We start from the raw sequence: 72089 nt of genomic DNA on the forward strand, positions 1-72089 counted from the left end.
GACTGTATTGCAGTTGGTTGATTTCGCTTAATATTGTAAGAAGCGTGCGCTTCGCTGCCTACCTCTGAACTCTGAAAACTATGCATCCCCAGTTGAAAGGCGAATTTAATATATCACTGTCACCATACCCCACACCACCCCATCCTATTCAATCCCATCCCATCCCATCCCATCCCACCCCCCCCACCCCAGTTGTTGGCATCATCGACGCTGTGGTATATTCATTTTGCATATATTGTAAAAGAATTTGAATTATATGCTTGGGCATATAGGCTACATATATTTATTGACAGAAAAAAAAAACGAAAAAAGAAGGCATTTACATACATATATAAATAACAGAAAGTAAATGATATAATTAACGTTGACATATTTTACAGATGTCAAAACATGGCAGAACGTAACTAACAAATAAAACACTGAATGCCGAATAACACTAAATACATTTGTTTTACACAAAATTATTTACGCTTCGCACCTCTACTTTTTTTTCTCCAATCTGGCCACCCCCCCCCCCATTTCTGTGCTTTACGTGAGATTGCTTGGATGACAAGAAAGCACAATGTTTTAAAACGGATCTGGCTATCCCCACGATACTGGGTCCTTCCCCAGATTTCTCGTTCTGTGTATCAATTTACTGGTAATTGATAAACATTAACTGATACATAAATAGAAAAGCTAAAGTTTGACATGATTCACGCCTTTGAGAGCAAAAACAAATAGTGCTAACAATTATTACAAGTGCTCTCTGAAGTTAACCAGACTGTGTCTGTAATTATATATTACGTAGCGACGCTCTCCACCACGTGCAAACACCGACAATCAAACCCAGGATCATTTCGTTCTGCTTAGTCGGCGATCTATTATTCTGTAATTATCACCTGAATCCTCGAAGGCCAAGACCACCCGAGATAGGCACGCTTCGCTTAATTGACATGATTGACAATACATTCGTCTTTAAAATAATATTGGCAATGAGTTTGATCAATCCACACACGTCGAGTTTTGGAGGTGCATACTCTATTAACTATTTATGGTGAGACCAAAGAATTAGGTCGAGAGATCGAGTTTAACGAGTTTTCAAAGTTTGAGTTTTTGAAGGCCGTTATTACTAGTTTGTACAGCAATTCAACTGGGACCGTCGCTTCAGATCAAGAGATCAAAGTTTTCGAGTGATTGAAGGTGGAGTTATCGAAGTTTGACTGTATGTTTAAATTTAAATACGTCTTTACAGCATTGAAAATATAAAAAGTTTATATCACTTACAATTTATACTATTATATTTTAAGAATATAAAGTTTCTATTTTGGTGCAGTATATCATATTACAAAATGTAAAAATGGTATCAAAAATGAAAATTGAAATCATGTCTTTGTTTGCTACACCAATGTGCTCTCATGGTGTCATTAAACAAAACAAACTTCAAACTTTCTTTGCTACAGATTTAGATAACTTCTAATCCGTTCTTGATTATTCTGAGTGTAGTGCTTCTGGAATATGCTCAGATTTGCTATGATGTAGACTCTATATTTCACAGTTTCATATTTCTTGCCATCATAGATAACTGATAATCTTCGCTTGTTTGTTGTCTTAATGTCCACACTACACAGACGTGTTAGAATATTGTAGGGTAATTTCCACCATCTGTCAACCCTGATACTATATCAACAAGTTCTTTAAATGATGGCCTCTTTTCAGGATCCTAAAGAAGAAAAGAATGAATGAATGAATGAATGGATGTTTAACAACACTACAGCACGAAAAAAATGCATCGGCTATTGGGTGTCAAACTAGGGTGAATGTAAAACTTAAGTCAATATAAAAATTCAAGAGGTAAATAACAACACAGTGTAATGAACTGTACAAAAAGTACAAATATCACGAAGAAATTTCAACAAAAGTTCATGATGGAATCGAAATGATTCCATTACATTTCTTCGTCCAAAGTCATCTTTTCTGGTTTCCTTCAGATTACACTTTTACCAAAATGGGGGGGACAGGACGTAGCCCAGTGGTAAAGTGTTTGCTTGATGCACAGTTCTCGTTCCAGTCAGTGCTCCACAATTGGTGTAACAAAGGCCATGGTATGTACTATCCTGTCTGTGGGATGGTGCATATAAAAGATCCCTTGTTGCTAATCGAAAAGAGTAGCCCATGAAGTGGCGACAGCGGGTTTTCTCTCTCAATATCCGTGTGATCCTTGACCATATGTATGATGCCATATAACCATAAATAAAATGTGTTGAGTGCGTCGTTAAATAAAACATTTCCTTCCTACCAAAATGTACACTGACAGTGCTCACACTGAGGTGGAAAGAAGAAAAGAAGTAAATAGTGTTTGCTCAACTGATGTTATTCATAGACAGTATTTTTACCAGTACATTATTTGCCAAACAATATTCTGTAAATACAAAGGTTGACTTCAGAACAAAACGATATAACCTCACTCAACATGAATATGAAATGTATTGAAATCTGATCATTTAATTTGTAAGGAGCCAAGTATTAAACTATTGCCTGCGACTGCTTACTCCAATTACTTTTTTATTTATTTATTATGTTTTGTTTTAAAGGGACATACCCTAGCTTCAACCTGTGAAAATTAACACTAAGTTTAGTTAATCTACAAACCTGAAAGACATTTGGAGTCTGTGACTTTGAAATGGTGAAATACCCTCTGAAAACGGACTAAAACTTGACTCCATAACTGTTACTTCTCAGACGCACATGTATTTTTAAAAATACGAGAAATGCATTTTGTGATATTACAAACACCAGGATGACCAAAAACACTTCGAATGTATGGAAATGAATAATCTAAACAATAAGATCTAAATAATGTCTGATTTCTGTTATCAAAAATGGCTCTAATAGTAAAAAATATGCCTTAGTGTTTAAAAACTAGGGTATGTCCCTTTAAGGAATTAATTTTCAACTATTAAAATCTCTTTTCATGAATATTTAAACTGACCTCTTCCCTGCATTCAGAAATTACTGTAAACAGTCAAAAGAAGTTTTAAAAAATAAATTAAAATTAAACAAACCATTTGCCAGCAAAGTGTCAGTATTTGGTAAACTTTTTCTGGACAGTACTCTGGCTTCGGTAGACGTCTTCGGTTGTTTATCACAAAGTCCACCACTTCAATGTTCCGCATCCCACTGTATGGCATATCTCCTCCACTGAAAATCTCCCACATAAGTATACCTATCGGAAAACAACAATTTTATAAATTTCTCCTGCACTAAAAATCACCCACATAAGTACGCCTGTCGGAAAAACATAAAACAATTTCATAAAAGGAATCAGTGGTCTCTACAATACCTCAAATGTTCTGAAGTGTGAACAAAAGTCACTGACATTCCGAGACTAGTTTTTACTCTAAATGTTACCAGTACCAGTGAGGTACATGATACACCCGTCAGGAGTTTGATGGAAAACCATAAGATGTTAAATGGTAAATGGTCTTGTATGCATATGTATGCAAGATATGGTCCGGACAAGAAAAAGTTAGCAGGCTGACATACAGATGAACGGACAATGCCATACCATAATACGACCCATCATAGATGGGCACATAAAAATCTGTGATGTTTGTTTATTGCAGTTCTATAGTACTTTTAGAAGTTAAATTGTACAATGTTTATTTTTATATAGTTTTGTTTTAGTCATCGATTAATTTTACCTTTGATACCAAACAGCTACCTTTCTTCATTGTCTCCAATTGTTGTTAAATATTCATTTATTCATTCATTCAACTTGACGGATTAAAAAGTTGTTTATAACCCAACTGAAAATTTATATTTTTTAGCTTATTAGTTGCAACTAATATCGAAACATGAACTGGATGTTTGAGCGATTTGTCTAGTTAATGAGTCAGACAGGACCCCCCCTCCCCCACCCACCCACCAAAAAGGACTAATTTTACTGATGAGGGATCTTTTATATCACTGGCAAAGGAGTTGGCCATAGCACAGCCATGACCCGAAACAACTATATGCTGTTAGTTCAAACAAAAATAAAAAGACAAAACAACTTGGCTTACCTAATATTTAATGTGTCTTTACATACGTGGCTTTCTGTTGCAGAAACATTTTTCGTTAGGATGTCTATCAATACACTCTAACTCATTTACCTTAGTTTGAAGGAAATGTTTTATTTACGGTTATATGGCGTCAGACATATTGATGGTTAAGGTTAGAGAGAGGAAACACGCTTCATGGGCTACTCTTTTCAATTAGCAGCAAGGGATCTTTTATATGCACCATCCCAGACAGACAGGATAATACATACCACAGCCTTTGTTACACCAGTTGTGGAGCACTGCCTGGAATGAGAAATAGCCCAATGGGCTCACCAATGGGGATCGATCTCAGAGCGAGCGTTTTACCACTGGGCTACGTCCCGCCCCCTTACCTTACTTTAACACCCAACAGCCAATGTTTTTTCCCTGCCTGGATGTCATTAAACATTTATTCACTCATTTAATACACACTAACTGTGCTCACCGAAAGCCCAGACATCGGATTTACTGCTGAATCGAGTGTAGCTCAGTACTTCTGGTGGTGCCCACTTAACAGGAAATTTGGTCCCAGCTGAACTAGTGTATTCATCATCTATCACATATCTGGAAGAATGAGGTTAATAGTGTAAACATATTTATTTCTTTAATTTGTGTAAATTTAGAATAGCAGGGCCGTAGCTAGGATTTTTTGTTTGGGGGGCAGCCAAGTAGTTAATAGTCTAAAACTCCTTAAACGGTTAAGAAGAGAATATTCTTTAAGTTTCTATAATTGTTTTCGCTAGCTACGGCCCTGAATAGTGACAAAACAAATGTATGGGTAGAAGAAAGGCATTTTTTAAGAACACAATAATCTATCATATGTTTCAATGTTTTTTTTACAGCTTGAAAATTTCTCTTGACTACAGTTAATACCAATGTGTTTTCCCAGCCCAACGCTCCTTCTAACGCCGTAACATTTATTTCTAAAAGAGCCTATTCCTATTCTTTTCCTTTTCTTTTCATCCTTGTTATATCAACTATTTGCAGACTTTAATGCTGGTTTTACTGCCACAAATTGACTTTTATTGGCATATATACGACATCATTTTTAGAGGAACATGTATTTTGTTTAGAAAATATTCAGAAAGAGGTGGTGTATGTGAAAATTTGTTCTTGTGGAATAATTTCCAACATGTTAATGCTGGTTTTTTGTTTAAAATACGGATTTGATTAGCTAATCAAATTTGTGTACTATGCAGAGTTTTATAATAACTAAGGGACAGTGGTGTTGATCCTAGTAGCATAGAGGAAAACATAACAAAGAATGTTAATGGTCAAAAGACTGGGAGTTTTACCATTAACATGAATATATATAGATGTTGGGAATTTTAGTAGAATCCATTTGAGGACAGGATATGTTTTACATTTAAAAAGAAACTATTCTAGTTTTCCTTCATTTTATTGTTTTATACTATGGATGTATGTTCTGTGTATAAAAACTATTATTAAGAGAAAATCAGGATCAGTATTACAAACTTTAAGGAAATCTATTTTTTACCTGGCTAATCCGAAGTCGGCTACTTTGACTACACTTTTTTCACCAACTAGGCAGTTTCGAGCTGCCAGGTCACGGTGTATAAATTTGTGCTTTTCTAAATAGTACATCCCGCTACATATCTGCAAGCAGTAATCTAGCAGTTGGGAGGTTCTGGACAGCAACCTTGACTTGTGTCGTTGAAGGTAAGTGTTTAAGGCACCTATGGGGGAAAAACATATTAATGGCAATACTGACAGAACAAAATTTGGCCTTGTTTTGCTCATAACACATATGTTACACTTTTTTAATTTATATAAAAAGCATTTACAGACAGGATAGCACATACCAAAGACTGTGATATACCAGTCCTGCAGGGTGTGCAATTAATAGTTGCCCATGACACTGAAAATCATCTAAGTTAGCAACATGTGGGAATAATACATTTCACTTGTTATTGGGAACACAAAGTAAAATAGAATTACACAGTTTACAGATCATAGTTCATAATTTTGTTATGAAGTTAACCTTTAATAGTGTCTGAAACCTGAACATCATGGCAGTGTCCAACAAACTGCATGCATGTGATGTCATTCAAGACTGGAGTCCTGACTCTACAGTTTCATTAGCATGGGCCCTTGTGATCAAAAGTTTATTCAAAGATAATCGTTTTAAATATTGTTTTGTTTTTCAGACCAATAACAAGAGACAAGTAATGGACAGGTGTAATACTTACCACATTTCATCAGTTCTGCCACAATGTAAAAGCAATCTTTCTTGTTAACCACTCCATACAGCTGTACCAAGTTAGGATGGTGCAGTTGTCTGAAAGTTAAATATAACTCATTAACTGCAATAACTGTGAAACAAGTTATTAACTCCAATAAAAAACCTAAATTACTAACTGCATTAATTAAAACAAAATGCTATTATTTTTATTAATTTTAATTAATGCAGATAGTAATTAGTTTTTTTTATTATTGGAGTTAATTAGTTAAAACAAAATGCTACTGATCTGACCCATGGCACTAACCAACTAGGGGAGTATAGTAGGTGGTTACAAGTGCCTGTTAACAATGCCAGAAGTCACTACTGTTGTAGTCAGACGAAGCCCACAGCTAAAACTGATGGGAAATGGCAAGTGTGTGGCACAGATAGCCACAAGAGACAAGAACCTGTTATGGTCGGAAAGACAAGGACTGGGATGTGGAGGTGGACAGTGAAAAAAAGTTGAAAGACAAGAGTTGCCTAATCAGGAATAAAATGAGATGGAATCCAAAGTAGAGAAAAGAAAAGGGGCATTGAGATAAAAAAAAAAAAAAGGAAAATGAAGTTTACTTCATTAATTAAAAAAACCTTTAAAAATTTAAAAGTGCTTGCTTCATTAGTTAAAAAATGTACATACGTCATGGTTCTAGCCTCTTCAATGAAACTTTCTATTGACATTGCGTTCTCCTTCATACTCTTTACTGCAACCGGCATCCCACGCCAAATACCTTTGTGAACACTCTGGCAGAAACAAAACATTTATATCAGAACAAACATATCTGAGTAGATTAGAAACTGCTATAATGTTGGACATACTGCTCAAAGTACTGTATATTGCCGTGAATTAGCCGACTTTTGAAGTCTATAAACACTTTCCAAAACAAGAGTCAGCTTATACACGGAGGCAACAAATTGGAGAATAAAATTCCGATCGAAAATACGCCCGACCGCGACTTATAAATTTTTATCAGACCCGTAGCCTTTCACAGATTAAGTAACAATAATTTGTGCACAGTATAAATAAAACATCCCATCATGCAATATTATGCAGTTTTTTGTTCTTGAATGCATTATAAGTTTGATGAATAATAATAAAAAATTACTTGTTTAATTGTCATTTCAATGGTAAAAATGCTTTCCAACTGTCCGCCATCTTTGTTTGACCTGTGCTGGGATCAGTCTTTCATATAGCAAATTTAAGATACAAAACAGTGTTTTTTCTTCAAACAAGTATTATATTTCTGATATTATTGTTTTGTTGGGAGGGTGCATTAAACTGTAAAGTAATGCCATAAATAAAGTAAGCTCATTATTAACATTACCGACTGAAAAAACATAACATGAATTTCGGGACGATAATTACTTCCACAATTGTCACATGACCATACCACATACAGTGAACAGCTGCAGTCATGGACCGCATGATCTTTTGTTTCTGTGTGTGTGTGGTGGGGGATTAAACATGCCTCAGTGATTTTACTTTTTACTGTCCAGTGAATAAATTAATTACTTGTGCAGTGATATGTTGTTACAGCTTGAATTATTTATTTTCTGTTATCCTTTATCAGTTCTAAATTATTTTTCACGGCATGGTAGATGTTAGCATTGCCGCATTGAATGCGATCGCGATTACCGTTTTTGTAATAATTAAAGGGAAAACAAATATAATGAACAAGAAAAGCACAAGTCTATTTGTTGACAGTATTATTGAAATCGATACAACTGGACAAAAGATGACTTCGGCTAATACACAAGGCCGATGATTTTGTACTTGATATTTTGGGTCAAACTAAGAGGTTGGCTTATCTAAGGAGTCGGCTAATACACGGCAATATACAGTAAGTAAATATATACTGAATCTAAATTGCTGGTTCCTGATCTCATTAACTAACAATAACATAATAAAAAGATAATTATCCATGTTTGTTTTTACAATACTAATAACATGCTTAATACCAATTTATAGTTATTCTTAATAAACTATAACAATATTTAAAATCATCATTTATAACTTTTTAGTCAGGAAACAATAACCATTCTGATGAGATTAATTAACTGTTCTACTTAAAAGGAACAGACAGTATATTATTAGTTTTTCAACTTAATTTATCAATGAACATACCCCAAAACAGCCAGACCCCAAAACTTCCATAACTTCTAACTCGTGAGCAGCAATCTCCCATTTACCTGTAAAATAAAACAACAATGATCGATCAAGTTTAAGCTGTCTTGACACTCTGCAGATTTGTTTGTAATGGTGTCAATAGTTATCTGAAAAATTCATAACTGAATGAAAATCTGACAAAGAGTTGAAGACTGTACAGGAATAATGTTAATATTAATATAACACAGGGATGCTGAAAATACTCACCTGCTCGCCACATGCGAGTAAAAATTCCTACAGACGATTTAAATAATGCAACTGCCAGCCCGACGGTCTATCTGTATTTTTTATTTTATTTGACTTGTGATGTTGATCACTTACTAAGTGTTATTAATAATGTTTTGTCAAAATATCTGTATATTTCATTTGAAGTGAAAATACTGTTTATAATAATATTGTTAATAATATATTGTTCTATAGACCGACAGACTAGTAGAAATCCTGGCAGGCTAGTAAAATTTAGTTGGTTCTGGTCCAGCGGGCTAGTTAAATATTTTCCATTTCTGGTCCCCTGTAACAAGATACAGGTTCCACCCCACTGTGTTATTTGTTTAGCATATTAATATAGTCGTACCGTTTTATGAAGCGATCTTAACGCTAAGATCACTGTAAGTGCATAACTACCTTACGCACTTAAAATCATCATAGTACTGAGATTGTTTCTTGGAACGGGGTAATCTGATATTTTAGATATGTTTAATATTTTGTGGTTTCCGGTGAGTATTTTTGCTTGAAAACAATGGGAGAACATCTTGGTCATTTGAAGGAATTGATAATTCATTATGACTGTTAATATCATAATTAATTTAACTGTTTTACCAATAACAAACATGCAGATAAGAACTAGGGTTTTTTCTAAAACAAATTGTGGTCATTAAAACACAATGAGTGATCGAGAACAATGGCTGTAAACTTTATCTCTTTTTTTTTCTCATAATTTTAAACATTAATTAAGTGCTCTAAAATATAATTTTGTGTTGTTGAAAAACTGATGACAATAAGCACTTAAATTTCATATATGAACATTATTTTATGTATTTATAAACTTTTAAAGTGAAAATATGTCAGCATAAGTTATAAACTTGAACTACCTCAATGTGATGTTTGTTAAAAATGAATCCAGTAGTGTACAGGTTAAATAAGAAATGTAAATACTTACTGTGTCCGAAACCAGCAGTTGAAGGCTTGCCATTGCGATGTGGTGGTTCCCTCAGTCTGGTTATCAATCCTTGGAAAAGTAGAGGTGATTAATAGACAATATTATCGATAAAACTATACATCAACCATTCAGTTATTCTTACATCAGTTTATTCAACTTGTTTATCAATACACTCACTACAAAACATTCTCATTCCCAAATCTATTCATTCATGTCATTTATTTTGCTTGAAATAAATGAGTGTATTTAGGTATGTATCAGTGAAACTTAAAAAACCCAACTTTTACTCAAATCTACTAAATAGTTATAGGAAATGTGTCTGTATTAAGTCTACAAAGCACATTTTGTACAATCTTCTGAATTAATATTACTAAAATAAATAACAAAGCCACAATAAAACAAAAGCAAATTCACTATACAGACTATGTCACAAACTATATATATTATATTTTTTTTTCTGTCGTGCCTTACAGGTCTGCATTAATAATCCAGAAAATATTTAGAAAAATACTTCTAAGACCAAAGTGTGTGAATGTGTACCAACCTCCCAAGTTGTGTATGTGATAGTAAATAACTTCTGGAATACTGGAATAGCTGTGAGAATCAGAAATATAAAACACCCAAGTGTGTGAATGTGTACCAACCTCCCGAGTTGTGTCGGTGATAGTAAATAACTTCTGGAATACTGGAAAAGCTGTGAGAATCAGAAATATAAAACTGTCCTTGACTGTTCTTGCGTATATGGTAATGGCGAACCAGTCTAAAAAAATAAAGATATATTTTATGAAAGACAACACAGCATTCAATAAAGTTCAAGCATGACAAAAAAGAGAGAGCAATTTTATTCAGTGCAACCCTAGAAAAAAGAGAAAAAAAGTTTGTTTTCTTTAATAACCATTAATTAATAATCGGCTATTGGATGTCAAACATTTGGTAATTCTGACACAGTCATCAGAGGAAATCCACCAAATTTTCCCTATGCAGCAAGGGATTTTTTATATGCACTTTCCCAGAGACAGAAAAGCACATACCACGGCCTTTGACCAGTTGTGGTGCACTGGTTGGAACAAGAAAAAAAACAATCAGTTGAATGGATCCACCAAGGTGGTTCAATCCTGTGACGCAAGCACCTCAGGCAAGCACTTAACCAACTGACTGCTCTAGAATGTATGTGACCTAAATACAGGTGTGGCAGAATAGTGAAGCGGCCTCTTAAGATAGCTGGTCATTTAGTATGTATGTCAGTTTGTATAGTAGGCGACTATAGAGGACAATAAGGCTTTCTCTTGATATTGGTTGGCAGCTTAATACACCTCAGTTTGTATATTAGATGACTTGAGAAAACAACAAGCCTTTCTCTCAAAGAAAGAAAAAAGAAAGGAATGTTTTATTTAACGACGCACTCAACACATTTTATTTACGGTTATATGGCGTCAGACATATGGTTAAGGACCACACAGATTTTGAGAGGAAACCCGTTGTCGCCACTATATGGGCTACTCTTCCGATTAGCAGCAAGGGATCTTTTATTTGCGCTTCCCACAGGCAGGATAGCACAAACCATGGCCTTTGTTGAACCAGTTATGGATCAATGGTCGGTGCAAGTGGTTTACACCTACCCATTGAGCCTTGCGGAGCACTCACTCAGGGTTTGGAGTCGGTATCTGGATTAATAATCCTATGCCTCGACTGGGATCCGAACCCAGTACCTACCAGCCTGTAGACCGATGGCCTACCACGATGCCACCGAGGCCGGTCAATATCAATGAATGCTTAACACAGATAATATATTGGATAATGAACACTACAGTAACCTTTTTAAGTCAGGCACTTGCTTATGCAGGTTAGATTATTGTTTTTCTTAGCATTAGACATATAATAACACAACCCCTGCAATTATTAAAATGTCTACAGAAAAAAACATGACGTGAATTTTTTTTTTTTAATATACAGTGAAACCCCTCTAAATCGGACACCCTGAGAAGCAAGTAAAATGTCTGGTTTTAAGAGGTATCTGGTTTAAAGAGGTTAGGTTCTGTATTGATTGTTAAAAAGGGATCATGAAAAACACCCGCTTTTGAGGGAATTCTGGTTGACAGAGTGTCCGGTTTTGTGAGGTTTCACTGTAGTCCACATGTAAAAATTGCCATGGAGAATTAAAAACTGCAGCAATCTCCAAATGTTGTGGTCAATTTCAAGGGTTGACAATGAACTAGAGGTTCAGTAAATACACTAACACCAACCTTACGTTTGTGAAGACCTACAATGTACATCCCTGGCCTGCTTGCTATGGTCGATACTGAACTAGAGGTATACTACAGTAATACGAACCCTTCTTTTGTGAAGACTGATAAGGTGTACATCCCTGGTGTGCTTGCAAGGGTTGATACTGAACTAGAGGTATACTACAGTAATACAAACCCTTCATTTGTGAAGACTGACAAGGTGTACATCCCTGGTGTGCTTGCAAGGGTTGATACTGAACTAGAGGTATACTACAGTAATACGAACCCTTCATTTGTGAAGACTGACAAGGTGTACATCCCTGGTGTGCTTGCAAGGGTAGATACTGAACTAGAGGTATACTACAGTAAAACGAACCCTTCGTTTGTGAAGACTGACAAGGTGTACATCCCTGGTGTGCTTGCAAGGGTAGATACTGAACTAGAGGTATATACAGTAATACGAACCCTTTGTTTGTGAAGACCTATAATGTACATCCCTGGCGTGCTTGCAAGGGTCGATACTGAGCTAGAGGTATACTACAGTAATACGAACCCTTCGTTTGTGAACACAAAGTGTACCTCACTGGTGCGCTTGCAAGGGTCGATACTGAACTAGAGGTATACTACAGTAATATGAACCCTTCATTTATGAAGACTGACAAGGTGTACATCCCTGGTGTGCTTGCAAGGGTTGATACTGAACTAGAGGTATACTACAGTAATATGAACCCTTCATTTATGAAGACTGACAAGGTGTACATCCCTGGTGTGCTTGCAAGGGTAGATACCGTATTTGACCGGAAATAAGCCCAGGGGGCCAAGACAACTCATTGTGAGCTTAGCATGGGGTGGGCTTATTCCCAGACAAGGGGCCAGTTTTGTTGAAAATTTTTTTAATAATAATAATTAAAATAAATAACAATACTTAAATGAACTAGGAAGAAAACAAAAAACGTTCTGTAGCTCATCTATTAACTAGTGTTCCATTTGTTATTAATAAATAATAATTGTTTATTAATTAAATTGTGGGTTTTTTTACTAGTATCTAATTATCAGAAACACACCTTCTATGTTACAATTACTTACCAGTGCTGTTTATTTACATCCAAAATTTAATGCTGAGAAGACTTAAAACAACAGCAATTAACAACAAACTCAATAACGTATACACACGTTTCTGACACAGGCAACCAGCTTACACTACAAAGAATTATCAATCTAAGGTCATTTTTCTTAGCCAATCAGAATAAGGTATTTGCTTAATTAGCATTAACTGCGGACCCAGTGTGGTGGTAAAAATAGACATTGGTTTTTAGTTCATACTTGGGCTTGGATACTTCAGAGAAATACTGCAGGCATGAAATTGAAAACAATGTTACACACTGTTATTGTTAGACTGCTAAATCTCACTGGTGGTAAAATATTGTGTTACATTTGTGTTTAATTATCTGCAGGAGGTATGACCTTTTAAATGAACTTTGAGCAAACTTGCAATTTCATGTTATTTATAAGGTGGCGAAGTTGGGGGTGGGCTTATTTACGAAGAGGGCCTAATTTCTTAAATGCTATCAAAATGGAGGGGGGCTTATTCAAAGACATGGGCTTATTTCCGGTCAAATACGGTACTGAACTAGAGGTATACTACAGTAATACGAACCCTTCATTTGTGAAGACTGACAAGGTGTACATCCCTGGTGTGCTTGTCGAATCTCTGACCAGAAAACAACCTTCGTGGGCATCTTCCTTGAGAATAGCTTCACTCCTCTGACGAGACAAATCCTTGTAATACCAGCTGGAAACATGACAAACATTTTATTTACGGTAATATGGCATCAGACATATCTTAAAAGACCACACAGATATTGAGAGGAAACCCGCTGTCGCCACTTCATGGGCTACTCTTTTCGATTAGCAGCAAGGGATCTTTTATATACACCATCCCACAGACAGGACAGCACATACCACAGCCTTTGATATATCAGTCATGGTGCACTGGCTGGAACAAGAAATAGCCCAATGGGCCCACCGATGGGAATCGATCCTAGACTGATCACACATTAAGTGAACGCTTTACCACTGGGCTACGTCCCACCCCTCTCATAAAAGTTTACAACTTTACAAATACATGTATCTATATCATAACATAAGGTCATCTTATTATTTTCTATGGAAATCAGGGTGGAAAATGAACAAGGACCAGATATCCAGAAAATTGTGAGCTTTCCATCACAGAAGGATGAGAACAGTTTGTGGTAGCATTAAAATTAAGAATTCTGGATATATCCCTGGGAAATGATCCTATTAAACTTTTACTTTAATATTAAGTACAAATTGAACAGCAGGTGAAATAAGATCATTGTTTTTATGATATGCCAGTTGGCTGCTGAATCAGACAGATAAACATTGGATGACAGCAAGTAGTGGTATTAATTACTGAATACCAACTAAAATCAATATATATATATATATATATAGAGAGAGAGAGAGAGAGGTTATTACCAGTGTTTTTCGGTATCGTCAATATCATATATTAGGAATAAAAATTGTAGTATGCGAGCATAATACATTATTTTTATTCCTAATATATGATATTGACGATACCGAAATACACGAGGGTAATAATCTCTTTATCATATAAGCTCAAGCCATTACTAGATATTCAAATGACGTAAGAATATGTGGCGCGGTGTATTTTTCAATGGAAATGACGTCAAACTCGAATGACGTCATTTTGGATGTCCTTACATCAAAATAAAGTTATGCCTAACGTTTTTTCTTTTCTGAACACTGGACAGCTTTCAGTGTCAAATTGCCAATGAATGTTTTTATTTGATGACTATGAATGCATACATCAATCATGGAGTGTCACCCAAGTACGTTTGCTTAAATGTCAATAAAACATCTAATTTGCAAAGTTATCAAATTCTCAAAGTATGTGATCTGAAAAATATCACATACTTTGATTGCACTGAAAATGTAAGATATTAACCAGGTGAATGTTTTATGATTTTAAGCTATTGCACTGCACTGTACAAAATACACACATACACTGGGTTTTAATTAAGGGTCAATACTTTAGGGCAGTTAGTGTAGCTTGTTTCATGTTTAGAATACTGACCTTTGACACTGACCAGTACTCACCTACTGACTGATATGTTTAAGCCAACAGGTGACTAATGACTTTTTGAAATTCACCTGACCAGAAAGGACATGCTTTTCATTCTCTGAAATAGACGCCATCTTGAAATCTTTGAGGTTAGTTTTCTTTATCTTTTCTGATTTGCACTTGCATAAAATTAAATGTAATTAATTTGCAATTATAATTTTATACACTAAAGCAATTAAATATAATTTATTTAGATTACATATTTTAGAATTATACATATACATTAATACTAGTGTTTAATCTATGAAGTAGTTATATTAATTTGGATTAAGATTTTATATAGGGGAATAAATGTAATAATTAGTTTATAATAAGGCGTGTAATGGCGTAATTGCGTTTATTTGATATAGATTATTATACTAGCTTAGCTTGTACTTAACAAATAGAAGAGTACTGTGTTTTCTATATTTTAGTATATCAGATATGGACGGTGATTTATAAGTGTTTTATTTGTTTTATAGCTGCTGATATCTACATTTCCTATTGACGACCTATGTTCTGTCGCCCTATCGCCCACAGCGAAAGGTAGACTTGATTATTGCTCAGGGTACATTCTTGTTTAAGGCCTGTGCAGTATTCTTAATGCACGTGCAGTTTATGTACTTGTAAATAGAAGCTTAGTTTTAATTATATCATATTGTAAATATTTATATTGTATAGCTTAACCTTAAATTGTGCTGAACTTTATGAAAAGAGATGTGGACTTTAGATTATTTATTAATAAATATTAGATAATATATAGTGTATTTATAGCATTAATGAGTAGCATTAATTAAATTACTTGGTATGTATATTTGGATAAATAATATATTTTCTTTAAATATACTGCAGAGAGTTGTGTAGTTTTTATGCTTTTGTGTATGATGTTATTTATGTATTTTAATAGTCTTGTTATTATTTTTATAGGGTTTAAAACAACACCATTCTTTCAAATAAAGAACCTTTACACACTGCATCCATCTTTGTGTTGAAAACCAGTGTAACATATATATACTCTTCAAAATAAGAAACGCAAAACCACATTGTCGTAACATTTGGAGAATTGATTTAATTATTGAATGGTGAGTCCGATAATTACCAAATGTTGCAGGATTGTTCACAATTCACTCTAGTCCATTGTGAGTAAGTGATAGGACACACCACCAAGGTCAAGGTCATCTGGAGTCAATACCGGGTGTGGCCTCCGCGTGTGTTGACAACTGCCTGGCACCGCCTGCCCATTGAAGCAACCAGAGTACGGATGACGTCCCGGGGGATGGTGGCCCACTCGGCCTGCAAGGCTGCTGCCAGCTCGGGCAGGGTCTGGGGCTGTGGTTGTCGCTGTCGGAGGCGTCGGTCCAACTCGTCCCATAGATGCTCAATTGGGTTCAAATCCGGTGATATCGATGGCCAAGGAAGGACATTAATGTTGTTGTTCTGTAGGAAAGCCGTTGTGAGACGTGCTGTGTGAGGCCTGGCGTTGTCATGTTGGAACACTGCGTTGGCGTTGGCCATAACTGGAACGATGTGTGGCCGGAGGATCTGGTCAGTGTAGCCCTGTGCATTCAGGTTGCCCTGCACGTGGACCAGGTCAGTTCTGTCAGTGTGTGAGATGGCTGCCCACACCATGACACTACCCCCGCCGAATCTGTCCACTTCCTGCACGCAGTTTGCCGCATAAAGTTCACCATGACGCCTATACACGCGACATCTTCCATCATGACGTCGGAGCAGAAATCGGGACTCGTCACTGAACCACACCTGTCTCCATCGCAGTTAAGGCCATTGTCGATGAATCTGGCACCACTGCAGTCGGAGTCGACGGTGTTGTGGTGTTAAGATGACACCTCGAACTGGACGTCTGGCACGAATTCCTACCTCACGTAGGCGGTTCCGTACGGTCTGGTCGGATATCCTGCGCAAACCTGGTATTGCTGCGGCTGTGGAGGCGGCAGTAGTCAATCGTTCCCGAAGGTGGCGTACCCGGATGTAGCGGTCCTGCCTGGGGGTAGTGACCCGTGGTCGACCGGATCTAGGGAGGTCACGTGTTGATCCATGTTGCTGGTAACGGTCCCACAGTCTGGAGATGGTGCTTGGGGACACATGGAATGCCCTGGCAACGGCCGTTCTGGATTCGCCTGCGTCTAGTCGGCCGATGGCATTGTTTCTCTGCGGTTCACTGAGACGTGGCATGTCCTGGATTGTCAACTGTCGGCCAGATACAGAGGCCAGGCAAGCGAACACCCTGCACTTTTATACTGTCGGTGTTCATGTTGCACGTGCAGACAACGCACGTGCAGTGGTGACATGGTTTGCACGTGGCTGCGTTTTTGCGAATATTCACATTTTGGAACTTTATTGTACAGTAGCTGCGTTTTATCGAATGTAACCGTGGGAATGTGTTTGGGACATGCAATGACCTTATATTCACAAAGCATGAACCGGTAGGAAACATAAAATCGGAGTTATAACCCATTTGTACCCTTTTGCGTTTCTTTTTTTGAAGAGTATATATATATATATAAAAGTTACTTACTCATATATTTCTAAATCAAACTTTTTCTTCACATAATTTGCAGGTATATATCCTTTTTTTCTGAAAAAAAAAGAAGAAATATTTGTTTAACATCTTAACACACACAATTTATACCACTGTCATTTGGAGTTTTACATATAGTTATGTCAACACTTGGTAAAAAAAGAAAGAAAAAAAAAAGAGTTGCTGCAAGGTCAGGTCAGATAGGGTTTATGTGCACATTCAGAGCAAGCTGTTGTAGCACACGCCAGTCATGGGTACAGGTGCCGGCCTTGGCCAACTCCTCTGTCCAGGACAGGAACTAGGAACTGGGAACTCTATTTAGGTGCCCATATCCATTGAAGGTTCAGGCACGCCTACCCCGGACTTAGTCTCTGACTTCGTCGGTGACCAATTCCAGGGCAGGTGCTGCAAGATAGCTAGGCTAGCAATATATGCACTTTTCATACAATGGCATGGGACACATGGGGGAAAAGCCTGAATCTGTTGAGGGGATTAATCCTATTACACAGGCCTCATTCTCATTTAAACTTATTTTTGTGCTAATATCCAATTAAGGTTCAAGAATGCTGTCCTGGGCACACACCTCAGCTATCTGGGCTGTCTGTCCAGGACAGTGGGTTAGTGGTTAATTATTAGTGGTTAGTGAAGAGGGTGTAGTGGCCTTACACCTACCCACTGAGTCGTTAAAACTCGCCCTGGGTGGGAGCCGGTACCAGGTTGCGAACCCTGTACCTACCAGCCTTATGTCCGATGGCTTCAGCACTGCGCCACCAAGGCCTGTGACCGGCCTCAGGCTAGCAACCTACCACAGAGCCCCTTTCCTAAAACAATAAATTAACATGAATTAAGTGCACAAATGTATTGGCACATAGGTGACTCCAACCAGACTTAGACAAACTAGTGATACACATCTACCGGCCTCGGTGGCATCATAGTTAAGCCATCGGACATAAGGCTGGTCGGTATCGGCTTCCACCCAGAGTGAGTTTTAACGACTCAGTGGGTAAGTGTAAGGCCACTGCACCCTTCTATCTCACTAACCACTAACAATTAACAACTAACCCACTGTCTTGGACAGACAGCCCAGATAGCTGAGGTGTGTGCCCAGGACAGCATGCTTGAACCGTAATTGTATATAAGCAAATAAATAACTTAAAATTAAATGAAATGATACACATCTTTTGTAGACTTTCAAAGGTAAACTGTCTGACATAACTTACCCTTTTTTGCCCTTGGCCATCCACCAGTGCTCCCTGGAGTCATCTATGATTTCATATTCTTCTCCCTGATTTAAAAAAAAAAGTTAAAGGTAGAATCTGCTTAAAGTATATAAAACATGTTTATTGGGATTATAGGAGATTGGACTCCATTTCATTTTGTTCAAGAAATGTTTTATTTAGTGACCAACTCAACACATTTTTATTACGGTTATATGGCATCAGACATGTGGTTAAGGACCACACAGATAATTAGAGAGGAAACCTGCTGCTGCTACCATTCTATAGGCTATACTCTTTGATTAGCAGCGAGGGATCTCTTATATCCATCATACCACAGACAGGATAGTACAGAGGCCCTACCATGGCCTTTGTTACACCAGTTCTGGGCCCGTGCTTATAAAACTTAAAGTCTAGACTTTAACGTAATGCTATTTGAATGGCGTTGCCATGACGTTGAAGTCTGGACTTTAAGGTTTATAAGCACAGGGCCTGTAGCACTGGCTGAAACAAGAAATAGCCCTTTAGACCCACCACACCTGAGGCGAGTGCTTTGCCAATGATCACTGACAGAAGACATCATCTGCTGGGTTTGTTGCTGCTAAAGTGCTCACCTGATGCAAATGTTTAGTACATCCCAAATGTCTGGCAGGAATTTCAGCCAATTTCTGACCCTCAGTGAAGAGTTATGGACAAAATGTGTTTATATACCTGTATGGGGCGGAACGTAGCACGGTCCATCTAGGATTGATCCCTCTCGGTGGGACCATTAGGCTATTTCTCATTCCAGCCAGTGCACCACAACTGGTATATCAAAGAAGTGGTATGTGCTATCTTGTCTATGGGATGGTGCTTATAAAAGATCCCTTGCTACTACCGTATTTGACCGGAAATTAGCCCATGTCTTTGAATAAGCCCCCCTCCGTTTTGATAGCATTTAAGAAATTAGGCCCTCATTCGTAAATAAGCCCACCCCCAACTTCGTCACCTTATAAATAACATGAAACTGCAAGTTTGCTCAAAGCTCATTTAAAAGGTCATACCTCCTGCAGATAATTAAACACAAATGTAACACAATATTTTAACATCAGTGAGATTTAGCAGTCTAACAGTAACAGTGTATAACATTGTTTCCAATTTCATGCCTGCAGTATTTCTTTGAAGTACACAAGCCCAAGTCTGAACCAAAACCAATGTCTATTTTTACCACCACACTGGGTCCGCAGTTAATGCTAATTAGTCAAATACCTTATTCTGATTGGCTAAGAACAATGACCTAGATTGATAATTCTTTGTAGTGTAAGCTGGCTGCCTGTGTCAGAAACGTGTGTATACACTATTGAGTTTGTTAATTGCTGTTGTTTTAAGTGTTCTCAGCATTAAATTTTGGATGTAAATAAACAGAACTGGTAAGTAATTGTAACATAGAAGGTGTGTTTCTGATAATTAGATACTAGTAAAAAAAACAAATTTAATTAATAAACAATTATTATTTATTAATAACAAATGGAACACTAATTAATAGGTGCTACTGAACGATTTTTGTTTTCTTCCTAGTTCATTTAATTATTATTTTTTTTTTTTTTTTTTTCTCAACAAAATTGGCCCCTTGTCTGTGAATAAGCCCACCCCATGCTAAGCTCACAATGAGTTGTCTTGGCCCCCTGGGCTTATTTCCGGTTAAATACGGTAATGAAACAATGTAGAGGGTTTCCTTTCTGAGACTATGTCTGAATTACCATGTTTGATATCCAATAGCGATGATTAATAAATTAATGTGCTCTAGTGGTGTCGTTAAACAAAACAAACTTTATATACCTGTACTAGTTCAAGGTCGCCATCCTCTGCTGGAGTATAGTCATAGATTGCTATATATATCTTCTTCTCTGGTTTTTTAGATCCATTCGTCATAGGTGTGGATGGGGGATCTGGTGTTGGTATAGGCAGGTGGTTGATCTTAACAGGAGTGCGGTGGTAGGAGGAAACATCATTCGGTTCATCTAAGAATATAAAATAATAATAATAAAAACTAAAAGTACTTTGTTTCAACAATACAGACATCGAGGATATGAATGTCTGTTCAATGATAATAAAGCTGTTCCCTCAGCAGTCATTATGTGTCTGATACAAAGACAGGTCAGCACATACCATCAGATAAATATACAAGGGATTCTCTTTTTATGGAGTCATTTCAGAAAGCTATGAAGCTATTAATAATACTGAAGACAACAGCTGTTTACACTACTCATCTGTAAAATCAATAAAAAATAATTTAAGGTATAGACCACCATTTATAAGAAATAACTAACTTAGATATTTATTTCAATAATAGAAGACAAATTAAATATTTTATTCTTATAACAAAAAACAATGAAACAGTTTTATCAAAACTGTTAATAAAATCGATGTTAATAAAATCGAGAATTGATGTTACTTAAATATAGAAAATAGTAGTATTAAGTGACCTGACATTTCTGGAGCAGCCTATAGCACCATCACAATTAAACTTTATAAAACTTTTTAATAAAAAAACAAGGTCTGTGTTAAGAGAATTTTTATTAGTTTATAGAAAGTAGAACTGTCCAGTGACCTGGTATTTTTTAAGAAGCAACTTCAAAACTAGTTACAATGATCACAAGAACTGAAGTTGCCAAAGCTTTTAAATAAACAAGCATTCTGAGAGTACTCCTAAAGCAATACATGTCCCTTAACAATCCCAACACATTTTTGTATCTCCTATGTTCAAGGGCCATAACTCTGTGAAAAATAGGTCAATCACCACGAAAGTCAAACTTGATTATTAACAGAACATGATAAAGCTATGCACAAATTTTCAGCTCAGTATCTCAAGGCATTGTTAAAAAAACCCATCTGAAAAACTATGTGTGGGACAGACAGACATAAAGACAGACAGAGGGATGGAGATGAAACTGGTAGTGGACATGGTCTGTGTTAGAGAATTGACGTTATTTTATAGAAAGTGGTATTATTAAGTGACCTGGTATTTCTGGAGTAGCGACCTCACAGCCTATAGCCCCGCGGTCACGTTGATCACAGCAGTTGAACTTGCCAAGACTTTTGGTCCATACACCCCGGTGATACTTGGGATTAAATCGAGCCCCACACTTCAGTGCCTCTACAATGAAAAGTGAAACGTATTTCAACTATAACAGTATGAGTGTGCAAGGGGTGGATTTTGTGGGTCACAATGAAAAGTGAAACATATTTCAACTATAACAGTGAGTGTGCAAGGGGTGGATTTTGTGGGTCACAATGAAAAGTGAAACATATTTCAACTATAACAGTGTGTGTGTGCAAGGGGTGGATTTTGTGGTTTACAATGAAAAGTGAAACATATTTCAACTATAACAGTGAGTGTGTGCAAGGGGTGGATTTTGTGGGTCACAATGAAAAGTGAAACATATTTCAACTATAACAGTGAGTGTGCAAGGGTGGATTTTGTGGTTCACAATGAAAAGTGAAACATATACTAGCGGAAAAAAGTAACTGTGTATGGTTATCATGTTGATAAAAACATAATTTCAAGACATAAAACGATGAAACGATCAGATAGCATGGTTAATAGGCAAATCTGCAAAACTTCAATTCATTTAAAATGTCACAGCATCCGTCGTTTCATTGGTATTGGGGATGAAAGACACGGGGGTAAAAAATCAGTTCACAAAGTTAATAGCGCGTATGGCCATGGTTTGCGTCGATGCAGGCCTGGTACCGTCGCCTCATAGAGCCTACCAAATTGTTGAAGAATGCCTGGGGAATGCCGTTCCAGATCTGGACTAACGTCTGACCCAGCGCTGCCAACGTCACCGGCTGGTTAGGCAGCGCACGTACACGACGTTGCATCTCATCCCAGACATGCTCGATTGGTGCAAGATAGGGTGAGACTGCAGGCCACTGCAACACATCGGTATTCTGCTGAGCTAGAAATCCCTTACCACCCGGGCGACGTGAGGTCTAGCGTTGTCTTGCTGAAGCGTGATGTGACGTTGCTGTCTTTGCACAAATGGGATGACGTGAGCCTGGATAATGTCGTCACGGTAGCCTACGGCGTTCAAATTGCCATCGATGACCACAATAGGTGTTCGTCCAGTTGACGTGATACCACCCCAAACCATGACACTGCCTCCGCCAAAAGCACGTCGCTCCACAATACAGGCGTCACTAAAACGTTCTCTAACACGACGATAGACTCTTGAACGGCCGTCGCTGCTGTCTAAGTGAAACCTGGACTCGTCTGTAAACAGAATACCCGCCCAGTGTCGGCGATTAAAGCGCAAGTGTCTTCTACACCAAGCCTGACGTGCTACACGATGGCGTCTTAGCAAAACTGAACAGACAGCCGGACGTCGCGAACAAATACGCTGTTCACGTAATCGATTCCGTACAGTTCTGGGGCTGATGGCACGCAATCCAGGAATGGTCCGCGCTGTCAGACTTTCCGTTTGGAAGTGATTCCTGAGGTGCACGAGTCGGGTATGATTGTCCTGCTGTCGTGACGTCACGCGTGGACGACCTGCACGTGGTCGGTCTCTGACATTACCAAATTGTTGAAAACGTCGCGACAAAGCCTGAATAGTGTTTATGTTGACACCAAATTGCGTAGCAACAGTGCAATGGAGCATTTCAGCCTGGATCATACCAATTGCGCGAAGGCGGTCATTTACATTTAGCCTGGGCATTGCTCTACGACCACTTTCAACCGAAAAAACCTGCTTTTCTGTTCCACCGGTTGCCAAACAATGACCCGACAGTAGCAAAGTCGACAAAAGCTGGAGCAGTAAAATGTTGGGCGGAAAAACCTTGAAAAACAGACCCATGTCCAAGAAGCGAAACGGCACGTGCCAATACGGAATTGACCCCGCGATTGTGTGGCGGTGCGTTCACTGGTCAACTGTGCAAAACATCAGGCTAAAATATTGAGCCGTGTTAATTTTATCTGATGTTTCAAGTTACACTGTTACTTTTTTCCGCTAGTATATTTCAACTATAACAGTGTGTGCAATGGATGGATTTTGTGGTTCACAATGAAAAGTGAAACATATTTCAACTATAACAGTGAGTGTGCAAGGGGTGGATTTTGTGGTTTACAATGAAAAGTGAAACATATTTCAACTATAACAGTGAGTGTGCAAGGGGTGGATTTTGTGGGTCAAAACCCCACCCTGCTCAAGCAATTTTTATTCTTTTTTTTCAATATTTTTTTTTTGGCAGGGAGCATGACTCGACCCTTATAAACTGCTCACCACAGTGTGGACCCATCCTTCTACAATTCCTGCATATGCACCTGTCTAATTAACTATTTGTAATTACTATCAACACAAACATTTCCTTGGAGCCATCCTTAACTTCCTCGCTTTGTAGGAAAAAAATAACTCGTTTTAATTTCTCATTCCAGCCAATGCACCACGACTGGTATATACCCTGTCTGTGGGATGGTGCATATATAAAAGATCCCTTGCTGCTATTCGAAAAGAGTAGCCCATGAAGTGGCAACAGCGAGTTTCCTCTCTCAATATTTGTGTGGTCCTTCATATGGTTTTTATTAATTCGGTTATTTTGCACCATATTGATAATAAACTGTATTTTAAAAGTGTGTAATAAGAACAGTGACAGTCCAAATGTAAAATCACTTTTAACTTCACTTACACATAATGCACTCTAAAATTTCATGAAGTCAGAATTGTTACCTCTTCTTATTGCATCAATCCAACTCTGTCTCTGTTCTTGATTTAAGGTCACAATATATAACGTGTAGAAGTCAAAATTTTCCAGGTAAACAATCTAAAAAACAAAAAACATTAAAATAAAATAAAATATAACATAGCATTCAAATAAGTTCTAGAATGATTTTTTTAAAAGAGAAGAAGAAAAAAAGAAAAGAAAAAAAGAAGAGGATTTTTGTTTCACAACTTTGATAGGAAAGAAAGAAATGTTTTATTTAACGACGCACTCAACACATTTTATTTACGGTTATATGGCGTCAGACATATGGTTAAGGACCACACAGAGTTTTGAGAGGAAACCAGCTGTCGCCACTACATGGACTACTCTTTCCGATTAGCAGCAAGGGATCTTTTATTTGCGCTTCCCACAGGCAGGACAGCACAAACCATGGCCTTTGTTGAACCAGTTATGGATCACTGGTCGGTGCAAGTACCCATTGAGCCTTGCAGAGCACTCACTCAGGGTTTGGAGTCGGTATCTGGATTAAATCCCATGCCTCGACTGGGATCCGAACCCAGTACCTACCAGCCTGTAGACCGATGGCCTAACCACGACGCCACCGAGGCCGGTGACTTTGATAGGATTTAGCTAAGTAGGTAGAACATTTTACTGAGACGCTTGGGTTCTAGGATCAAACCTTCAGCAAGCACTGTGATGTTTTTTGTTTGGAAAGGTGATGTTAAACTTTGAACCTATAGTTGACACACATGTGTATAACAAAGAGGTTAATTAGCTGTTTGACAAATTTATTATGAACATATTCTGAAAAATTAAACGTCCATAAGTACAATGCATTTGTTATGACAGCTTAAACCTGCTGACACAAAAACTGTAAACTAATTACTAAGTGAACTCTTTTAAAACATAACAATCTTAGCTACTGTTTAATCTTTGAAATTGCAACTGAGATACCCTGTTCATTACCAAATTAGCCAGTTGCTAATTTTTATACAAAGTGGCTACAACATTTAGTCTTTGGCTAATAAAAGATTCCTTAAATTAACAATATTTAAACAATTTTCAAAACGACACTCCATAAATCTGAAAATTGGCTAAACCAAAATATGTTACCGTACGAGCACTGGAGATATCAAAACGGCAAAAAATTACGAACCTGGAAGACATTGTCCTTATTGTCAAGCATCTTGTCATCAACAGTTTCAACTGCTTTGATTGTCTCCAGTGGAATTCGTCCCTTTTCCTTCCCTCTTTTCTAAAAATACAAACATTAAACTTAAAAAACAATTTTTTTTTGTTTATCAAAATGAATATTAGTTGTTACACAATATATTTAACACTAGATTTTTTGTTTAATAGCATGATGTCATACTCAGCCAGATTGTCATACTCAGCCAGATTGTCATACTGAGCCAGATAAGTATAAAAATTAGATTTGTCTTGAAAGGTATTTTATTCAACCAGGGATTGGGACATAGCCCAGTGGTAAAGCACTTGCTTGATGAGCAGTCGGTCTAGGGTCGATCCTGTCGGTGGGCCCACTGGGCTATTTCTCATTCCAGCAATGGTATATCAACAGCTGTGGTATGTGCTATCCTGTCTGTGAGATGTTACATATAAAAGATCCATTGCTACTAATGGAAAAATGGAGCGGGTTTCCTCTCTAAAACTGTTAAAATTACCAAAAGTTTGACATCTAATAGCAGATGATTAATAAAATAACGTGCTCTAGTGGTATCAATAAACCAAACAAATTGTAACTTTGGTAGTATAATAGTCTAAGTGATAATGAACTTTTATTTTGTAACTTACCCACAATATCCATGTCATAAACACATGTGATATTCTGTAACTTACCCACAATATCCATGTCATAAACACATGTGATATTCTGTAACTTACCTACAATATCCATGTCATAAATACATGTGATATTCTGTAACTTACTGCCACGGGGATTCTATAATACCCGTAACTGAATAAAACACGATTATCCAAATATCTCTCCTAACTGTATATCTATTAGATCTCTCTGTAACGGGCAGTTCAAAACCGCTTTGGCTCGTCTAGGTATGATCAGAGATACGATCTTATATAAAGTATATATAATATAGCACGTTTAGTTCACTAGAAAACACAACAAAAACACAATACACTTTGGAATCTGTATTAACCTACGCTGACAAATGTACTGCCGCAGTAGTTAATTAATAACAACAATAATAACAACCCAGAACTGATCACTTAATTAGTTAATCTCTAGGTGTCTAGTTTACACAATATGCTAATCACTTCACCGTGACACAACACCCACACGTGTGATAATTGAGAAACGCTTCTAGGGGAACTTAATTAATAAAGGAATTACAACACTATTCCTAGCTGGTTAATTTTTAATTAACCCTAACTACTCATTCAATAACCTTGTAACACAGAATTAATACTGGTACCTATCACAATAAAGACAATAACCTACAGTTTACCTAGGTCCTCTAGGATGACTGGCTAAGCTTTATATTACCAAATACTCGTATAATGTTAGAACAATAAGTCTACGATTTACTTCGTCAGATGACCGAAGACACTGTCTAAAGAATATTGGTATAATACAGTATTAAAATATTTAAAAGTCACATCAATCACATCAAGGTTATACAACAGAGCAGAAATAATATATTTACCCAAAGTCCAAATGGACAACGTTCCCTGGGAGCCGTCCTTTTTGCTTCTCCCCGATATCTCTAAAAAACTAGCTATTTATTATAAAATCAGAATATCGCCTGGGGGTACAAGGCGGTCCTCCCCCTATCATCTGATATTCCACCTCTCTCAGAATCGGTATATTTTCTCTGATCGTCAGACTGGCTGTCGCCATTCCGCGAGCAATCCCCTGGCCATAAACAGCACTACCGGAGATATTACATAACTACTAGCCACATGGCCGCCACACCTGCTCTGGGTGTGTATTAGGCGTACCGATCGAGGACCGTCGCGCAGAAGTATTACGTAACAAGTTGCCCACCTGGATAAGTGCAATTTGGAACTGCACACGGCCTTCTAAAACAATTAATATCGCCACAGGCGAAAACAAAATTAAGAGCATGTACAGTCACACTTACCCACAATATCCATGTCATAAACACATGTGATATTCTGTTACTTACCCACAATATCCATGTCATAAACACATGTGATATTCTGTTACTTACCCACAATATCCATGTCATAAACACATGTGATATTCTGTAACTTACCCACAATATCTATGTGATAAACACATGTGATATATAAACACATGTGATATTCTGTAACTTACCCACAATATCCATGTCATAAACACATGTGATATTCTGTAACTTACCCACAATATCCATGTCATAAACACATGTGATATTCTGTAACTTACCCACAATATCCATGTCATAAACACATGTGATATTCTGTAACTTACCCACAATATCCATGTGATATTCTGTAACTTACCCACAATATCCATGTCATAAACACATGTGATATTCTGTAACTTACCCACAATATCCATGTCATAAACACATGTGATATTCTGTACTTACCTACAATATCCATGTCATAAACACATGTGATATTTTGTAACTTACCCACAATATCCATGTCATAAACACATGTGATATTCTGTAACTTACCCACAATATCCATGTCATAAACACATGTGATATTCTGTACTTACCCACAATATCCATGTCATAAACACATGTGATATTTTGTAACTTACCCACAATATCCATGTCATAAACACGTGATATTCTGTAACTTACCCACAATATCCATGTCATAAACACGTGATATTCTGTAACTTACCCACAATATCCATGTCATAAACACGTGATATTCTGTAACTTACCCACAATATCCATGTCATAAACACATGTGATATTTTGTAACTTACCCACAATATCCATGTCATAAACACGTGATATTCTGTAACTTACCCACAATATCCATGTCATAAACACATGTGATATTTTGTAACTTACCCACAATATCCATGTCATAAACACGTGATATTCTGTAACTTACCCACAATATCCATGTCATAAACATGTGATATTCTGTACTTACCCACAATATCCATGTCATAAACACGTGATATTCTGTAACTTACCCACAATATCCATGTCATAAACACGTGATATTCTGTAACTTACCCACAATATCCATGTCATAAACACGTGATATTCTGTAACTTACCCACAATATCCATGTCATAAACACGTGATATTCTGTAACTTACCCACAATATCCATGTCATAAACACATGTGATATTCTGTAACTTACCCACAATATCCATGTCATAAACACATGTGATATTCTGTAACTTACCCACAATATCCATGTCATAAACACGTGATATTCTGTAACTTACCCACAATATCCATGTCATAAACACGTGATATTCTGTAACTTACCCACAATATCCATGTCATAAACACGTGATATTCTGTAACTTACCCACAATATCCATGTCATAAACACGTGATATTCTGTAACTTACCCACAATATCCATGTCATAAACACGTGATATTCTGTAACTTACCCACAATATCCATGTCATAAACACGTGATATTCTGTAACTTACCCACAATATCCATGTCATAAACACGTGATATTCTGTAACTTACCCACAATATCCATGTCATAAACACGTGATATTCTGTAACTTACCCACAATATCCATGTCATAAACACATGTGATATTCTGTAACTTACCCACAATATCCATGTCATAAACACGTGATATTCTGTAACTTACCCACAATATCCATGTCATAAACACGTGATATTCTGTAACTTACCCACAATATCCATGTCATAAACACATGTGATATTCTGTAACTTACCCACAATATCCATGTCATAAACACATGTGATATTTTGCTTCCTTACACACATTGTCGAGAACATTATTTATTATTTCTGGAAACAAATACTGTTAACACACATAAATGTGATAACAATTTAAAGATATATGACTGGCTGCAACTAGGCAATGACCAGGTTGCCAATGCCATATCATTCATTGAAAAAAAAGTTACTGTAAAAACAATGTGTGCATGACCCCCCACCCCCCTTTTCCCCTCCACCCAATAAAAAAAGTAAGGACATCTTAAGTGCAGATCGTCTGTGAACTGTGTAACATTTAGACTTGAGGAACATGTTAAACAATAAAACCTGTCACTTACAAGTAACCAAATGTGATGAATCATATGATATTCTTATCACTAGTCTGTTTTTCATTATGGTCATCGTGTGACACTAACATCAATGTTGAGAGATCTTCAGTTGGATGGCTCCAACCCAGAGTGAGTTCTTAAAGGCTCAATGAGTAAGGCCACTACACCCTCTACTCTCTCTCTAACCACTAACAACTAACCCACTGTCCTGGACAGACAGCCCAGATAGCTGAGGTATGTGCCTAGGACAGCGTGCTTGAACCTTAATTGGATATAAGTACGATAATAAGTTGAAATGAATGAATGAGTTGTCTTGTTATTTTAAATACATTACACACATCACAGCAGCTCGTCCCTGTATGTTCTTCAGAGGTGTTAATTATATTTGATCGGTTTTCATCAGATACCATGCCAAGTTAATAGTGTCTAACTCTAACTGGGACATTGTTTCATATACTGGGTACTGTAAATTAAGTCAACCTTCTAGAGGAATGCACACATTGGGTTGGTGCCAGCTATATATTAGCTAGCCAAATAATTTTTTATTCTTTATCACTCAAGCTGTCACTTACAATGTGGGTTTTTTTTCTTAATACTTTTTGCTGGGGACCATTCCAGAATTAGTTACATAGTGTAGGCTGGACGCACTGTTATTTATTTATATTTTCTGCCTGGTGGTTCTGCTGAAATTTTGAAGGAGTCTATCATGCTTAATGATATTTGGTTCAAATAAAATTTAATTGTGATTGATAAATATACCCAAAAAAATGTTTCCTGCTCCAGGGGCCCAAAAAAAAGAGTAAAGTTTGTTTTATTTAACGACACCACTAGAGTACATTGATTTTTTTTATCTTATCATCGGCTATTGGACGTCAAACATATGATCATTCTGACACTGTTTTTTACTAGAAACTCGCAGTCGCCACATAGACTACTCTTTTATGACAGGCAGCAAGGGATGTTTTATTTGCGCTTCCCATGGTTCAAATAAAATTTAATTCTGTGGTTGATAAATATACCAAAAAAAATGTTTCCTGCTTCAGGGGCCAAATTCACTAAACTCTCACAACTTTGCGATCTCACAGTGCAATGTCAAAAGACTTACAAAGAGGATGTTTTGTTGTCTAGCAGAGCCTAAGAGACCTTTGTGAATTAGGCCCCAGATCTCACTGTTTAAGGAGAGCTATCACTTATTGAAAAATTTACCCCTTCTAGGACTATTCTGATGTGATTTCTGCTGGCTAGCCGAGCTGCTTTCACAGGAATGTAAAAAATCGGGATATGAAAAAAAAATTCGCCTTGAGCAGAGGTGGGGGGCGGGGGGGTATCGACCCCCAAACCCCCCCCTGCGCACTTGCCTGAATATGTATTGCAATATAGATGATATTATTTAAATTTAATATTTATGGGTTGGGTTTTTTAATGAAAGCAGTAGCATAAACTTTTTAATGATCTAAATAATAATTGCACGCATTTTTTGTGCATAAAACTTAACATAGCTAGTTTGAGTTAAATAAGTAATACTAAGTATATAAAGTAAAGTTTGTTTGTTTTATTTAACGACGCCGCTAGAGCACATTGATTTTTTATCTTATCATCGGCTATTGGACGTCAAACATATGGTCATTCTGACACTGTTTTTAGAGGAAACCCGCTGTCGCCACATAGGCTACTCTTTTTACGACATGCAGCAAGGGATCTTTTATTTGCGCTTCCCACAGGCAGGATAGCACAAACCATGGCCTTTGTTGAACCAGTTATGGATCACTGGTCGGTGCAAGTGGTTTACACCTACCCATTGAGCCTTGCGGAGCACTCACTCAGGGTTTGGAGTCGGTATCTCGATTAAAAATCCCATGCCTCGACTGGGATCCGAACCTAGTACCTACCAGCCTGTAGACCGATGGCCTGCCACGACGCCACCTACTAAGTATATAAATAGAAATATTTGTAATATTGATTCCATCATAGACCTAAATGATTATATAAACCACAACATTTATTAGTAGCATAATTTTCTTTTCGATTCTCACTTGTTGGTTTATTTCTTTGAAGATGATAGCCGTAGCCGTATTCCAATGTAAATGAACAATGAATAATAATGTGTAAGTAACAAAACATTTATTTGTAATAAGAAAGAAAGAAATGTTTTATTTAACGACGCACTCAACACATTTTATTTACGGTTATATGGCGTCAGACATATGGTTAAGGACCACACAGATTCTAAGAGGAAACCTGCTGTCGCCACTACATGGGCTACTCTTCCGATTAGCAGCAAGGGATCTTTTATTTGCGCTTCAGGCAGGATAGCACAAACCATGGCCTTTGTTCAACCAGTTATGGATCACTGGTCAGTGCAAGTGGTTTACACCTATCCATTGAGCCTTGCGGAGCACTCACTCAGGGTTTGGAGTCGGTATCTGGATTAAAAATCCCATGCCTCGACTGGGATCCGAACCCAGTACCTACCAGCCTGTAGACCGATGGCCTGCCACGACGCCATTGAGGCCGGTTTTATTTGTAATAATTATCATTAACTGGTTATTTTTAATGGACTTTTAACATGTTTTGCTTAGAAGTTAGAAACAAGTATAACCGACCTATCACTTCATATGCCAACAAGTAAGCCGACTATGCTTGACGTGTTTGTTACATTTCCTGTCATCACCAATTAATAAAATGAGGTTTTTGTTTGTTTGTTTGTCTATTTCAAGTCAAATAAGATACAAGAGAAAAAATAGTGTGTACAAATTGCGATACGCAAAACTGTACCGTATCGAGCTGATCAATTATCGTGGTATACCGGTTTATCGTTGCAGCACTAGCTATCACTATTGCTTCTATTGAGAGTAGTTCAAGAAGAGTAGTTTTTAGCTCCCTTTAGCGTGTGAATTCAATTACTCCTCAGTTGTTTTCACAGTGAGGTCTGCTGCCCTCATACACGCACCCACCAACACCCATCACCCACCAACACACACCTACCCCACACCAACACACCCCCCACACCAACACCCCACACACACACCAACACCCCCCACACCAACACACACACACCCATCATACCCACACAAACCAACACACCCCCACCCACATACCAACACACCAACACCCACACCAACACCCCTCCCCACACACACACGGACGTCATCAATTTTGGGACAGCTCTCAGAAAATACCTTAATTGTGTAACATATGACATTATTATTGGGTGATTTAGTAGTGCTTACTAACCAATGACCTTATTAGTATGAAGTATGACTTCACCAATTGGCCAACAAAATGTCAGATAGTTTAAAAGTTGGCATTTAACCATCTCTGTTTTCATTGGCATTAAATTTGTAATAAAATAAATACTATACTTAATAAGACAAATTCGTAATTAGTGTTTCTAATGTATTTCTATCTTTTAATTAAGTCATAGTAAATAAATTTTAGATTTTCATCCAAATGTTTTTTCAAAATGGGGGCAGGGGTAACATTTTATTTTTTAATTCATATTTTCAGGACATTGGAAATATAGAACATTAAGCAAAAAAACTGAAAAGGGGGATAATAAAAAAAAAAGCCTGGCATGCTTCTATCCTTGAGACATGGAAATGAACATCCATAGCTGATTATATTATGGCCTAGCTGACAGTGAATAAAAGTTGATTCAATGGTCAGAATACTGTCCATTTGATTTACACCATTTTAGTGTACAAGGCGTAAATTTGTGAAAAATAATTCACGAGCCCTGTAGGGACGAGTTAATTATTTTTCACGAATCCTCACTACTGAGTGCCTTTTCCAATTTAATCCATTATTCAATAAAACATTAACTTCTTTCTTATCTTTTATAATGAAAATATTGGTCAACCCCAACATATTCATATTAATTCCGTCATCTAAACTGGAGGAACAATTATTCAATTAATATTTTAGTGACAACTGATCATAAAATGTATTAAAATGATCATCACACTGGTGGAGCCCACTGATGAATGTTTTAATTATAACTGATCATTGGAACATCACTACAACTGTTAAGTTGTTGTAACCTGTATTTACTGTTTTCAGAGGCCTGCAAATGATAATGGCACAGGTGTAGAAAGTTGCCAAAAAGTGGGGGGTGGGGCACACACACACACATATATATAAATACATGTAAAAATATATAACAAGAGTACCGGTGAGGAGTTTGATGGAAAACCATATCTATATTAATGAATGAATGAATGAATGAATGAATGAATGAATGAATGAAAGAAAGAATGAATGTTTAATGACACCCCAGCACAAAAATACACATCGGCTATTGGGTGTCACAAATGGTAAGTTATATTTAATATGTCCCAAGTTGTTCCTACATGTGAGGTTTCATGGTTCTGTATGCATCTGTATGCTAGATATGGTCCGGACAAGGATTAACTGGTATGTAAAGTAAACCGTAAAAAGTAGGTCACAGTGACCTAGTAATAGTACATGACACACCACCATCCTAAGTTGTTCCTACATGTGAGGTTTGATGGTCCTGTATGCATCTGTATGCAAGATATGGTCCGGACAAAATTTCCTGTTATGTGCAGTAAATCATGAAAAGTAGGTCACAGTGACCTAGTAATAGTACGCGACACACCGCCATCCCAAGTTGTTCCTACATGTGAGGTTTAATGGTCCTGTATGCATCTGTATGCAAGATATGGTCTGGATAAGAAAATGTTAACAGACAGACGTATGTACAGACAACACCATGCCATAATACGACCCATAATACTGCTGCACACACACACCCTTTCCCCGCTTCCTACACCAGTGCATTACAGATAATAACTGGTTTGAGTGTCCAGAGTAGTGAAACTTATGTTTCTCAATTAATGCAAGTCTTCTACAAGATATTCCACTACACTGAAATTGTTCATTTCTCCAAGCTATACAAAGTTCTGTAAAAACAGGAGTGCAATCTTTATAGCATACAATATAAGACAAGTGTTAAAATTATTTTTAACCATATGGATAATAATATAACCACAACATAGTCACATAAGGATAACACTATTAAAAAATTGTGAAGAATATGTAGGCACTGAATTTGGGAATTTTGTTTCAGGATTCTTCCAGAATGGTAAAATGATATAGATATTTTGGAATTCAATCACATAATCTTCCACTTCTGACCCACAATCTGGGATGTGTAAAAGCACAGAATCATGTTAAATTAGCAGCCTGAAATATTTATATGATTTAAGACTGGAATTAAACTTTAAATAACCAAATTATTAATATTACTGAAAAGATTTTGACTGTCCTGAAACCAGGTGCTTAACTGGAGTGTGTGGTCTGTTTACCTAAAAGCTTACTGAAAATGGGTCACCAGATACACAAATGTACCTGAGACACCTACACCGTATGTGCTTGTACTTGTAATTGAACACTGTAAACTGGCAATTAAGCCAGTACATAAATTGTATACATGTATAAACTGTACAAAAGGAAACCAAACTACAGAAGACCTTAATAGATTTTTTAACATTTACATAAAGAGATATAACGGTGGGACAGTGTAAAGTGAAAAATAAACAGAAGTGGTACAATCTAAAGTTGTGAAAAGCAATAGAGTTGAGCATTGGAAGGATGCAAGTATTCTAGGTTGGTCGTGGGGTATGTCCCTCCCACCCACCCACCACAGAAGAGTTTAAATGTAGATACTCATGGGCATATTCAAGACCAATTTAGTATGGGGGGTTTTAGGGAGCAACAAGCTGAAAAAAGTAGCAAAATTAATTCTTTGCTGGTATGAGGAGAAATATTTTATTTTCGACTGCTTGCAACACGATTTCATGATACCTAAAGCCATTATTTTAGAAACCAAAAATATACATTTACTTACTTTCATAGATTTGTTTACATGCTAGGGCATAGCCCAGTGGTAAAGCTCTCAACTGATGGACAGTTGGTTTAGAATCGATCCCCATCAGTGGGTCCATTGGGCTATTTCTCATTCCAGCCAGAGCACCACGACTGGTACACCAAATGTCATGGTATGTGCTATCCTGTCTGTGGGATGGTGCATATAAAATATCCCTTGCTACTAATGGAAAAATGTAGCGGGTTTCCTCTAAAGAACTATATGTAAAAAAATTACCAAATGTTTGACACCAATAGCCGATAATTAATAAATCAATGTGCTCTAGTGATGTAGTTAAACAAAACAAACAATCAAACAAACAGTTAACATGCTAGAAGCATCAACAAAAGAGTTCCACTGTGTCATTGTGACAATTCTTTGATCTTTTTACATCTAAATCATTTTAAGTATTTCTTGTGTTTCTCTTAATGTTTCTAACCTGTTTGTCTCAACTATTTTAGGGAACAAATTTAGCTATGGTTAAAAAATTATTACCGTACTATTTCTGAAAATGTGAAAATAATCCAATATTCCAGTGAAATAGTAATTGAGTTACAAGGCCAACACACACTTTAGTGGACTTATACTTATGCAGAGATCTTGTACGTAATTTGTATACGTTAGAAGGAAGGAAAGGTTTTATTTAATGGCCGTGGTATGTGCTTTCCCCTCTGTGGGAAAGTGCATATAAAAGATCTCTTGCTGCTAACAGAAAAATATAGCAGATTTCCTCTGATGACAACATGTAAGAATTACCAAATGTTTGACATGAAATATATAGCTGATGATTAATTAATCAATGTGCTCTAGTGGTGTCGTTAAACAAAACAAACTTTAACTTACTTATGCACAGATACGGTTATTATCTCAGTAAGTTAAGTTGTTTAGATTTAGATCACTTACATCATCTTGCATCAATTAGAAATAATTATTAAAACTTTCCAAAGACAAATTACAACTTTTTATATTTGTTTTGCTGCATCATAGTGGTTTTACATGTATGTAACTTGCATAGGAATAAAAAAATTAAGTCGCATGACTTAGCATTTGGATTTTAAATTACAAAACCTAAGCATTCTGAAAATATTGCTAAAACAATATATACTACTCAAAAGAATTTAAGGGTCAGACGATATTTTCAACATTATTTTCTGAATGTCAATTATATTAGCTAGACCATGTCACGCATGGTATTGTTCCATTTTGACGAAAGTGGGTCTAAGCAACCCATAAATGAATTAAAATCCAGTCATTGACACTGTCGACTAGTTCTAATGGCAAAAACATGCTTACATTTGCACGTAAATTCGGGCGAAAGCGAAAGGTCTGCTAAGTGCCCATAACTTGCTTTTTCACAAAGCGCTTCATTTGCACGCTTTGCACATGTATTCCATGTTCCCAATGCTGAATTTCCGTATAATTGGAGCTTGCGTTCGTGTACGGTGCACACTCCAAATTCGACAATGGTACGACTTCAACTGACTATCGAAGATCGAGGAAGGGCTATTGCTTGGCTTCAGGATGGCAATACGCAAAGAAATGTTGCTCTGAGACTTGGTGTCAGTCAGAGTGTCGTTGGCCGACTGTGGCAACGGTACCAAGCAACGAATTCTGTTCGAAATCGTCCACATTCGGGAAGACCCCGAAGCACTACAAATAGAGAGGACCGCTACATCACCAATATGGCTCTACGTCAACGCACAACCACTGCACGCCGATTACGTGACAATCTGCGGACTGCGACTGGAACTCGAGTGTCTGATCAAACCATATGCAATCGTCTGAGAGCCAATAATCTACGCTGCCGTCGCCAGGCTGTTCGACCACCACTTCTACCACGTCACAGAACGGCCAGACGTCACTGGTGCACGCTTCATCTGCGGTGGCAACGTGTTCAGTGGGGTCGAGTGATGTTCACTGATGAGTCCAGGTTTAGTCTCCAGTTCAACGACGGTCGGGTTCGTGTCTACAGACGTCCTGGGGAGCGCTTCGCTGACGTTAACGTTAGACAACGTCACCGGTTCGGTGGTGGCAGCGTCATGGTGTGGGGCGGCATCTCTATCCACCACAGGACCCCCCTCTATGTGGTGGATGGCAATCTGAATGGAATCCGCTATCTGAATGAGATTATCCGGCCGTTGGTTCTCCCAGGCCTTCAGCAGATTGGCGGCGGGGCAGTTCTGCAGGATGACAATGCCAGACCCCACCGAGCCAGGGTGGTAACGGACTTTCTCAGACAACAAGGTATCGCCAGGATGGATTGGCTAGCATATTCGCCTGACTTGAATAGAGCACGCCTGGGACGAATTAGGCAGGAGAGTTCGGGATAACCATGCCCCTCCGGCCAACCTTCATGATCTGGGTCAACTTCTTATGGCAGAGTGGCAGGCCATTCCCCAAGAGTTCTTCAGATGTCTGATCAACAGCATGAGGCAACGATGTGTCGAGTGTATTCGCACCAGGGGTGGATTCACACACTATTAAACGAATGTTCTAATGTGTAAAATCCATGTTTGACAACCTTCAACTTTGACAGCATGTCATGTGACTTTCTTGTATACAGTGACGTTTATTTGTGGTTTTTTGTAAATATGGAACAATAAATAAAATGTTTGGTGTAGTTCACATCATCAATCTAATACACTCTGAAACTTATTTGGTTATAAAAAATTTTACCCTTAAATTCTTTTGAGTAGTATATAAGATATATTATCCCCTACAATGAACTTCAACTCTGTGACTTTTCTTGAATTAGCATATGCTTTTAAAAAAACCCATTAAAGTTTATTCATTAAACATGGATGTTGTAGTGGTCAAATAATCGGTTTGAATTAATTAACTGTGTTGTGAAGTTCACTAGAGTACTTTTAGTTATTTGAGGGGAAATTTCGCTTTTGCTTAATTTTATTGTTGATTATATATCACCCGTTGTTTTACCATTGGCCAAGGGAGATAATTCTAACGTAATGGCAACCAACCATGTGCAGATGACAAGATTTAAGAACGCCCAAAACAATGGTAAAGAAAATATACCTGTCATCCCCATGTTTAATATAAATCTTTTGACTTTCTATGCAAGAAACTTCTTTTATATTTCTTGGGTTATTGATTTTAATGTTATATATATACCGTATATTGTTGTGTATTAGCCAACTCCTTGGATAAGCCGACCGTATCTAAATATCTAGTACAGAATCATCGGCCTTGTGTATAAGCCGAAGTCATCTTTTGTCCAGCTGTATGTTGTTTCGATTTCAATAATACTGTCAACAAATAGACTTGTGCTTTTCTTGTTCATTATATTTGTTTTCCCTTTAATTATTTCAAACACGTTAATCGCGATCGCAGTCAATGCGGCAATGCTAACATCTACCATGCCGTGAAAAATAATTTAGAACTGATAAAGCATAACAGAAAAATAAATAATTCAAGCTGTAACAACATATCACTGCACACAAGTAATTAATTTATTTACTGGACAGCAAAAAGTATATATATGAAAGACTGGTCCCAGCACAGGTCAAACAAAGATGCAGACAGTTGGAAAGAATATGTTTTTACCATTGAAATGACAATAATTTTTTTTTATTATTATTCATCAAACTTATAATGCATTCAAGAACAAAAAACTGCATAATATTGCATGATGGAGTGTTTTATTTATACTGTGCACAAATTATTGTTATATAATCTGTGAAAGGCTAAGGGTCTGATAAAAATTTATACGTCACGGTCAAGAGTATTTTCAATCAGAATTTTATGCTCCAATTTGTTGCCTCCATGTATAAGCCGACTCTCTTCTTTTGGAAAGTCGGCTAATACACGGCAATATACGGTAAGTAAAAACGCATTTTTATATTTCACATTGTTAGCCCAAAACTGGCCTTGGTGGCGTCGTAGCAGGCCATCGGTCTACAGGCTGGTAGGTACTGGGTTCGAATCCCAGACGAGGCATGGAATTTTTAATCCAGATACCGACTCCAAACCCTGAGTAAGTGTTCCGCAAGGCTCAATGGGTAGGTGTAAACCACTTGCACCGACCAGTGATCCATAACTGGTTTAACAAAGGCCATGGTTTATGCTATCCTGCCTGCGGGAAGCGCAAATAAAAGATCCCTTGCTGCCTGTCATAAAAGAGTAGCATATGTAGCAACAGCGGGTTTCCTCAAAAAAAAAAAAAAAAAATCTGTGTGGTCCGTAACCATATGTCTGACGACATATAACCGTAAATAAAATGTGTTGAGTGCGTCGTTAAATAAAACACTTCTTTCTTGTTAGCCCGATTGTACCGTAAATTACCGTAAATGCTGTAATTACAAGATAGTGAATATATAATTTTCTAGTATTATTAATGTATTGATATAGAAAAGACACAGTACTTAGTTATTTTATTTTTTATATCTTTGTCAATCTGTATTTGGATTCCTAGAATTAAGAACTTAGAGAATAAGAAAACAATTCAAGAACAAGAATAAAGAACTTCAAATTTGAACATGTGCTTGGTTGTCTACAGATGTAAACCCCAGACAGAGCCAGTGTGTTGTTATCATGGCAGATATTCCTGGACCTCAAGTGGATAGGGTCACATTATGTAAACAAAAGTGATTTAATTATATCATAGTTTAATGGCCTGCTATCTTTATAGGCCTATCATATATGTACATTCTAGTACAAAAATATGTACATGCAGTTACAGTTTCTGTTGGTTACCACCAGGTAAGCCAATAAAAAACATATTTAGGTTGATTTTGTTTTCTTTGTGCACTGTCAGAAAACAAAAAATATTGTTTAAGGAAACATGTTTTGCGAATCAAACTTGTTTTGATTTTAAAAAACATGTTTAGGTGTATCACTCCAATGTGTTTTGCTAGCTAAACAAAAATTCACTATTGGTGAAATATCAGTTGATGATAAACCAATCAGGCAACGAATGGAAGGTACATGATACCAAAATGTCAAACCCCATGATCACGTGACTTCATAGTTTGGGGGAGCTACTTGTCGTGCTTCACGTTTTCATTCACTGTGTGCGTTACTCGTTTCGGACCTCTGCGGTTAACGTTGAATAAACATGAAACATGTTTCTGTTTTTTAAAAACAGTTGTATGTGCTATGTGTGCTAGACTTTAGTGCCAGCTATGTTGTATCTGCTCAGTTTAAACTGCAAGTTCTAAATGTTACCTCGGTAACTGGCCTTGGTGGTATAATGTTTAACTTTAAGCCATTAGCCGTAAATACCAAATGCTGTGTTAAGCTATATAGGGCAAGTTTTAATGGCTATTACAATGACTTCTATCACTAACCACTGACAACTTAACAGACAGTCCAAACAGCCACGTGTGCCCAAGACAGCATGCTTGAACCTTAATTAGCTATTAAATGCACAAGTTTTAATAAAGTTAAAACAATATTTAGCTACCAATTTTCTGTATTTTAACATATTTTAAATACTTGCTTAAAGCTTTCAAAACAAGAAATTTACACTTAGTAATTCATGTGCATATATGTATGTATAGGGTGTATACTACCAAATCAAATCCCACAGACGACAATAGTAACATATGTGGTTAAAACTCCTACCTGCAGCGTATCAATCAACATAAACGCCACGGATATAAATACTACCACCCCTCACCCTTAAAGTGAATCAGAAAATATTGGGGGTCAAGCTGCTAATTTCTGAGATAACAGGTAGCGTCTATGACTACCCTAGTTCCGCACAAAATTTTAGTACTTTTTTTTCACAGGTACTCCATACATGTTTCAAGCACAAGGCTACTTGACACAGTGGTACTAGATAAAACAAAATTGCAATAATTTTTTGCCCAGATGAAACTTTTTTTTTTACAACCAATACACTCATATTTATCACAAATCACAGGACTTGTAGTGTTCACTTCTCTATCAAAAGTTTGGTTTCACCTCGAACTTTAACCCAGCCGGAATTTATTTGGTTTAGTACTACCTATAATGTCCTATAATAATATTTATAGGCCAATTCATAAATTTATATACACTAAGTACTACAAAACTGAATTTAAAATGTGTGTTCTTTTGTTAACTTCTTAAATAATTGTGTATTGCTGAGTTGTGTTTGTTTCTCTCTTAAAGCGGCTTGATAATGTTTAATTCACCACCATCTCATTACAACATTCCCACTTGTAACATGAGAGTGTTTCCTGTACTGAACACAAAACTCAAGTTGAGGAGGTAAACAGCTTACAGTGTTACATACCGGTAGTTACATACACATGTACATAATTAGACCTCACCATTTGAGGGTTCGAGCTATCACTCTCACTTCCAATCATTCCGCTGAGACCAGTTCAAAGAATGTCAAATTTAGCTCTCCTAAGCATGCAAATTTATATCGTATTAATATGGTAATATCTTAAGTTGCTCCCCACCAGCCTCAGTGGTGTCATGATTAGGCCATAAGACTGGTAGGTACTGGGTTCGCAGCCCGGTATCAGCTTCCACCCAAAGCAAGTTTTAATAGCTCAATGGGTATGTGTAAGACTACTACACTGACTTCCATCTCACTAACCACTAACCCACTGTCCTGGAAAGACAGCCTAGATAGCTGAGGTATGTGCCCAGGACAGCGTGCTTGAACCTTAATTGGATATAAACACGAAAATAAGTTGAAATGAATGAATGAATGAATGAATGAATGAATGAATGAATTGTTCCCCATAATCTAAGTTAGTGGGGCAATTAATTAATTCTCTCAAACATTTTTCATGTAGAGGTCTGCATAATTCCACTTCTCTAGGATACTGATAGAAAGATGTAAGAGAACATACAGTATTTGACACCACATTTAAATCTTCATTAGAGTAGTTATGTCTGTTAAAAACACAACAACATCTCAATTTTTTTTCACTTTGCTTCTGATTAAGTGCGTCCGCCTGGACTTGTAGCCGGAAGCTAGTTTGAACCAAGCGAGAGCACAGCGACATTGCCACCTGATTGGCTGACATGTATACCATATTAGGGCATGCAACCCTATCACTGTGTTCCCGGATGTTGTGGTTTTAAAAAACGCTGACTCAGCACATACATAAACTACAAAGATGTAATGTGGGACTGAGTGTCAGCACTGGTTGACTTCCAGCAACATAGTTAACTGTCTGATATTATGGATGAGAGTTTGATTAGTCAGTATTTACTGTTATACTAGTTATGTGTTCCTTTACTTCATTCCTTTAGTATACAATCAACTGCCCAAGCCACGACAACCAAAATACTTTATGCAAAGATCTGGACATGTGGGGCACTTGTTAATTACAAAGGAGATGGATGTGGCCCAGTTGTAGCACATTTTCTTAAGGTGTGATGGATTTGGTGGACCACTGGGTTCTATTGAGGCCAGCGTTCTTTGACTTAATTTCATTTTAACTTATTTTCGTGCTTATAACCAATTACCGTTCAAGCACGCTGTTCTGGGCACATACCTCAGCTACCTGGGCTGTCTGTCCAGGACAGTGGGTTAGTTGTTAGTTGGTTAGTGATTAATGAGAAAGAAGATGGTGTAGTGGCCTTACACCTACCCACTGAGCCCTGAAGAACTCTGTACCTACCAGCCTGTAGTCCGATGGCTTAACCACGACGCCACCAAGGCCGGTGTTTTTTTCACTAGTTTATTAATGGCCATAATATGTGCTACCCAGTCTAACAAATACAAAAGGTTGATTGCCGCTAATTGGTAAAATTAATGTCTGTGCTGTAAATGGGTTTCTTTTAGAGTCTCCAGAACATATGCACATACATGTCGACAAGCTACCGACTTACAAATGTGTTGAGATGTCACATTTAAATCGGATTCCTTCCTTTGTTATTATCTGCTTTATGCAGTCACAATTAGAATTTTTCGTATTCAGGCAATAAATGATGTAACATATAAATGCTAAATGGATACGATTTACCCCTAATAAAAATGTGTAACATACAATTTTTACCACTCCTCATTGTTCAAATGTATTGTAATTCATCTATACAGTCATCAAGTTATAACAATTTCTAGATTTTTAATAAGTATAACCACAAATAATGCTGTTCTCCCTATCTGTTTACAGAACTCTCTTGCAAACATTTCTATACAAGGAGCAACAATGAATATGATTTTACATAAACCAGGAAGCAGACAGCATGCCCCGCTTATTGTAAAATATTGAACTTCCTAGTGAACTGAAGGCAGCTGAGCCGCTTATTGTAAAACTGAACTTCCTAGTGAACTGAAGGCAGCTGAGCAACTTGCTATTTAAATCTAAACCTGATACAACAGTAAGAAGTGGCCTGATTTTACATGGACATGTATATGAAAGTAACGCTGAAAATTAGAGGAGAGAAGGGAAAGAGGACAGAGGATTAGAAATAATAATTTTTAAAAATAACAATAATTACATGCTAACTTGAAAATATGATTTTTAATGTGTACAAACACAAAGTGTGAAAGGTCCTGCAAGAAATGTGTAAATAAAATACACAAGAAGATGGACAGGGATATTTGTTTTATGTATACCAGCAAGAAATGTGTAAATAAAATACACAAGAAGATGGACAGGGATATTTGTTTTATGTATACCAGCAAGAAATGTGTAAATAAAATACACAAGAAGATGGACAGGGATATTTGTTTTATGTATACCAGCAAGAAATGTGTAAATAAAATACACAAGAAGATGGACAGGGATATTTGTTTTATGTATACCAGCAAGCAAGAGGGCCAGGACATAGCCCAGTGGTAAAGCACTCGATTGATGCACAGTTGATTTGGGATCGATCCCCATCAGTGGGCCCATTGGATTATTTCTCATTCCAGCCAGTGTACCACAACTGGTATATCAAAAGCTGTGGTATGTGCTATACTGTCTGTGGGATGGTGCATATACAAGATCCCTTGCTATTAATGGAAAAATTTAGCAGGTTTCCTCTCTATAACTATGACAAAATTACCAAATGTTTGACATCCAACAGCCGCTGATTAATAAATCAATGTGCTCTAGTGGTGTCGTTAAACAAAATAAACTTTAACCAGGAAGCAATAACCAATCCTATGACCTACATATACCAATGCATAATGCTCAAGGTTACAGTTTCTTCATGAATCATTGTGGAAACTCGATATTACTGTCGAACATAACAAGTAAATTTCACCATTTCAGGCCTCTGAAAGTTGTGAGAAAATAGTTTTGTTTGTGTGTCCTTCATGCAAATCAAGTTTTATGTAACCAGTTTTTCACTCATGCATGATGGGTTATGCAAAAAACAATTGGGTTATTATGTTCAAGGTTTCTCCTGAACTCACATGCCAACGATGTCAATGTCCCTTCATATCTGTTTAACACCCATTAGTCACCGATTAAAAACAATGTATTGGGACAATGTTAAACCACCATTCCTGTCTTTTCAACATTCTTAAATCAGGGGTAGAAGTTAAAACATTTATACTCATATTGGTCATTGGTAACTTACAAAAGAATTCCAGAATTAAATGTTTTTGTCTACCAAAAATATATTCAATGACACTTTTGCATCCACAGATGTTTGTGACGAGAAATAGCCTAATGAGCCCACCGGCGGGGATCGATACTAAACCGATCGCACATCAAGCGAGCGCTTTACCACTGGGCTACGTCCCGTCCCGTATGTAAAATTAAAATCAACATTGGAAAATATCTACTTGCCCAGCCTACTTGTAACTTAACTTGTACTCATTCCCACTGATTTCTACTAATCTGGGATCTAGAAATTAGTTTCGATCCCTGAATATTGTGTTAAATTTACCTGTAGTTTTCCATCATTGTACCTCAAGTAGTTAGGATCCAAAATAAAGAGGCGGCTTTTATAATTTTCCTTTGTGAAAGTGGTTTTGTTTACAGACCGCTTCAGTAAACAATCCACTTTAATTTCCGGCTCCGGGCTCGAATATTTACTGTCCGGTCTCATCGACATGGTAACTGGCTACATGTAGCTAGTTCATCATCCTAAATAAAATAAATAAATAAAAGTTTACTTGTCTGGTCTCATCATGTAGATCATCATAAGAAAGAAATGTTTTATTTAACGACGCACTCAACACATTTTATTTACGGTTATATGGCATCAGACATATGGTTACGGACCACACAGATTTTGAGAGGAAACCCGCTGTCGCCACTACATGGGCTACTCTTTCTGATTAGCAGCATCTTTTATTTGCGCTTCCCACAGGCAGGACAGCACAAACCATGGCCTTTGTTGAACCAGTTATGGATCACTGGTCGGTGCAAGTGGTTTACACCTACCCATTGAGCCTTGCGGAGCACTCACTCAGGGTTTGGAGTCGGTATCTGGATTTAAAATCCCATGCCTCGACTGGGATCCGAACCCAGTACCTACCAGCTTGTAGACCGATGGCTTAACCACGACGCCGGTATAGATCATCATAAATAAAATAAATACATAAAAGTATAACTGCAGTAAACAAAGTTTGTTTAATGACACCACTAGAGTATATTGATTTATTAATAATCAGCAATTGGATGTCAAACATTTGGTAATTTTGACATAGTCTTAGAGAGGAAATCCACTACATTTTTCCATTAGTAGCAAGGGATCTTTTATATGCACCATCCCACAAGACAGGATAACACATACCATGGCCTTTGATATACCAGTCGTAGTGCACTGGCTGGAACAAGAAACAGCTCAATGAGTCCACTGACGGGAATCAATCTCAAACTGACTGCACATCAAGCGAGAGCTTTACCACTGGACTACGTCCAACCCCCATGCAGTAAACAAGTGAAAATTTTAAGTATTGCTAATGAATTAGAGAATTATGGCCCAATTTCTCATAGATGGTTCAATCACAATTCACAATTCAAATTCTGAATAATGGAGAAACAACTGGACTTGATTTTGCACATGAAATAGTGTTGGACATTATCAACAGCTTGGTATAAACCAAATTTTTATCTGAGCATACCTATAGTTCAGGTTTAAGCCTCTCACAATTGACTGACCCACCAAGAAAGCTGGCCTAGGTCAATTTGAAGAAAAGAAATTATCTGCTGAAACCATTGTTCTAAACAAGATTTTGACAGGACATGGTGCTTGTTTAATTACAGGGCATTTTTAAAGGGACATACCCAAGTTTTTAAACACTAAGGCATATTTTTACTTTTAGAGCCGTTTTTGAGAACTGAAATAATACCTTATTTAGATTTTATTGTTTAGATTATCTATTTCCACACATTCAAAGTTTTTTTGGTCATGCTGGTGTTTTTAATATCACAAAATACATTTTTCATATTTCTTAAAACGCACGTGCGTCTAAGAAGTAACAGTTAAGGAGTCGAGTTTTAGTTTATTTTAGAGGGTATTTTACCATTTCAAAGTCACAGACTCATATTTCACTCAATTGTAACTTTATCCAATTATGTTACAGGTTTTAGATTAATTGAACTTAAATGTTAATTTTCATGGGTTGAAACTAGGGTCTGTCCCTTTAATGCAAACTTTATATTTACCGGTAGTTTTCTAGACAAGTGCTGAATAAACATTATATCTGAATGTTTGGCATTCAATAAAAATCATACATGTGTGCATAGATATGAAAGCACAAAGTAATATTGACATTCTTGGTTGTTGCTGGTTTTGTTTGGGGGGGGGGGGGGTTGTAGGGGAGGAGTTCTTAGCTTATTGACCTTTTCTTAAACAAAAAGGTTTAGGTTATGAAACCAAATTTATTATTCATAAAGTCAGATAATTGATAAAAAAAAAGTACAATAATAATTAGTAATTGCACTATTTTGGATCCCTAAAAAGTCATATTATCTTATGTTGTATTGTTGGTAGTTGTACTAAAGTAAATTAATTAAAATAATCTACATGACCAACCTTGGTGGTGTCGTGGTTAAGCTGGTCGGTTCTGGGTTCACAGCCCAGTAATAGCTTCCACTCAGAGCGAGTTTTAACAAGTCAGTGGGTAAGTGTAAAACCACTACACCGTCTTCTCTCACACTAACAACTAATCCCCTGTCCTGGACAGACAGCCCAGATAGCAGAGATGTGTGCCCAGGACAGCATGCTTAAACCGTAATTGGATATAAGCATGAAAATATGTTGAAATGAATGAATTAATCTATATGTATGAATAAATAAATAAATTGAATTAATGAATCTGTATGTAAATAAATAAATAAATAAATAAATAAATAAATTAAATAAAAATTAAATAAATAAAATGACATCTGCATATATTTGCAAAAGGTTGTCCACTGCAAAGTTGAATGTTCAAATCAAATTTATTACCAAGCTTTACATTTGTAATTTGTTATTAAACTACTGTAATATACTTCAATGTGCAGCAAGTAAACAGTGTTCTATATAGAGACAGGACATAGCCCAGTGATAAAGTGCTCGTCTGATGCACGGTTGTCGACAATCGATTATTGCCAGTGGGATCACTGGGCTATTTCTTGTTCCAGCCAGTGCATCACGATTTGTATATTAATGGCTGTGGTATGTACTGTCCTGTCTGTGGGATGATGTATATAAAGATCCATCGTTACTAATAAAATATATTGCAGGTTTCCTTTCTTAGACTATATGTCAAACTTAACAAATGTTTGACATCCAAAATCACTGCTATAGTGGTGTTGTTAAACAAAACACACAAACTTCATTAAGATATACCGGGTACCTAACATTTACTGATACACTCATTAATATGCGTATTTCCAGTCTGTTATCCGTTGGAAACACTGATCTCTTAGATTTGACTGATTTTCTTAACGGTGTTCACAGATTTGATAAAAGGGCCTGACATGAAATATATGAACAGTATACACAAGTGATCTGGATATTACAGTGTTCGAGATTAACAGTATCCCAATATCCCGGGGATACCAGAATTTAATTTTGGATACCAGTTTTCAAGAACCCAGTATCCCACCGTGATGCCATATAATACTAAATTCTCAGGTGGGATACCAGATTTTAAAATGTTAGTATCCAACTGGGATACTGGCCAAAATGTTTAATCTCGAACACTGTGATATTTGTTTTAATAATTATCTTCAACTTGTATCACATATTTTCTTTATTAAATTTTGTTACATGACTTCCTTAAAATTGGTTGCCCATCAACCTTTTCATTTGTATCTGAACTAGTGAAGAAAATAGTTTGTGTAAACACTAAAACCACACGAACGACATATTGGTTGTCTGAAAAATTCAAATATTATGCCCTGGGATACCCATCGTCATTATATCCATATTGTGATATACTGCAATACAATACTTTTCATAATACCCAATCATACTGATCATAACCTGACACACAAAGTAGCTAGTGATGGGCTGACATTCAAACAAGAGCAAGCAACTTCAACAGGAAGATATCCCTGACATGTATATTATATTTATCGGGACTGCAATCACTATATCTATACATGTATAGCCAAGATATGATGACCAGATAACTTATATTTTCAGTCAATGACAACAAATATAGCTTAATTCCTGGGACGCACATACATTTACACTAGTTATGATCAGCAAAGGAATGTTGATGGTTATAAAAAAAATTAATAATTTTGAAGACAAATTTATATATTTTTTTAAAATTGTAAACAAAATTATTAAATAAATATATATTTTAAAAATAAATAACACTAACAAAAATTATTGTTTTCATAAAATCCAGAGGCCTGAATATCAGGTAGTGGTCTGTTATAATCTCTTACCAGATGGGGGTCGAGAAGGTCTGGACAGATTGATGCATGTAGCTAATGAAGGTATGTGACCCACCCCCACCCTGCAAAAAATCCTGGATAATACACCTGCTTACCCAGGTAATTAATAGTTTACTGTAGTTTGTCAAACTGTATTATGTAGTGCTCACATATTATAACCTTTAATATATTGGCCAAACGTTTGTCAAATCGTACTGTATAGTCTATTACTATAGTGCTCACATATTATAACCTTTAATATATTGGCCAAACGTTTGTCAAATTGTACTGTATAGTCTATTACTATAGTGCTCACATATTATAACCTTTAATATATTGGCCAAAGGTTTGTCAAACTGTATTGTATAGTGCTCATATATTATAACCTTGGATATATTGGCCATAGAGCACTGTTTGAATGGAAAAAACCCACCAAGTCTGTCCACTGGATATAGATCCATTAGCCAGGAATTTAATTTGGGGTGTGGGGGGGGGGGGGGGGGGGGGGGGGGGGGGTGCACCCACTGTTTTTGAGTCAAATATAAAATGTGGTGTGGAAAATAAGGTTTCATTTGATGGATAGATCTCATGCAGCATATTTACACATGTAGTAATTTGATAATAGTGAACTGGCTAGCTGCTGTTACATCACGCAAATTTAATGACGGCACTGACGGCAATTGCCATAGTTGCAACATGAATTGCCATGAATTAACCGATGGCAGGGGTGTTTTTTGCCGATGGATAAATATTATTATCGCTGATTGAAGGGACTGTTTCTTGATTTTAAAATTTTCTGCTAAGTTACTAGTTTAAAATTGCAGTACCCGAGCTCAAAAATGCTACGGCAAAAAGATCTGAAAATTGCCATAGGTAAAAAATTCTTAACTTCAAGCCCTAGCCGTGCTATTGCAATTATTATTATTAGACCGAACAATATTTTTCAGGAGGCTAGCATGGTGTGAACCTGGGGGAAGTGTGTTTGAATATGAACATTTCCCTGGTTACATTTTCCTTGGACACACATACCATCGACGTCCTAAACTGCGTTCACCTAACGACAAAAACATGAATACAATATTAATGGAAATATTATTCTACATTTTTCAGCTACGATATGTGAAACAAAATAGATTGTAATCAATTAACGTAAAAAATCAACAATGTGGATGTAAAACAAATCCATTCTAGTAAACAAAAGTGAAACACCCTCCGGTAAACAGGAAAAGAGTGCGATGTTTCTAACTCGTTCAGGTGCATGCGTTTTCAAAAAGTATAGTAACGTGCATGTGCGGTTCGTCATTTTCCATTTTTAAAGCCACTAAATGTAAAAATATATGTTTCTTAACTATGCACAGTTGACGAACACTTAGATTAATATTTTTTTTAAAGGAAAAATTCAGTTTGTCAAGCGTTTTATCAACACACATGAATAACACTTGATAGGCATTACGTCTATACCAGTGAATAGTTTGTAAAATATCATATTTTTTAATGAATTAATTCTTAATTAACACAATTTATACACTCAAAATTATTTACAATTGTTATGAATGGATTAAGAATACTATTCACTATAATAGAGGCACAAAATTGTAGCATACCTTTTGCAGATCGAATATAATAATTGAAAACAAATTCTAACAAAAATTGTAAAAATTAAATGCTTTGGCCTTGTTGATATGACACGTGTGAGGACATGTGACACGCACCGAATGTTAATTCATCTTTCTCCATTTTAAGTCATTTTCTATGAATCATGTGGACCCGATATCGGTAATATTAAGGAATAAACAAAAACGACTTAGTAAAATTAATGGTTTTAGGGGTTTGTAAAGTTTTGTATTTAGATAGGCCTACTTACTTTTCTGAACTTTATTATTTATGAAAATGTTCCTGAACTGAAAAAACCCCTCATAAATGAACGACATGCCGATGACAACAAATCGGATGTTGATTGCGCAAACCGTGCACGAGAAAACAAAGTGAACGGAATTAGAAGCATAAGGCAGTTAGGGACATTGACGATATATATGAATTGCATAACATTGCATTGTAAAAACAAAATCTACTACTCATGATCTACATTTTGAAAAAAATGTCTATTTACAAATAATATAATAAAAATACATCACTTTTAAATAGTTAACTGTGTAAATATACCTCAGACTAACTTATAGAATATCTGTATACCAGAATACTATACAAGTCCTAAGAACTCTCCATAAACAATAGTCGATTGTCATGTAAGGAGTCATTCGGATTCAAGGTTCTGTCATTAATTTAAGTTACAGAGGAGCAAGCGAATAAAAAACCCCACAAGACTTTAAAGTCAAAGTACGTGTTTACCTGGACAGTGTCATCAGTTTCACAGATAATCTTTTTAAAACAAAACAAACAATAGTTCTGTGTCAGCGGTATCAAAAAGCAAACAAGGAAGTGGTTTACACACCTCACGCGAAAAATACAAAAAATATATCGCGACAAGCAAGTATTACCAGTTGTATTGCACTCATTTGTTATCGATTGGTTTGGTCTCGTATATTTAAAGAAGCGTTCGCACTAAGCGACAAACAAACAAACAATGCATTCACTCTCATGGGTTCAGGTAAAATGTTAATTGTGTACTTTTTTCAACTACATTTAATAATTTAAAAAATTCTGAAAAAAAGGAAGAAAATTAATGCTGGGAAGGATTTTAGGTAGGATTAAACTTCTTTCTGTTTTTTGTTGTTTTTTTGCAGGTCCCATTTGTATTAAATTTTAATATTAACAATACAAAGTTCAAAGCCCGCGCAAATTGAGCCAAAGGTAGTGTTTGCATTTGATATAGATATATCCAGCCACGTATTTGACGTTGGGTCGGCTGAATCGCCTAAAGCGGCTTTCTCATTATGCGATTAGTCGCACCGACTTGTCACGTGCGATTTATCGTTGCCACTCGAATCGTGTGTGTGGGAAGACGTTACGTCATAAGATTTGATAACATCAGTTTAAAAATATTTTGCGGGAAATGTAAGTGCCTACAAATTTCCATTGAAAGAAAGAAAACATGAATGGAGACCATTTACTGATGGCATTACAGGGCCGCTTCTAGGATTTTTTGTTGGGGGGGGGGGGGGGGGAGCAACTGAGTAGTTAATAGTCTAAAACTCCTTAAACAGTTAAAAAAAAGAATTTTCTTTAAGTTTCTATAATGCTTTCCGGATTTTTTTTCGGGGGGGGAGGGGGGCAACTGCGCCCCTCCCCCCCCCCCACTAGCTATGGCCCTGCATTATATAACAAAACAATTATTGACCACATCTGGACAATAATAGGTTTTATGGGCCCACGAAAACCGAACATTTTGACATGTTTATAAACAAATGAAGAAAAAAACACGGAAGTGACAAAACTAAATGGTTGTACTTAAGTCTTTAATGTGATTTGATTGGCTGAGAGCTTACGATTTGTCGTGAGAAATAGAACATGTTCTAATCGGTACGATTCCAACACGAATTGTCGTATACGACTAGGCCCTAAAGTCGTTCCGATTTCGGTGTTCTCACGGTACGATTCCGTCGCATGCGACAAGTCCGTACAACTAATCGCACAATGAGAACGTCTCTTTAACTGTGATGAAAATACATTTGAAAAGAATTACTGCATTAATTAATTAATTAATTAAACGTGTGATGGCTTCCTGAACTCCAATCTAAATATAAATCTTATGAATATTGTCTGATGTCCATCTTGTTTAGGAGAGCACTTATATAGGCTCTGCCTGTTGTGCAATCCTTTTGATTCTTTTTTGATTAGTAAAATATCTCAAAACAAAAACAAATCTAAATCTCATTCCAAATAGAAAATCTATCCACACGTTTATTAATATTTTTCTAAAACCGTCTATTGTATCTACGAGGACGCAGTCCTTGGTGCACCTGTGGAGAGGTAGATTAATGAAAAAACATGAACGATCATCTATTCTAAATATTCTGGAGTGATCTATGTAGCTTGCATCTCAGGCGAGTGCACTACCAATGAGCTATTCCCGGTCTCTTGCAATCAACTGACCAATTCTATTCAGACTGGTCCCTTTTCGTTGTTTTCAATGAGATTTCATTTGGTTTAAGCAACCTGAAAGGAAGACGTTACCAGTCGATAAATATTTATGAAATTTTCGCACAAAGCTGTTTGAGATAATGCTTTGCAAAAAGCATCATGTTTCAGCAGTAAAACTACGATATATTTAGGCCCAAAACCTATTTCTATACAGCAGTAACTTTACAAAACAGGTAATATCCACCATAATAGTTACACAGAATATTTTAATTCTTCATTCTAGTTCAGTCGAACGAGTTATTCTCCTTGTTGGAATTTGGCTTTGTCAACACACTTGCTTGCCATAAGTATCGATATATCGTCAACGTCCCTAACTGCGTTATGCTTTCAAATTCCCTTCACTTTGTTTTCTCGTGCACAGTTTGCGCAATCAACATCCGATTTGTTGTCATCGGCATGTCGTTCATTTATAAGGTTTTTCTTCTCAGTTCAGGAACATTTTTATAAAAAAAATTATAAACAATAAAGTTTGGAAAAGTAACTTAGTAAGTATTTAAATACAAAACTTTACAAACCCCTAAAACCATTAATTTGACTACGTTGTTTACTACGAACCGCACATGCGCAGTATGATACCTTTTGCAAACACATACGCCTAAACGCAGTTAGAAACATCACACCCTTTCCTGTTTACTGGAGGGTGTTTCACTTTTATTTATTAGAATGGATTTGCTTTACCACTGGGCTGCAGACAATCACCAAAGCGACAGAAAGTGGCACACACACAGACACACACACAAAGAAACAATATTATACTACTCAAAAGAAGTTAAGGGTCAAAAATATTTGTGCAAATAAAAATAAGCTAATATGCTAAAATTGTGACGACTAATGACAAATTATTTATTTGATGTCTCAAGAACAGAAAGCACAAAACAAAAAACCTTTGCTTGGAAACTAGTTTACTACCCAGATGGAGAAAGTCATGCACCCCCAAAAATGATGTTCACACATGTAGTAGAAGCGTCAGTAACTGGTGTAGCCACTATTAGCATTCACACATTCTTGACAACGTTGGTGCATGCTGTTAACCAGGCGTTGGAAATAATGCTGAGGAATCACTTGCCATTCTGCAACTAATTGCTAAGCCAGTTGCTGGAGGTTGACGGCAGGGACGTGATGTGATCGAACTCACCACCCTAATTCATCCCACGCAACTCAATGGGTGACAAGTCTGGTGAATATGCAGGCCAATCCATGTGCTGAACGTTCTGCTGCTGCAGGAAGTCGGTCACCACCCTGGCACGATGAGGTCTTGCGTTGTCGTCCTGGAACCAAGCTCCTGGTCCAATCCGCTGCAGAAGTGGAATTACAAAAGGTTGAACAATCTCGTTGAGATAACGCTGACCAGTCAAATTTCCATTAATGATGTACAGAGTGGTTCTGTGATTCATGGATATGCCCGCCCACACCATTACACTTCCTCCTCCAAATGGTAGATGCTGAACAACGTTAACATCAGCAAATCTTTCTCCTTGACGACGGTAAACACGAGCCCGGCCATCATTGAACTGGAGCAAGTACCGTGACTCATCTGTGAATAATGTCTCTGCCCACTGCCCACTGTTCCACCGGATATGACGTCTGCACCAATCAAGGCGAGCCCTTCTGTGACGGGCAAGTAGCTGTAGTCGGACTACAGGATGCCGACATCGCAAACCTTGGTCTCGCAAACGATTCCTAATGGTTTGGTCAGACACATTATTGCCTGTAGCAGCTCTGGGTTGATCACGAAGACGCCGTGCGGTCACTAAACGCTGTCGCAACGCCGTTATACTCAGGAAACGGTCTTCTCGTGCTGTTGTTGATCGTGGTCTTCCAGAACGGGAGCGATTCTGAATAGAATTAGTCGTCCTGAACCTCTGCCAGAGTCTACCGATAACACTTTGGCTTACATTTAGATGGTGAGTCACAGATCTTTGAGTGTGTCCATCTTGTAGTCGGCCAATGGCCCTTCCCCTGTCATTCAAACTGAGTTGTCGTCGAACCATCTTCAAATTTAAAGTGATGATAAAAGGAAAATGCTCATCCCTTTTATTGCTAAAATTGGCATGCATTGAATTACACTCCTGCTAAGCATGTGCAAATAGTGCACGAGGTGTCACAGTGGGTGTATCGAAGCAGGTTGTCAGCTTAGTCTGACTATGTTTTTGCTTCAAATCCATGAAAAGGAAATCTGGGTTAACTTAAAAAGTTTCTAAAGATAAGGGCAATGATTGCATGCCCCTTAATAATGTGGTGTCTTTAGTCCAAATGACAACACAAAAGTTAATATTCTAACCCTATCTGGCCTAAAAAAACATACTTCTAAAAATGATCAAAAAGTTCCTTTGACCCTTAACTTCTTTTGAGTAGTATACATTTACGTTTTCTCACGGTGAAAAAGTATTTGATTTATAAATCGTATGCCTGCTTGGCATGTGTATCAGTCTGTGCTATTTTGTCTGTGGGATGGTGCATATAAAAGATCCCTTGTTACTAATGGAAAAATATAGCGGGTTTCCTTTCTAAGACTTTGACAAAATTACCAAATGTTTGACATCCAATAGCCGGTGATTAATAAATCAATGTGCTCTAGTAGCGTCGTTAAATAAAACAAAACTTTTTTTGGGTGATTGTTGGGCACCTGTCGTATTATCGTATGAGACAGCTCCTGGAAGACGGAATGGCTGAGTGGGCGATCATGTGACACTGTTTCATGATATAGGTCAACAGCACTCAATTTTTATGGTCGTCTGGTCGTCTGTGACGACCTAATTCTGTGAGACATCTGGAAAAATCATAATCGGCTGAAGTATTCCGAATAGGAAACATTCCAGTGCATTCGATTGGAAAATAGCTGATGTGTCGCCAGATCACAAAAATCTTAAGCAATTAGGCCCTATGTGTACACGTGTATCACTACAAACATTTAAAAGCATTATTAAAAAGTAATGTATTTTATTGTCAGATTATATTTTACATTGACAACATATTAATACCAAACCTGTTGGTTGCTGTTTTATTGGAATATAAATGTAACTGTATTTTCAAAACAAGGATGAAATAAGGGCAACAAAATTTTTGGAGGGGCAACCTCAATGTGAACCCATACTTGCCCTCCAGGCAAGCAACTAAAATCCTTAAAATTGAATTCTACAGTCCGAAGTTTGTCAAAGCTTAGCTGAATGTGGGTGCTGTCAGGTTTCTTTCTGTAGTGTGTCTATTAGTGATTAATATCTGGATTGTTTTAAATCAATGAATTCAAAAGTGATCGATGTAAATGTATTTGACGTCAAACATAGGATTGTTGTGGTATTAGAGCGGGAATCTTTGACTACTCTTTGGTGGGCAGTGATTGAAAGAAAGTTACATAGCTTGGTCTCTGACTGTAATGAGAGCGTATAACCTTCCAAATGTCCGTCTAGCTCTCTTATAGTCAGAGTACTCAGACTATAAATTTCCCTCAATGCTGTCTTCCACCTACATGATATAATTGTAATTTAAAGCACAATTTGTATAATTAGATGGTTTTATTTAGATCAATTCATGTGTATTATTTATATATACATAATAAAATACAGGGACGTAGCTAGCTGGGTAGACAGTAGCCAAGCCACTGTATTTTTCGTGCTGGGCTGATCATTTCTATTCTAATTCTGTTGATAAAAATATGGCCGGTTATTGATATTGACGTTTTAAGTATATAACCCTGAAATGGCTGCAAAATGGTATTTCAGAGCCTACAGATTTCAAAATTTCCTGGGGGTCATGCCCCCGGACCCCCTAATGTCTTGCTCCTTCCATGCTCGTTTGTTCCAAGAATTCATCTACCCAAAAATCCTAGTTACAGCCCTGAGATATAATTATGTATATAATACATTATACTTGCATAACAGGCTTGAGGTTGAGGATAAATTATGATTGTGTTGCCGTTTTCTATGTGTAAATTCTGATTCATGTTCAATGACTGTTGTTGGACTTCTTGTGGTTTTTGTCCGAACTAAACACCACCAATCTATAACACTATTCCTCCACACACACTGAAATAAAAAATGATTAAATTAAATGTGTGTATTGGAAAGATAAGTTAAAGTTACAAAATTATAAAATAGTACAATATTAATGCTACAATGTTTTATGATAGTTAAATATGTAAAACAATGGCTTTCCATTTCTTTGTTCAATTGTAAAAGATACTTCACTGTACAGGTAGATCCACTGGTATCTGCCAGTTTCCTTTATTGTCTTGTACTGCCTTTCTCTTCTACTTAGAATCCAGTCTCATCAACGTCATCAGATTCTTCTAGCAGATTTTTATCCACAGTTGATCACAACATTGAACATGCATAAATAATGATACATAGTAGCTAGTGGGAATTTCCCTATTAGCTCAGTTGGTAGAGCTCTGAACAAAGGCCTTTGTATGTACTAACCTGTCTGTGTATATAAAAGGAAAGGAAATGTTTTTTTTATTTAACAACACACTCAACACATTTTATTTACGGTTAAATGGCGTCAGACATATGGATAAGGACCACACAGATATTGAGAGAGGAAACTCACTGTCTCCACTTCATGAGCTACTCTTTTCGATTAGCAGCAAGGGATCTTTTATATGCACTATCCCACAGACAGAATAACACATCCCACAGCCTTTGATATACCAATAGCGGTGCACTGGCTGGAGTGAAAAATAGCCCAATGGGCCCACCAACGAGGATCGATCCCAGACCAACCGCACATCAAACAAAGGCTTTACCACTGGGCTACATCCTGCCCCGTGTATATAAAAGGAACCTTGCTGCTAATTGAAAGGGGTAGCACAAATAATGAGAGGAAACCTGCTTCCACCACTCCATGGGCCATGGAGACTTGGCAGAAGCGGGTTTCCTCTGACATCATGTAACTATAATTAAAATGTGTTTCTTTGTTTTTGAAAATATGATACGTTTGTATTTTATATTAGGAAGTCATGTTATGATGTGGGAAATAGTATAGACTGCAAAGATTTAACACACAATTACTAATGTTATTGCAGTTTTCACAATGACTGATGCTCAAGGAGTCAGTGCATTTCCTCTACCTCCAATGCAGTATGTTAACATGTATACGGATGAACATGTCAAGAAAGGTCGAGTTCCACCACCACCTCTACCTGTACAGGTGAGTTAATTACCTTTTGTTTGCGTATGTTGGTGATTTACCTACAGGTATATCGTGTTAATTTTTATTTGATAAAGTAAGTAATTTACATAAGCCAAGATACCTTTTGTTTAAATTAGAGATTAGTAGTGTTGCAAGGGGATGACAGTTTATCATATACATCATAGTTAGTCTGCATTGACGTGCCAATTCAATCTTTGTATTTTAATTATATTACATCAAAGTGTCAGAATATATATTTAATGCGATAGAATTAAAATAATTTTCTGTAATATATTTTAACGGCATAATTTCTGTTAGGAAATCTGTCACCAAGACCAAATGCCCCCTTTCAAACCCAAGTAGATCAGTAAGGTTTGGGGGGGTGGGGGGGTGGATTAGGCCACGCAGTACCCGAAAAGGGTAACATATTTTGTCAATATAAATGACGCAGAATTTAAACATTTTACTGAAAATAAAACACCCGAAATGCATCATAACCACGGTTCAACGATGCATAAGCTATCACAACCCACCCCACCCCTTGCAGTCCAGTGATCCCTGCAATGCATGCTATGAACAGTCAACAGAGTTCAATGACCTAGTTGATACTTGCTTAATGCTGGTAATTTACATGTATTTATGATCATGCCCACAGAGATTCAGATACTTAGTAACAACAATGCAGTTATTGTTTTAAAACTTACTTTTAATCTATTTTCATTTCACAAAGTATATTTTATTTTTAACAATAAGGAAAAAAATATATATATATAGTCCACGGGAAAAGAAATGCCGCAGAGAACGAAAAACTCCGTGGCAATCTCCATGACATTGCCAATTGCCACAGGCAATTGCAGGTGTTGTTACATCATATTTTTAAAAGTATGTGTTATTTTTATTCATGGTTTAATGCTTCTGGGGGTTTTGTTTTATTTTGTTAGATAAACATTTTTTATCTAGTATTAATATCCAAGCAACAAATCAAATTTATGAACAGAAATCCCACTAATGTTAGTGAAATTAAGTATGACATCATTGTGGCAGTGAAAGGAGGGTTGACCTGATATTGTTGAATGGCCCCTTTCAAGATTGGCCTCAACCATAGTTTTGCACGAACAATAATTTCATTAGCGCAAGTCAAATTTAGCATAGCCCATTTTTCATTCATACATTAAATTTATAACATATTTTACATTGTCTTGTGGGTTACACAATACTGAAATGGGTTAACTGGATTTTGCAAATTGTCAATACTCTGAAGGCAACACATTCTGAAATTATCAGTTGACAAAGTTTCTGATCTTAAATTTCATGATGTTCATACTAGTAGACTAAATGTATTTCGGTAAACAAAATATAAATATTACCAGTTTTATGTGATAAAAATAAATTTTGAAGTTGTAGATGTTAAGGGCTTTTTTCTCCTGTCCAAGATGAAGGGTGTGCATAATATGTGGGAAAAAATACAGTATCACATAAATAGTTCATTATCTCCATGTATAGGTTAACACTTGTATTTCAGTCTTCTTAGGCCCATTTAATCATATGATACTTTATTTTCAGGACAATTACACCATGTTTGGTCAACCCTTTTCAGCTGATGATGCAATAATTCGACCTCTGGAACAGTCAGGCTGCCGACGACTTTATCCCCAGAATTACGACCATAAACGGGAATTAAAAAAAATAAACCATTCCATATTAATTAACTTCTTGGACATGTTGGATGTTTTGATTCACGCTCCAGAGTCTACGAAAAGAACAGAAAAACTTGAGGATCTGAATTTGTTATTTATTAATTTCCACCACCTGGTGAATGAGTTCCGTCCCCACCAGGCTCGAGAGACACTGCGGGTGATGATGGAGGTGCAGAAGAAGCAGAGACAGGAGATCGCTGACAGGTTCCAGAAGCACCTGGACAAGGTGAAGGAGCTGATTGAGGAGGCATTGAACAAAGTGCCGGATGACATCAGTCTCGACTCCAAGTTCATGGTGAAAAGTGAACTGTTGCTGCAGTCGGCTGGCAAGACGGACGATGATTCTTTAGACGGGGAACCGTGTGATCGGCTTGACCAGATGATGTGTGACATTGTCGATGGGATGACCTGAATGTAAAAGGCTCAGTCAAATGATGTGTGACATTGTTGATGTGATGATGAAACTAACAGACTAGATCAGATGATGTGTGACATCGTTGATGGGATAGCCTGATGTGTGACATTGTTGATGTGATGATGAAACTAACAGACTAGATCAGATGATGTGTGACATCGTTGATGGGATAGCCTGATGTGTGACATTGTTGATGTGATGATGAAACTAACAGACTAGATCAGATGATGTGTGACATTGTTGATGGGATGACCTGATGTGTGACATTGTTGATGGGATGATGAAATTAACAGACTAGATCAGATGATGTGTGACATCGTTAATGGGATGACCTGATGTGTGACATTGTTGATGAGATGATGAAAGTAACAGACTAGATCAGATGTCACATTGGCAGGTGTTTGTGAAGAGGGTGGGTCTAGACTGTTTTTGAGCATGTTCCCCCTGAAAATATATTGGTAAAAAAGAAAACTAGCTGGAGCAGAGAGGATGGGTTCGATCCCCAAAAACCCTCCTGCACATGTGTCTGATTGGTGATGAGATAATGAATGTAATATGATGATGTGTCACATTGTTGATGGGGTGACTTGAATGTAAGATACACTGTAAAAAGGTGTGACATAGTTTCAGATATGTTTATGCTGAAAGATCTCCACATTCATGACAGGCTGCATTTCAATGTCCATTGAACATTGATGTAACTGAGCAGTGAAAGGATGTATTGTTGTATAATGTATTTTGAAATGAAGATGTTTTGTAACCAGATTTTTGTTTCTTATGATTCCCTCCTCCTCCCCCCAAATGCACATGCTTTGTTCTCTGGCTTTCATGTTGGGCATTCTTTGCACATCCCTCTATCAACACAAGTTGATAGTTAGCAGAATTATACCAACAGTTTGAAACATTTCTCAAGTTAAGTGCATTCGAAACACATTGACTGAATTAACAAACAATGGAGACTAGTTTGGATGTCAATGCAGGAACCATAGTTTCAAGGCTTTCCAAATGGTTCGTCCTCTGGACGTTTCGTTCACCGTACAATTCGTCCATCCACCTTGGACAGTTCGTCCACTCGATTACAACATTTAAACCAATAAATCTAAAATGTTATTTCTTAGCCATTGAAATGGTTAATTATTTTCGTTTTGTGGTGAACTACTAGTATATGAAACAAACTAAATTTTACTGGCTCTATCAACTTGTTATTGTCTGTCTGTCTGTCCATTATAGTACTTTATTGATATGTTGTTATTCAAATTACTCTTCAGTTACACCTATAATTCTGACATACTATTTAGAAAACAAAGCTAGTAACTAAACTCTTGGTAAATTACCATTTGTACATTGCGATTGCTGTATTACCGTACACATTTCGTCCAGAGGCCCGTATTTGTCCACACTCTCGTACACGATTTTCGTTGTTTCAACTAGGATGTTTGCATCGGAAGATAATAGTCAATGCGCAACAGATGAAAATTTCGTCATTTATGTTAAAAAAAATACCATAACGTGACGTTGTCCGAAATAACCAACTAATAAACAACGATATTATCTCCATTCCGCTACCAAGTTCTAGCCAAGTTCTATCATCTGTTAATCCATAAAATCATAAGACATCCTTAGGGGGTGCGTATTGCCCCGCCCTCCCCTACATGTATGTATGTATGTGCTTTGTGGCCAAAATTAAAAAAAAAAAATTAAAAAAAAATTGTTGTCTTTTCCATTTTATTAAACAACATCAAATGTGCATTCAACTGTAAATGTCATTTATTAACTATAATAGACTATGTCTATCAAATTGACCCCATCATACTTGGTAACCCCCTTCTGCCGTCCGTACATTTACTTAGTCCGTGGACAAAATATACGGTAAATAACTAATACAAAAACAATTATAGTGGACGAATTGTCCAAGAACAATTTTTAGTTGAGGACGAATCGTCTCGAGTTCAAAAGTGGACAAATTTTTAGTGGACGAAACTTCCAGAGGACGAATCATCTGCATCTCGTTTCAAGCCATACCAATTCTTCTAGTATACAATTAGCCCGAGTACTCTGACTGTAAGAGAGCTAGACGGACATTTGGACAGTTATACTGTCCAACTGTCCCGTCTAGCTCTCTTACAGTCGGAGTACTCGGGCTAGTATACAATCAGATTATCTTTTGTCTGTGTTTACTCCTTTCTATAAGGCCAATTTGTGGAAATGAGTAGTTGTATTCTCTCCTAGAAAGTCCAGGTTGATGGAACTGAAATAGGACGCTAAAAAGCCGACGTGACATGAACTTTTGGTAAAGTGTTGGGGGGTTACGGGAGGACTCTAAGTAATTTTCTCCTTCTACTTGGGGTTGGGGGGATTGTGATTTAGCTCAGTCAGTTGAGTGATCGCTTCAGGTGCTTGTGTTGCAGGATCGAATTGCCTTGGTGGATCCATTCAACTGATTGGGTTTTTTCTCGTTCCAACCAGTGCACCACAACTGGTAAAAACAATCCTGCCTGTGGAAAAGTGCATATAAAAGATCCCTTGCTGCATTAGAAAAACTGTAGCGGCTTTCCTCTGATGACTACTACATCGTAATACGTGTCAGAATTACCAAATGCTTGACATCCAATACCCGATGATTAATTAATCAATGTGCTGTAAGGGCGGGGACCCAGTGGTACAGCGCTCGCTCGATGTGCAGTCAGTGTATTATTGATCCCCGTCAGTGGACCTATTGGGCTATTTCTTGTTCCAGCCAGTGCACCATGACTAGTATATCAAAAGCCCTGTCTGTGGGATGGTGCATATAAAATATACCTTGCTGTTAATGCAAAAGAGTAGCCCATAAAGTTGCGACAGCGGGCTTCCTCTCTTTTAATATCTGTGAGACTTCATTCTGGCTAGACTTAGACATCGCTTTCAGCAATATTTGCATCATATCACAACAGTATAGTTATGTAAGGGGAAAACCTGGTTGAATGCTCATTGATTTCTACAATAATCGGTGTACTAGGTTTGGATACATTCTGTTGTTTACAGTAGCGGATCTAAATTTTGAGAGTTTTATTATTTTTATTTTTACGATGGAAAATCCCAGGAATCTCTTTGGGAACCTTGCTTCCACCCCCCACCCCCGAATAGATATTCTGGATCCGCCACTGGTTTATATATATATATATATATATATATATATATATATATATATATATATATATATATATATAAATGAAATGTATGTTTATACATTTTCAAGATTTATTAAATAATACTCGGGCACATTACAATGTGTAACAAGAGGACAATTCAAATACATAATTAACATGCATGACAAGAATACGCGTCAACACAGAAGTATCTACAGTTAACATAGAAAACAAGATATACAATCAAAATAGCTCAAATGTATGGAGAAACGTCAGTTCACAATACTAGATCCATTTTACTTATAAATATAGCTAGGTTTTTTTTTAAATAATGGTGCATTATATAATGACAGCATACCTTTCATTTTAAAAATGCTGGGATTAATTCTATAATATTGTTTTACATATTTTCTTCTGTTTTCAATATTATCATTTTTACAATTGAATAAATAGTGGTAGTCATCTCCAATATCAGTATTACAAAGTTTGCATATTCTATTTTCTCTAGGAACGTTAAACCATCTGCTAGTTTCGATTGATATTTGCAATTTAGTTATCCAGTATCTATTTTGGTACGATAATCTCGACAGATAAGTTTCGAAGTAAAATTCTGTTTTAAATAATGTATAACATTGACTCGTAAAACCACTGTTGTATATAAAACGATCGCAGAAATTTTGTTTAATTCTTATTTTACGATTTGAAATCATTATTTTGATTGGTATATATGTACCCCATTCCTTTGTTATCGAAAATACTTTTTTTTAATGAATTTCAACTCTTTAAATTGATTTCTTTCACCACTGTTTAAAGAAAACATTAATTTATATAAAATATCACTAATTTTATTTTCATCTTTAACCAGTTTATTCCAAAATGACACAATTCGTAACTTTACTTGTATTTCTAAAAGTCGATGCATTTTAATATTCTGAGCATTGGCATAGTCAGACATTTACATTGGGGATGGGGACACCTATACTGTCTATTAGCCACGGGTCACCAGGAAAATATAAAAGATGTTTGGGGAAAACCCCCACCCCACCCCCTGCAATGCCAGTGGTCTTAGATGTCAGAAAAGCATGTTTCGCAATGGCCTATATTTATAATGCATGTATGTCCAGAATGAATGAACGTTTAACCCCAACGAAAAAAGAAACATTGGACATTGGGTGTCAAACAAAGGTAAGTTTATGAATGATTAAATTAAAAATATAAATTATATAATTATGTAAAAGACAGTATAAAGAGATGTGTGTAAAAGCACAATGCAATAAGAATATCAAGTTAAGTATATTTTTAAACTATATAAAAATCAAAATGTTTATAAAATTTTAAAATTCTGGATGGATTTTAAGAATAGGGCCTACCAATACATTTGTTGCCCTGATAAAGCTCCATTATCAAATCCAGTATGATGTGCGGTCGGTCTATTTCTCGTTCCAGCCAGTGCTTCACAACCTGCTTAACAAAGGTCATGGCATGTACCCATCATGTTTGTGGGATGCTGCATAATAAAAGAGATCCCTCGCTGCTAATCTGAAAGGATAGCTCATTGCCTGGCAGCAGCGGGTTTCCTATTTCTTCAGCTGTGTGTTGCACGCCATATAACAGTAATTAAAATGTGTTCAAGTCGTGTATGCGGCAGGGGTGGGGATACCTTTGCCCTAAACTTGTACTATTTCTACCATGAGTACAATATGAAAGATTGGTTTTCAAAAAAGTAAGTAGAATTCACAGCAAATGACTGAACATAAATTTTAAGGGTTACAGCTCAATAGTCCGAAGGTTTATAGACCTAACCCTGGACTATTGAACCTTCGGATCATTGAACCTTTGGACTCCCAAGTTAAAGGTTGTTTTGTTTAGAGCAAATTGATTTGTTAATCATCAGCTATTAGATAGGAAACTCGCTGCATGTTTCCATTTATAGAAAGGGAGCTATTATATACACCACACCACATGAAAGATAACACATACCACGGCCGTTGATATACCAGTTGGCTGGAATGACAAATAGCCCAATTTAATTGATCCCAGACAGACCATGCATCAGGTGAATGTTTTACCACTGGGCTACGTCCTGCCACAATCAAGCTCCAACATGCCACCACCTCTCACTAGGGGTGACTATTGCGGTCAGCCTTACTATTGCAATAGTATTGTGAATACTTAAATCGCTTGACAACAGTAATATGAATAGATATTTCACAAAACTATTTACCTCAGTCTTCCTATATGTATGTGTGTGTGTGTGTGTGTGTGTTTGTATGTATGGGTGTCATTGTATGTATGTCATTGTCTGTATGTATGTAGGCCTATGTCATTGTATGTATGTATGTATGTAGCGTATGTATGTGTGTGTGTGTGTGTGTGTGTGTGTTTATCTCTGTGAGTGTACGTGCGTATGTACATATGTTTGTGTTTGTATGTATGTCTGTGTCTGTACTTAGTTGTCTGTAATAATGGCACTAGGTAGTAAAATCATGCGTTGGTCGTAGACCATATTTCACTAGGCATACTATCGAAACTATCGATAGTTGAACAAACAATTGATAGTTGAATTAACTATCGATGTATTACTATTGAGGCACTGACTATCACAACATATTGATAGTTCGATGTATTGATACTCGTATCACGGTTATTATATAACATGGACTTTGATGTACGAGGTGGGACGTAGGCCCTAGGTCCCAGTGATAAAGCGATCGCTTGATGTGAGCTGTCTGTGTAGGATTGATCCCCATTGGACTATTTTTCGTTCCAGCCAATGCACCACGACTGGTATATCAAAGAACATGGTATGTGCTATCCTGAGGTATGTGCTATCCTGTATGTGCATATAAAAGATCCCTTGCTACTAATGGATACACCAGGCAAGTGTCCTCTTTAAGACTATATGACAAAATGTTATACAATATTGTGCTCTAGTGGTGTCGCTAAACAAAACAAACTAGTTTTTAAAAAAATTCCCGTCCCAACCAGCGTACCACAACTGGTATATAAAATGGTATGTGTTATCCTGTCTGTGAGAAAGACCCCTTGCTGCTAAATGACACATATGGCGGTCTTCCTCTAAAGACTCATATAAGACCTAAATCATGGTAAATAAAATTTTAAAGAAATCGACTATAATTATGCGTTTCGGGAGGGGAAAACAAAAGTTGTTAAAATCTAGCCTATTCTTTACCAATCTAATTAAATTAGCTCCACTATTACATGTGGATCTAAAGACAGCCAGTTGGAGCTCATGTCCACCAATCAAAACCTTACTTGCAGAATCCTGCCAGTGATTTAAAACTAACAACACTGCGTAGTCCCCAATGTCCAGGTAACATTTCGTCTGTAAATAATAATTTAAATATTGACCAAACACACTTTAACGTTATTTGGGAGCATACAAATTCTAAAAATATCGGGCGAGTCTATTTTAGTGGCCGCAGTACAGCGAACCATACCAATACGTATCGGGTGGGTTATCAGTCTTCAATTTTACATTAAAAATTATTTATTTATTTATAAAATTTAAAAAAACTAAATCAGTCTTCAGTTTTACATTACAAATTATTTATTTTATAAAAAAACCCCATGTTTTAAGGCATTCGTAATTCACACGAAATATGTCGTATATCCTCAGGATAATTCGGAATGTTTTCAAATTATTTTTAAATTACTGGCAGGATTCTGCAAGTAAGGTTTTGATTGGTGGACATGAGCTCCAACTGGCTGTCTTTAGATCCACATGTAATAGTGGAGCTAATTTTAATTAGATTGATTATTTACAGACTACAGCTTTAATTTATGTTTACCGCATATGCATGATAGGGGAGGCGGGAGACATGGATCTATTATTACGTTATGTTTAGTGTCTGCTGCAACTTTCTTAATAATAATAATAATAATAATAATAATAATAATAATAATAATAATAACTTTATTTAATGAGGGTGACAGGTTTAGCACAAGCTAATCTTCCACTAGGCCCTCAGCAATACATTGAAACACTGGCAAAGAAAATACATGTATACTAAGTACTATACTAGATTGAAAAATAAATAAAAAATTGTGGATTGTGGGCAATCTGATTAAAATTAGCTCTACTGGTCTACCACATGTAGGCCTAATAGTGGAGCTAAATTTAATTAGATTGGATTGTGGGCGGATCCCCTGATGATTTTGCAACAGCCCTACAGCAGTCAATATTGCTGAACACATGTTTATTAATGTATTCACTGTTACTGTGGAAACTAATAAACAAACGAAAATAAAGGTGCGCGAACTCGATTACTTGAACGAAATGTTTCAGAACTAAAACTAGTTTAAATGGAATAGTGTTATCGAGACTATATATTTGGCAACTTGGACTGTTGTCATCAAAAATGTAAGTTTAATTTAATTTATGTTCCTTTTTCTCTAATAAATGCAATATTTTGTGAAGATACAAGTGTTTATTTATCTGAGTAAAATGCATTGACATGATTGCCAGGAATGGCGACACTCTTTTTCGAGATTAATATTACTGCTGTTGTGTTTCCAACGATAACTTATTTTCGATAGTTCAACACATGTATGTATTAATTATGTTTAGCTCTACTGGCGGTATTTCTATTACTGAATATTACAATAGCAATACAAGAGCGACTCAGAAGTCCATACAGAAGAACTCTACCTTAGCATAGTCAGTCAACGGTGACTTGTCATTTCAACTTATTTTCGTGCTTATATCCAATTAAAGGTCAAGCACGCTGTCCTGGGCACACACCTCAGCTATCTGTGGGTTAGTTGTTAGTTGGTTAGTGGTTAGTGAGAGAGAAGAGGGTGTAGTGGCCTTGCACCTACCCATTGAGCCCTTTAGAACTCGCTCTGGGTTGGAGCCGATACCGGGCTGCGAACCCTGTACCTACCGGCCTGTAGTCGATGGCTTAACCACTACGCCACCGAGGCCAGTGTGACTTGTCAGGTTAATTGTTATCTTTTAATTATATAACATAATATATCGTCAATATTCCTAAATGCGTTATGCTTCCAACACTGTTCAGTTTGTTTTCTCATGCACGAACCGTGCAATCAACATCCGATTTGTTGCCGTCTGCTTGTCGTTCAATTGTGAGGTTTGTCTATGATATTTTTATTGACAATAAAGTTCAGACGAGTAAGTATCTAAAGACAAAACTTTACAAACCCATAAAACCATTAATTTTACTAAGTTAATTTTGTTTATTCCTTAAAATTACCATAAATCGGGTCCACATGACTCGTAGAAATTGACTTAAAATTGAGAAAGATGAATTAACATTTTGTGCGTGTCACATGAACTCACGTTCCAGATCAACAAGGCCAAATCATGTGTATAAATTGTGTTATTTAAGAATCGGACCAGAACGTTTGACAAACTGAATTTTTCCGTTTAAAAAAATATTAAACAAAGTGTTTGTCAACTGTGCATAGTTAAGAAACATATATTGTTTCATGTAGTGGCCTTAAAAATAAAACATTTCAGTAAATATCGTATTCATGTTTTTGTCGCTAGGTGAACACAGTTTGGGAGGTCGATGGTATTTATAGTGGTATAGAATAAAAAAAAAAAAATCTAGTACTTAACAACATAATTTTTGTTAGAAAATCTGTCATTAAGACTGAATGTCGCCCCCCCCCCTTTCAAACCCAAGTAGTTTTTTTGGGGGGTGGGGGGGGGAGTGGATTAGGCCACTCTGCACCAGAAAAGGGTAGTATATTTTGTCAATATAAATGTCAGAGAAAATATGATTAAACTATCGGAACGATCTGTCTCTCTCTCTATATATATCTACAAACATCTCATCATCAAGTGACTTGTATAGAAGTGTAATGTTGAACATTTTACTGAAAGTAAAACACCTATATTGCACCATAGCCACGGTTCAACAATGCATAAGCTGTCACCACCCTGCAGTCCAGTAGTCCCTAAATGATAGTAAGAGAACTACTGTTTAAAATTTGACAAAGCACATGTAATGCAGTTGTTAATTTCAAAACATTTCAAACTTGTAACCACCTATAGTCCTTCCCACATGAAATGACTTTTTTCATACTATGGAATTTACTACAAGTTATTTCTGAGCCGATTATTTTTTAAATTGCACAAAAGTATTGTTTTTGTTATTTCCAAAACACTTTTATTTAAAAATTTTCAAACTTAAATTTCATTATTTAAACCAAACTGAAATTATTTATAAAAAAATAATTATAGGAAAATGGGACGGACTATAGTAGGGGCATTTATGGTCTGTGTTTTTTTTATTTTGTACCCTCAAATTATTTTGTGACAGAAAGGCTTTACTGTACTGCAAGCTTTACCAATGCATACAATCACGCATGCATGCACATAGGCACAAACACCCACATAAATACACATATACAGACCAACAGACACACACACACACACACACACACACATACACCCATGCACAATCTAATTAAAATTAGCTCCACTATTACATGTGGATCTAACAGCAGCCCGTTGGAGCTCATGTCCAGTTGACCTTTCATTCGACCAATCAAAACCTTACTTGCAAAATCATGCCAGTGATTTGAAAAGAATTTGAAAACATTCTGGATTATGCCGAGGGTATACGAAATGATTCGGATGAATTACAAAGTAGGCCTATGCCGGAAACTAATTTCAATATAAAATTTTATATAAAATTTGTTTCAAGACGAAAAAAGCCCAACTGTGTATAGCCATAAAATCTGTTTGTACTAGTATACAATCCAGAGTTTATTACTGCACTTATGCCCCTGCTTTTTAATGTTGAAATAGATCAACAAGTTCGCCTATTGCATAAATAGTCTCGCCCGATATTTTTAGAATTTGTATGTTCTCGAGTAATGCTATAAACGGTGAAGTGTAATTGGTCAATAGTTGAATTGTTATTTATAGATGAAATGTCACCTGGATATGGGAGTCCACGCAATGCTGTTAGATCTACCAGGGTAGACCCAGTAGAGCTAATTATAATCAGATTGATACACGCACACACACAGATACACACAAACACACACACACATATACAGACAGACACACACACACACACATGCATGCACACACACACATATTATGGTTGACTTTTTTGTTTTGCCAATGTTTATTAAAAGCAATTATTAATTATATTAAAACAAAATTAAACTATTTAATTAAGGTAATTTTAATTACTGATTATATAATATTAAATCAGAAAGTATCTAAATTAATAGCAATTTTCTCCAGAGTATATTTGCAGGTAGATAATACATTGGACTAAAATAGACAAAATAACCTTGGTAAGACTATCACTAAAAAAAAGAGTAAAGTTTGTTTTATTTAACGACGCCGCTAGAGCACATTGATTTTTTTTATCTTATCATCGGCTATTGGACATCAAATATATGGTCATTCTGACACTGTTTTTTAGAGGAAACCTGCAGTTGCCACATAGGCTACTCTTTTACGAAGGCAGCAAGGGATCTTTTATTTGCACTTCACACAGGCAGGATAGCACAAACCATGGCCTTTGTTGAACCAATTATGGATCACTGGTCGGTGCAAGTGATTTACACCTACCCATTGAGCTTTGCGGAGCACTCACTCAGGGTTTGGAGTTGGTATCTGGATTAAAAATCCCATGCCTCGACTGGGATCCGAACCCAGTACCTACCAGCCTGTAGACTGATGGCCTAACCATCACGCCACCGAGGCCGGTAGACTATCACTAATTACACTGATACAATGTGTACAGGTATAATGAGAAAGGTATTAGAATTACGTACAATACTGTAGATCCTGAAATTAATGCGATCCTAATATTAATGCGAAAAATGTGAGTTTGTGTTATTTGCATTAATAATATGATGCATTTATTTCTAGGTTTTGTCTGTGTGTCCCAAATTATTAAAACAAAAACAAACAAAGATTAAAATTCTAACATATTTATAAAACACAATTGGAAAACAATTCACCGTAGACGAGACAGACTAATTGTCCTATAGTCCAGCAATATGACAGCTGCATGTGATAATTGCAGGTCTTTGGCCACCCTGTCAAAAGCCGACACGATCCATCGTGCATGAATGGGTTTGAACACACTAATACTGAGGTCGACCGTTTCTTTGTTTTTACTGTTTGCTGCAAATTTGTCGTCATACCACTGCAGAGCTTCAAGAATTTTATAAAAATCAACTAGCCATGGAATCAGTGATTTTAAAAATATACTAGCCATGATTAAAAATTCACTAGCCCTACTTTACATACATGTAGTAATAATCAGATAAATCGCCTAAAGAGGGAAATAGAGCTTAAAAACCATTATATTCGGGGTGGGAAGAGG

General features: G+C 36.8%; 3 protein-coding genes across 5 annotated transcripts in view; 2 read left to right on the forward strand and 1 right to left on the reverse strand.

Annotated features, from left to right (window-relative positions):
• Window positions 1–200: 200 nt before the first annotated feature.
• Window positions 201–51736, reverse strand: LOC121376102 (tyrosine-protein kinase TXK-like). Its single transcript, XM_041503896.1, has 18 exons — window positions 51629–51736; window positions 45345–45544; window positions 25612–25710; window positions 24461–24554; window positions 21751–21888; window positions 20571–20752; window positions 18756–18820; window positions 17533–17592; window positions 13509–13643; window positions 10271–10386; window positions 9627–9695; window positions 8426–8490; window positions 6941–7044; window positions 6272–6360; window positions 5560–5758; window positions 4507–4625; window positions 3045–3205; window positions 201–1702 (listed from the first exon to the last, which is right to left on the reverse strand). Exons 2-18 carry the CDS (start codon window positions 45510–45512, stop codon window positions 1616–1618), a joined length of 1950 nt encoding a protein of 649 aa, XP_041359830.1. The 5' UTR covers window positions 45513–45544; window positions 51629–51736; the 3' UTR covers window positions 201–1615.
• A 1713-nt stretch (window positions 51737–53449) lies between these two features.
• LOC121375914 (mediator of RNA polymerase II transcription subunit 7-like) lies at window positions 53450–61379 on the forward strand. 3 transcript variants are annotated; one of them, XM_041503621.1, is made up of 4 exons: window positions 55159–55284; window positions 58401–58525; window positions 60071–60647; window positions 60727–61379. In XM_041503621.1, exons 2-3 carry the CDS (start codon window positions 58409–58411, stop codon window positions 60614–60616), a joined length of 663 nt encoding a protein of 220 aa, XP_041359555.1. In that variant the 5' UTR covers window positions 55159–55284; window positions 58401–58408; the 3' UTR covers window positions 60617–60647; window positions 60727–61379. The 3 variants fall into 3 exon arrangements, with proteins under 3 accessions (XP_041359552.1, XP_041359555.1, XP_041359554.1); XM_041503618.1 differs by lacking the exon at window positions 55159–55284 and adding an exon at window positions 53450–53553 and having other exon boundaries at window positions 60071–61379; XM_041503620.1 differs by having other exon boundaries at window positions 60071–61379.
• A 6641-nt stretch (window positions 61380–68020) lies between these two features.
• Window positions 68021–72089, forward strand: part of LOC121374371 — a 129877-nt gene continuing 125808 nt past the window's right edge. Inside the window, exon 1 of the mRNA XM_041501473.1 lies at window positions 68021–68128. The gene's annotated coding sequence lies outside the window, so the exon portion shown is untranslated. The remainder of the gene's footprint in view (window positions 68129–72089) is intronic.

Source organism: Gigantopelta aegis, chromosome 6, assembly GCF_016097555.1.
Source record: "Gigantopelta aegis isolate Gae_Host chromosome 6, Gae_host_genome, whole genome shotgun sequence".
NCBI lineage: Eukaryota > Metazoa > Mollusca > Gastropoda > Neomphalida > Peltospiridae > Gigantopelta > Gigantopelta aegis.

What these genes read in the sequence shown, in the direction of transcription:
- LOC121376102 (XM_041503896.1), bottom strand. Translation starts at nt 45,512, where the DNA reads ATGTCGATGAGACCGGACAGTAAATATTCGAGCCCGGAGCCGGAAATT. An exon ending in TCAGTCTTCACAAATGAAGG is followed by an intron (nt 10,387 to 13,508) that starts GTTCGTATTACT and finishes TTATTTTTTTAG; the next exon opens with ACTGGTTCGCCATTACCATA. An exon ending in AACTGCTGGTTTCGGACACA is followed by an intron (nt 8,491 to 9,626) that starts GTAAGTATTTAC and finishes TTTATTTTACAG; the next exon opens with GTAAATGGGAGATTGCTGCT.
- LOC121375914 (XM_041503618.1), top strand. Translation starts at nt 58,409, where the DNA reads ATGACTGATGCTCAAGGAGTCAGTGCATTTCCTCTACCTCCAATGCAG. An exon ending in CACCACCTCTACCTGTACAG is followed by an intron (nt 58,526 to 60,070) that starts GTGAGTTAATTA and finishes CTTTATTTTCAG; the next exon opens with GACAATTACACCATGTTTGG.